Here is a 72,089-nt window from a genome sequence, read left to right as displayed (position 1 = left end):
GATACTACAGGCTCATAGAGGAGTCAAATTTAGTGAAGACCACCAAGCCTTGTAATTTGGTCTATTGAGAAAAGGGATAAAACAAGGATGTAGGAAATCTCTACTACAGAACATACTGGTGCATTGACAGTCTTCAGGGTTGGTGAAGTTGGCAGTAAAAAGATAATTGGGATGGCTTTAGAAATGCAAAAATTTGGTAGTGTGGTGTCTGGCCAAGAAGAGGATAGATTGTCCCAGCTAAATGCTAGATTTGAAGAAGTGTTGAAGGCATATGAATAAAGGGGCACACAGATACAAAAATTGGAGAATTAGGTGTCTCAAATGGAGAAGATACTAGGAAAAAGAAAAATAGAAGAGTCCAGTAGACCCAGGATTGTATACCTTCCCAAGCCACCTATTGAGCCTTTCAAATCTACTCCAATTATTGAGGTACCTGATACCCCTAAAAGGCCTCAATTCTACACCATAGAGGATTTTGAAGAAGAGAAAGCCAAGCTTTATGAATTGCATGTAGAATTAAAAAATCAATATGAAGAGAAATTGAGGTAAGGTGTGATGTATTTAATGGATAGGGTAGAATGGTTAACCTTTTTTGATCAATTGGCAAGGATTGCATCCATTGGGGATGAACTGCAAAGAGATGAGGTTAGTTTGAGACCTATTGTATAGAAATGGAGGGAAAGAAATAATGATATTACAATTATGTGCATATCTGTCATCTAGCTGTTGTGTCATCAAATAGAGAAGATTTTTGATTTACTGAATAAATTAGAAGATTTTGATGACAAAAGAGATTCTTTTCAGAGAAGATTAATAAATTGTTTTTCCAAATATAGGGCTAAAAAATTTAGTCTATTTCCTTGTGCTTTAAAGACTGTTGACAAAATGAAGGAAAAAGAAGAATGGAAAAAGGACTTGGATGAGATATCATGTGAAAGAATGAATAATATCATTAATGAAATTGGCTACCGGCTATGGGAAAAAACAAATGAGGAATTGGTGAAAGTGTAACTATTTTATAATTCCATCAGAAAGGATCTTGTTGATTTAGAGGCAGTTGCAAATTCTTTAATAACCGTACAAAGAGAGGCTCTAAATTTTGATTGGCCAGAGGACACTACTTATAATGAGTGGAGAAACAAATTTATGTCAGAAGAGCAGTTTTTACAAGATGATGAAGCAGATGAGGATGACGAGGATGCAAAAGTAAAAGTTACCCTCATGGTTAATGATGAAGACAAGGAAAATCCCCAAATTAAAGTAAGTTTTCAAGTAATCACAGATGATTCATCACTTTCAAATTTAATGACCACTTACTCTGAGGATGAAGAATAAATAAAAGAATAAAAGCTCTTGTCTCAATCAATGAGAATATAATAGAAAGGGACCCACCAAGGAATGTTTGATGTGATAGCCTTTTTGTTATTCATAGTTTTGTCCTTTTGTTACAGATGTATGTAAAAATATTTTGAATGACACCTATCAGTCACATCTGCCCTTTGCTTGGTGCAACTCATGCCTATATAAGTGAGTTTTCAAGGCAATGTGATGGTTCGAGACTTGTATAATTTTTGTTTTCTCTCAAGAAAAGTACATTCAGTCGATCCAATAGAGTGTAGCTAAATTGAGTTTGTTTCCATTGTACTTTCTGATAACATATTGAATGATAGAAATAGCATTCCATTCTGGGCTTTCAATGGGTTTTCTATTGGTCATCGTATTAGTCATATGAAAAGGGTAATACAAAAGGGTATTTACACTATATTTGTGTCATAAGTTTCTATCTCTAGTTTATGGGTTTGTTTACTTTGAAGTCATTTAAATAAGGTTTAATTGTTTGAATGCAATCTGGAAGGGTTATATAATGTTTTCATTGTTGCTCTTAATTCAAGAAATTATATAAATGCTTCAGTGAATCAATAGGGTTTGTGAATTCATAAAGGGATATTTCATAAGAAAGGAGATGGGTGATTACAATTGATTAATTCATTTACAAGTTATCTGAATTAGATCTCCCGCCAATAGCTAAATTTTTGCCCAATGGATAAAGCACTGGTCTCATAAATCAGAAGCAAGCAAGGATGAATTCTACTACTGCATATCAGATCATTTTATTAAAAATCAAAATCATTTCATTCCATTTTTTTAGAATTATAAATGCTGGTCAATACTTATTTATATCTATTCTCTGAGTCTTAGGTAGCTGCTATTATCAAGAATATTTGTAAATTCAAGGAGAATGATGACTAGATCTACTGCTAAGGGATGCATACAAGTTTAAGAACATTAAAAGAAGTGAAGTAAACTGCTCATGTGTTAGTGGGTAATAGATGAGAATCAAAATGAAACTAAAAGAATCTCTACACAACAGTTTGCACTAAAATCATCCCCAGGTATACCCACCTTGGTTTAGTAGAGCCAAAAGAGTAGGAAACCATCCTTCAGTTTTGTTGAAGTTGGGTCCAAATGGTTTACTTATATAATTGATAATGGGAATTAGCTGATCCTTAGGTCATGTGAGTATTATAATTTTGGTATTGAACATTTTGTTGTTCAATAGTTTTCAAACACCAACAAGCTCAAAAGTAGTAAGTCTACCTACCAATCCTTCAAGTGACATATCATTCACTAGTATGGATCTTAGTTCTTGAATTGTACAGACTGTAATACCATATACAGGAAATAGTGTTCTTAAAACTTTTTTTAACACAATATCATCATCTAATTTTCCATTAGCTCCACTTATTTCATTAACTACTTCTTTTATCCTTGCAACATATTGAGCAATATTTTCACCTTCTTCCATTCTCATTTCATCAAACTTACCTTTGAGACTTTCAACTTTGGCTCTAAGAGCATTGATGTCTCCTCCATAGATGGAAACTAGGGCATCCCACATTTTCTTTACACTATCAAGACCTTTAATATCATCAAATTCAACATAACTTAGAGTAGAGGTAATCTCTAGCATTGTTGGGGTACATTCTTTCTTCTTTTTCATATCCTCAGTAGTTGGTGCTCTAATAGGATCAACATGCTCATTGGTAAAGGTAGATTTTGTATTATCTCCAAGCCCTACAAGGTTGAGCTTCAACAAACTTTGCCATGCAAGAAAGTTATCTCTATTGAGCTTTGGTACTTCTCTTTTTGGCATCTTGTTCTTTGTACTTCTAGTACCTTCAAACTAGTCCTCTTAAGAAGATGGCTCTGATACTAATTATTGGAATACTCTTAGAATAACTAGGGGGTGAATCAGTTATTCAAGGTCCAAAAGTATAAATAAAACTTTTCACAACTTAGTGAACCCATAAAACATTATTCATCATGCATGCATCCATAAGATTATGCAATCACTTAATAACTTGTAGGTTACTATCAAATCAACTTGCAAAAATGTAAACATGAAACATAACAAATTCATCAACAGACTTGACACAATTATTTACATAGAAACCCAATTTGGGAAAAACCACCACTAACATACTACTCCTTTTTGCTCTTCTAAAGTGATGCCCTATGAAAGGCCAACCCTATTAAAGGTTATAGTATGCATTGTTAAATGTGACCCTATTAAAGGATTTTAATCACCTTATTAGGAGTGAACCTTGTTAAAGGACTTTAGATCATTCACTTGGAATGTCACCCAATTAAAGGACTTACAAATGACTATTAGGTTAACATTAATCCAAAGGATTTACCATAGACTGATACAATTATTAGAGAGCAAAAGTAATGCTTGATCTTATACAACTTACAACTTCATTTGTAGATTATATATCACTATTTAGTCCTCAATTCTACTTGGCCTTTATACTTTGTAGCTCTGATAGCTTGTTCACCCTTCAAGCATTCATCTTCTTAAGCCTTCTTATTTAACATGCCAATGTAGATTCTTCTCTTAGGTCACCTGATGAAGAAAAATCCTTTCTCACACTTAACCCTTTTTTGCTTCTAACTAGCCATTCCTATAAATAAGAAATTAAGATATTTTCTCACTCATTCTCTATCATTCAATTTAGGGTTAGGATGGATTAGGTAGGATACAATGTATCTATCCTACATTCCATATCTCTTCTAGAAACTTCTCCTAGAATCCTCTTTGAATTTACTCAAAATGGTTTACCTTGAAGTCCATGCCACTAGCTCATCATTCTTATCCAAGAAAATAAACTTGTTGGCTTAGATTCAGTGAATTCATGATTTGTTAAATAATTTAATAGCTCTAAATTATCTTATGTCTAATGCTCAACACATACTGCGTTGCTTGAAATCCACTATGAAATTACTCGGCACAAACTAAAGTTTAATGGTGCTTGGTATCAACTAAATTTTACTTGACATCCACTATTCTACTCGGTATATACTGAAATGAACTTTTACTCGGCTCCAACAGATTTTTTTCTTGGCTTGCACTAAATTTTCTTGACACCTACTATCCACTCGGTCAAGCTTGGCAAAAAACCTTTGTGTAACTTGTTCTTCTAAAATTTCCTAGTGTAACCAGCCTTTGTAAGCTTATGTAGATTATTAACTCATCACTGTCTTAATTGATTCTTCATTACATAATCATAGTTCAACCTTTCCTCTGGGTACTTTTGTTACATCTTTTGATCAAATCCTCTTAATCAATCGACTAAGTGATAGTACTTAAATCTTATAAGAGATTATCTTACCAATAAATATCAGGTTTGACATTAGTGATAAAATAATGGTTGAAGCATATTGGTATTATTTGTATATTCTTAACAATCTCCATTTACAATCTCCCTTTTTTGATTAGTTTCTTCAATTCATTCTCAACAAAGCATTCATGGTAATGGTTTATTTTTCTTTCTCTAAATTGATGCATTTAGCATCTTCTTCTACAACCATTTTCTTAAGAGCTTCAATTTTTGAAAATAATTCTTCTAGATCTACATAAGTGGCTTCTAAATTAATTGGATCATCCAAATCTATGAGATTTCTCTCCACATATGGAACATGTATAGGATTGAATCCAACATCCAAATTACCTTTATATCCCCACCTATGGTTCACCTTTTTTTCTATATTAGGCATAAGAGGGATATCCCCTACAAAAGAAACAATTTTATCTTTATAAATTCTATCTTCCCATAATGAGGTGATGAACATCTCTCCCAGAAGTCTGGTGGTTTCTGGTTTAGAATTTAAGGAAGAGGGTTAGCTTTCTACCAAAGGTTGGTATTGTGAATGGACTAACACACTACATCTAGGCTTCTAGGTAGGATTAGGATATACCTTCTTTTTTTCTTAGTTCTTTGTACCACCATTAGATAATTTTGTTACAATGGCACTTCTAGATTGGCTTTTTTAAATGCTCATTTAATTTTTCTCTTATCTTCCATTTTTAAGAATCACTTAAGAAAGAAAAAACACTAGCTACTACACATTTTGATTGATTTTCCACCCTATAGAGGGAAAAAAAATTTAAATGGCGTTTAGATGGAAAAATATGGGAAAACAAAAAAAATCAAAACTAGATATGATAGAAGAAGCCAATCAAAAAAGCTTTTAATACTACACACTTTAGGGAATATAAACTCTACTTAGGGACTATTAGAAAACCGATGTCATGTTCTTCCTCTTTCTATTGAGAAATTTTTAGATTCTTGAGGTTTGTCACTATAAATGATCAATATAAATGTGAACAAGGTATAAATGAAGTAAGATTGTGGATGTGCAACTTTATACTAGAGATATCAATATTCTTTAAACAACAAATTGTATTAAACAACTCCCTAGCAGAGTCACCATTTTGTTGGCTCCTAATTTAAAAATGATTTCAACTACCTTTTATGATGTGAGAAAACCTAGGAATTAGCTAGAAACCATTATACTATAAATAAAAATAAAAGGGCCAGCTAACAAGACATTAGAGTCTTCTCCACTTTGAGTTATGCAAGATTCAGGTGGGTTTATCTTAGGAATTCAACTTCATCTACTCTTTCAGTCAAGATTCATAACATAAATTCTAGTGACAATAGATTATTGAGCCTTCTTTATTATAGTTCAATGGTCTTTAGAGATGATAACCACCTATTTTACCAAATCCTAGATACATCTTTGTCTATTCTCCCCCTTTTTTGAATTCAATAAAAAAGGGTTCTATAGGCTATCAAATACATCTTGGAATTGAACCTATGTGGTGGTAAGATGGGTATCCCATGATTCCTTCAAGTTTGTGAGAGAAATGGCCTCACTCTTTATGTTAGACAAGAGTCCTTCAAGTTCACTCACTAGGTTGACTAGTTCTCTTGCTATTAGGGCATCTGCATGTACAATATGTTCTTAAATGATGCATTCCATTAGGGATAACATGCATTGTACTTCCATTAGTATTATTATTATTTTCTCTTATTATTCTTTGATATGATGAATTAGATGTAATGTCCCTTGAGTTTTGGATAGATAGTCAATGACAAAATTAGTGACTATATTGTAATTAGTTTGCAATGTTTGTATCTCCTATTGATCTTGTTGTAGCTTTCTCTCTAAGTCTATTGAGAGTGCACATGGATTATATGTATTCTTTATGATGGCATCGAGGATAGAAATACTTCTATCATTTTGTCCTTAACATCCTATAGAGTGGGATTTTTTTGATCTTGAAATTGATCCAACCTCTTAGATTCAATTTTCTTTTCCACTAGTTCTTCGATAGTCCCTTGATTATCCTTTATGTTACCATCCAAAGTGGTAATTTAGTTCATGAAATCCATATTAGGATCATATTTAGCATCTTAATCCAATTCAATAATAATATTTCTATTAATTACCAATTTATTTTCGCTCGGTTGCTTCTTGAGTTCCCCTTTCCTTTTCAATTGCTACCTCTATTCATTAATTTCTTCTAGATCCATGTCTTTGATTATATTCTTCTTCTTTGCAGTGATGATATCTAGTTTTTCTTTCTCTTCTACTATTCCTTTTCAAACAATTCTCCTTCATCTTCTAAGATTGAGGATGAGGATCAAGATGACAAAGCTATCATCATATATCTCATTAGCCTTCTCTTGATTCTAGAGTATTCATTTCTTGTTGTTATATATAATCTTAGTTCTCTCTTTTTTCCTTTTTTTCCTAGTATCTTTCTCTCAAATACACTTGATCTTGAGGGTGTTGTCCCAACTTCCATACCTCCTTCTTCTTTATTCTAATCCTCATCTTTCTATTATTCCTCTTATTTCCATTCTTCTTCTTCTTTCTCTAGTTTTGGAGACTTTTCCTTTGGGGGTTATTCATCTAGTATCTTTAAAAATTTGAGTGGTTCCTCCTTTTCACTTTCATCCTTCTATGGTGATGAATCAATAGTGATGGTGACTTCCTTGATTACCTCATCAATATTTTTTTGAGTCATTCTCACAAGTGACTTGACTTGTTCATGAGTAGTCTAGTCATCAACATGTGTAACTACTAGGGAATCTACCACTTGGTCATCTTTTCCACCATCATTTGCAAGTTCCTCCCTTTCATCCTAAAGTGCACTTAACTCTTCTTGTGCACCATTTTTTTCCTCTCTTGCTTCTCTTCCTATTGAGTTTCTTCCTCCCATTGAGGATTTGGAGTTTCCTATCTCCCTTCTTCAATTCCTCTTACTCTTTCTACCCTTGTACTCTATGTTGCCTCTGCTTCTTTTGGTTGGGTCACCTCTCTTATTTTGGAACTAGATAGTTCCTTGGTGCCTCCTTGTGTATGTTTCCCCTTCACACAGGTATCTACTTTTGGAATCATCTCTTTCAGATGCTAGGTGATTCTTTGTTATGCTTGGTTGGTTTGACCAATTATGATGTTTACAATACCCTTTGTATTTTTTAACCTTCCCCTATATACTTCCACGATCAATGTGTTTTGAGACTTAGACAATTTGGGTCTCATTTTGATTATATAATTAGGTAGCATCTTCTCATAATCTTTCACACAATACTCTATTTTTCATTTAATATTTTTCTTATCTCCTTGGGTATCAACAACCCAATATAGTATACTTTTCTCTCTATTTCTCTCATGCTAGCTAGTACAACCTTTAGGGATTTCAGCTTATTATCCTTACAAAACCTTCAAAATATTTTCTTCAAAATAGAGTAATCACACTTAGAAATTGTATTCACAATTTCTTCAATGGGAATTAATTTAGATTTATTCTGACCTTTCTTTGGTACCCTTGGTTCTTACTCTTCTTCCTCTTTGGTTTCTTCTAATATTATAATTTCTCTAGTTGCATCATCTTTTGATTCAGTCTCTTTTGCCTCTGGTTGAGCTGGTGGGGATTTTTCTTTCTCTTGATCTTGATTTTCTTGTGGGGGAATTGAAGTTAGATATTATTCCATTTCTTTTTTCTCATCCTCATCTTTAATGGTTTTGATGCCCAAATCTTGGTTACCCTCTATGGGCATAGCTGCTAATCATTCTTCTTCTCTATGATAGGTCTATTTCTTATCTCTGCACACATATCAAACCTTGGTGGGATAGACCTTTTGTCCAATGCTACTAACTTTTCTATGTAGGGCCTTGCCTCTTCCTCTTTTACTTCATACCAAAATTGTTTCAACCACTAAGTTCTTGGTTAAAATGCACATACAATTCACTTTTCTATGCTTGCCAAGAAATAAACTTGGTCTTTGAAACTTTCCTCTAAGCTTGTGGGTATCAATTCTCTTTGACACATTTCCTTCTAGAAACCCTTGAATTATTTCCATAGCATGAAATTTCCATTTCCTTTCAAGTTTCTATAGAGTTCACAAATCTATGCCATGAATGGTTGGTCTTCACTCTATTTGATGAGTGGGGATCCAAGAAATTATCTTTTGAGATAGGAAAGCATGCATATCAATACAGATCCAAACCTTATCATTTGATCCTTATGATCATTCATGATCTCTCTTAGGTTCTTGATTAGTTTCCTATGCATATATATGTATAAATCAATTTATAACTTATTGTAGTGGCTTGAACTTCTCCATATGCAATATTGATTAAATGTGATTTTCCCTACTGGTGGTACATCTTGTACCCAACACAATGATCACAAATCTTATCTTTGGGTCTAGGATCTCATTCACTATACAAACCATTTTATCTTGGGTAGGGTTTCTAGTAGTCATTAAGGTTTCTTGCCTTTTTGATATAACATTCATTAATAGATCAATGCTAGATGCATTGAAACTAGTTACCATCTCTATTAAGGATTTTGTGATCTAATATGGTTTATCCAACCATATATACTACTCATAGATTCTACAAAAACCAAATCTTGCCCATTCTTCATGGAAGAAATTGGGTATGTCCATCACTCAGCTCAATGTGAAACTCTCTATATCTTTGTGTTCATCCTTCAACACTCCTTAGAGAATAATGAGATATACAACTCTTGTATCTCCTTGTTGGCTATATTCTGAATCTCAACTTCTACGTATGCACTTATATAATTTATAAGTACAACATCATTATACAATGATGATAATATAGTTTCATTCTCCACTTCTTTCCCTTTATCTAAGATGGTCTCACATTTAGGATGATCACTTTGTGATTGTCAATCTCAAATTGACCTTGTTGATTTATTCTCTTTCTTGATTCTTGACTAACCTTTTGTAGGCTTGTGACAGAATTTTTAAAGATAATACTCTTGTTGATTCACTTATGAGCTCTTAGGGTTTTTTACTATGAAAGAAAAAGTGGTTTTGATGATGTGAATTATCAAATGATTCTTAACCCTCATATTTATGTTGAAAAATTATAATGTTAAGGTTACAAAGGATAGATTAAGATTTTACCTACCTCAAGATGTATATCATTAATTCTCTTGATCTCATTACAATGGTTACTTTTTTTTATCTATTTGATTTTCCATAATAGGTTGTGCTCCTTTTCCTTGGCATCAACATGTTCTCTTCTCTTATGTAGTCTCTACAAGTTTAGCCTAGGGGAACATTTTATCAATAATCCTTTTATTGTCTAACCCCTCTAAGATTCATGATCTTAGTTATCTTGTGAGGTTTCATCATTGACCAGTGAGTTTGAAACCTCACATGGATTTTATTCAAACCCTTCACTCTTCTTCATCCACTTGGTGATGAGGTCCTTCTCCAACTATTCTATGGTCTTATTCTTCTTTTTCTTGACTAGAAATTTGTTTCCTAGTATTTTGCTTCTTCTAAAGTCCCTTTCAAGATGACCAATTTTTTGCTATATGTCACATGTCATTCTTGTACATTTCCATGGTCCAACAGTATTTCTTGGGTTCATCTTCAATTTGGATTCTATTACAGGATGATCTTCATGTCCACAGGTTGTGCAAACACGTGTGGGAAACCTATCCCTTCTAGTGGAACTCATTATCTTGGGAGATCTTTGGTTGTCTTTGTCTCCCATTCTATAATCTTATGCTCTTTGTCCATACTTATTACAATAGTATAAACAACCATTTATTATTTTCTCATTATAATGAGATATACACTATTGTGTAGTATGTCTATAAAGATGGAAGTTGTAGTACCCTTCAAAGGTATATTTTTGAACATGTGTAATCTACTTAAATTGACACATGCTAGATGTGTGCTCTTTCTTACTATAATAATGACAAGTAGGTTTAGCAGTACCTTACCTTTTGGTGATGTGCTTCCTAATCTACTATTATTCTAGCTCTTTTCTCTAGAGGTCTCTCCTTCTTTAGTCTTGTTGTCACCTTGGTAGCCAAGATTGGTTGTGATCTTTGTTCTTCTTTTATCTTTCAACTACTCATCAATATTCTCTAAGATTTCATTGAATCTCCTTAGCTTTTCATTATGCTCATTTGTACTTCTTAGCTCTTCTATGAGCTTTAGAACTTGCTTCATCAGTTCCATGAGAAACTCCATATTAGGATGGATTCTCTCATCACTCTTTAGCTCATTATTTCTCCTTGTCCTTTCTTTAACTTCAACTCTTCTTGATATGGAAACATATCATTCATCTTGAGCTCTATTAACCTCTCAAGTTAGCTCTTCCTTCTTTTTACTCATATGAGAAATGGTTGTCTTCAACTGGTTATTTTAAGTCATTATGTCAAAGATAATCATCCAAGTGTTCAATGACCTCTTTACTATCACTAATATTTTTCATCAACTTCTTCCTCTTCGTCAATGGATTTATATGTTTTTCCTTCAAGTCTCTGATAGTGTTTGGTGGTTTTTCTATCTATGGTTTTATTGGATCTTCCCTTAAGTTGTTAGAATTATTGAAAAAGGGATATGTACTTTGATACTAATTTTTGGCACCAATTGGTACTAAAGGGAGGTGGGGATGGGGAGGTGTGGGAGCATTAGTACTAGCTCCAAAACTAGTTACTCCTTTAATTGATCTAACTTTACTTAGTGTAAGCTACTTGATAGGTAAGACCAACATAAATGTAGTAAAGTAAAAGCAAGTTAGTTCACACACAAACTAGTTCATCAAGGTGAAATTGATTTTTATATGTGGAAACTCTTGGTTAGAAGGTGAAAACCATGGTAGGGATAATATACCCACTAGCCCTTGTAATGTATGTAAAGGGTTGTACTGTTAGGAGCTACAAATAAATGCCATGCTAAGAAATAAACATATTGTATTTGGATCTGAAATGTGACACTAGCTTGTCATGTAGATATCCTCTTTCTGGTCTTCATAGATGCATTGATCTCCTTATTCTTTTGGTGAGATTTTTGGTCTCATCTCTCCCTATGGTTGTTTTCAATATCCATTTATTGTATCATCTTTCTTTACAACTTCCTTGCTCATTGATCTTTTATCTATGTGCTCTTATCAACATTCATCTCCCTTTTTGTTCTTTGATCTTCAATAACTTGTAGGTATAGGATTGATTATTGGGGTGGAGGGTGAATTAGTAATCAACAACTTAATAATCTCTTAACACATTTTTAAAAGGAGTACCAATAGGATCTAGTTCTAACTATAACACTATTATTGATTGAGTGCATAAACAATCACAAGGAATAGTCAAATAATTCACACAATAGTAACTAAAATATTTGTCCCCTGGAAACCCTATTTGGGTGAAAAATATAGTGTGAGAATAGTTCTCACAAATTTTATACTCTTCTAGAATAGTCTCTCTTAGGAGCTCACCCTACTAAGTGTACCTTGTTAAAGTATTTCTCTCTAGATCTATTGGGATCTTTACTCTACTAGGAGTAACCTTGCTAAAGGTTTCAAAAATCTAATCTAAGAATGCTACCTTGTTAGAGGTTTTACAATAGACTGACTAAGACCTTTGTTTCAAGGAATTCAACTATTACAATGGTAAGAAGGTAACCATAACAAAAATGATTTACGATTACCAATTCCTTTCTATATCAAATCCCTTAAAGATCTTCAATATAATACCATTAAAAGTTCTCTCTTCTATGCTTGAAACCCATTTATAGCTTCTGCACATTGATGACTCTATCTATTTTTGTCTTCCCTTTTCTAGACACTTCCTCTAGTCATGATACCTTTTCTTATCATTTTTTTCTCCTTAAGTATATCATAAACCCTAAAAATAGATCTAACGATCACAAGACATTCTTTTATATTTGCAAAATTTTCTCAAAATATCTTCTTCTCCTTGACCTAATGTTGTCTAATTTTTCCCACATCTCCAATAATAGCTTTAATTCAATGATAAGTTTCCTTCTCTAATAGTCTAATAAAACATTTCATCAGTAACATTTGTTCCTTTATTTATTCCAACTATTACCCAATAAGCCTTCTTTTAAATACTCCTTCTCATTTTCTCAATGCCCTTAATAAGATGCTAAAGATATCATACCAAGTTAACCTAAATATGCCAAACATTTTAAATTAATGAATAACACTATAAATGATAAACATGCAATACATAAATCTCCTTCCTTCATCAACAACTTCTGGATTAATTATACAAAAAATTTCCACTTTTGGCATTTATGGAAAATGTTAGTGAGAAATGACATCTTGTGCCAACAATTGATCTCTCTTGTACAATATGATCTTCATCTTTTCCTTTTATAGATTAATTTGTCACTTTATAACCCTTTCTCTTTTATTCTATTGATCTATCACTTTATCACTTTCTCCCCCTTTGGAAATAATGCGATTCATGCCAAAAAAATTATGAACTCACTTCATATCTTGATTATCTTTCTCTTGTACTCTTCTTTTAGACTATGCCTCCCTTGAATAGGCCATGCCTACATTAGTTAATGAAAAATATATCCTTTAGGCTCTGGATGAACTAATGCACATTTCATCTTCCTATTTAATTTTTGATATCTGTAGGACCCCTAACTTTCTTCTCAAGTACTCAAAGGTTTCCCTTGGTAGTGGTTTTGTAAATATATCAAAAATTTATTTCTTGGTGGGAATATACTCCAGTATGACTTCTTTGTCTTGTAATTGATCTCTCAGAAAATGATATTTGATTGCTATGTGTTTTTTTTTTGAGTGCATTGCCATATTCTTCGATATATTGATAACATAGGTGTTTTCACAATTGCTAGTTCCTCATCTATTCTTGTATTACTTCTAATGTGTACTTTATGCATGCAACTTATTGACAATTTATTGTAGCTACCACATATTTAGCTTTTGTAGTTGACTATGAGATACAATTCTACTTCTTACTTATCCATGAAACTAACCTTTCTCCTAAGAAAAAATCCCCCCTCCTTGTTCTTTTTATATCATCAATATTGTCTTCCCACTCTGCACCTATATAGTCTTTAATATCAAATTATCCTCACTTTTCATACCATAGGCCATGATTTTGAGTACCTTTTAGATATCAAAATATCCTTTTAATTGTTTTTAAGTGTGACTCCTTTGGTTGTGACAAGAATCTTGCAGCAATCTCTAGGACTCAAGCTATGTTAGGTCTACTATGAATAATGTAATGTAGCTTCCCTATCATTGATCTATATAATATTTCATTCACTTCTTTGGATTTATCTTCTTTTGATAGTTTGAAACTAGTAACCATCGATGTATTAACATGTTTAGTCTCTTCCATCCTAATTTAAAAAAAAATTTCTTTATGTATTTTGACTAAGTGATGTAGTTCCCATTTGTCATTTGTTAAACTTGAATTTCAATAAATAATTTAATTTCTCTACTCATACACATCTCAAAATTATTCTTTATTTCCTTTACAAATGACTTAGTGCTTCATCTCCTCTAAAAATTATATCATCCCCAAAAAAATTAGCAATCAAGACTTTACTATTACTTTCATTCTTAAGATACAAATACAATTATCACTTATTCTTACAGATCCTATTTTAATAAAAAAATAATGTAACCTTTCATACCATGCTCTTGGTTCTTATTTTAGTCCATATAGTAGCTTATGTAGCTTGCATACCAGTTATTTATCTTGTTTAGTAACAAATCCTTTAGGTTGTTCAATGTATAGATCCTCTTTCAACCCCATTTGCAAGCTTTGGGTTTAAGCAGGGAGGAAACTCCATAGTTAAGTGCACTCATGCTAGAGAAGTATTGGGATGGGTGACCTCCCAGGAAGTCCCAGTGCTTCACCCCTGTGAGCATCACCTAGATCCAATGAGTACTAAGTGTTCCATTTATTCTCATGAGAGATGGATTCATGTTGAATCACTACTCATGAAACATGGGTCAATGAGTTTGACTCAAAATCACACAGTTAAAGCCTGATAGCAATATCACAATCCTTTAGTTGTATCTCCAACTATGTTTGACAAGCTATTGTTGATCCTCATGCACTCTGGTGTAACATGCTCTATGTTTTGATTTTATTGCTTAATTTTCTCTCATTGTAGTGTTTTCAGTTGAGTGCTATCAATTCTTGCAGTCATGGTCTTCTTAGATTCAAAGTATATAAACTCATTGCATTCCTCTAGTTTCCTATAACTATTTTCTTCATTCTATTTAGATAACTAATCTATCTTTACATTAGGGCTTTCAACTATTTTATTTATGTTCAAGTTTAGACACTTGTTTTCTTTTCCTCTACTTGTATGCCCTAGAAATATTCCTTCTTCACTCTTAGTGTCAAGCTTTCTATTTCTTTCATCCTTCCTTATATAACACTTTCTTCAAAATATTCTAAAATAACTGACATTGGGTGTCCATCCATAATAGATTTCATATGATGTCATATTTACTCCTTTTCCAAGTTGTACTTGGTTAAGTGTATATACTACTACACTAATATCTTCTCTCCATAAATTGCATGATATATTATTCTAACTTAGTAGAGTTCTTGCATATTCAACTATGAAACTATTGTTTTATCTTTGAAATACCATTTTTTGGGGTGTTCTTTCTTTTGTTAGTTGTCTTTTGATTCTATTTTATTCATAGTATTAGTTGAACTCATTAGATGTGAATTCACCTCCTCTATCTAGTCTAAGACATTTCAAAGTTCTAACTATTTTTTTCTCTACTATAGCCTTGTATTTTATGAACATATCAAATGCTTCTGATTTTTCCTTTAAGAACATAACAATATCATCCTTAGTAATTATCAATAAATAATATAATTTTTTTTTATCTCCATGATAGTTTTCAGGACCAATAGGGCTGCAAAGATTTGTGTGTACTAAATCCAATATGTTCTAAGTTGAATATTCTTTATTTGAAAAAATTGAAGAAACCTTTTTTCCAAACTAACACACTTTACATACAAAATTCTTATGTTTATTCACTATCCTCATTCCTCTTACACTTTTCCTTTACCTCACTTTTTCCAAATGATCAAATTTACATAATGTAGTGTCTTCTACCATAACCAACTTTCTTCTATTTTTCAATCAGACAATGACCTAGTGAGGTATGTAATTTGGAAAGATTTCCTCTTGTTTGTTCACCGATAGGAACCATTTTCCCATTCTTTTCAGATATTTTACATTTTCCATTACTAGACTCTAATTTGAAACCTTTGTTATTCAATTGAGAAACACCTAAAGGTTGTAGTATAAATCATCTTTCCAATAAACCTCATCACAAAAAACATCATTGATAAGATTGATTTTACCTTTTCCTCTGATTATGTAGGGTGATCCATTTCAAACTTTTACTAAATCTCCATCACACTAACCCATGGCTACAATTTTTTACTTATATTTAGTCATGTGGTGAGAGAAACCCATGTCAATGATCCAATCCTTGTTCCTTTAGATTCTTGATAGTAATGCACTCTATTCTCCAATAACTTCCTTGTCACCATATGTCTCTTCTTTCATAGAAAAAAAAATTATTTCTTCATCATCTCTATCAACATGATCTTCATTATATTTATCCTTAGATATGTAATATGCCTTCTTGCATTTCTATCCAAAGTGTTTATTCCTTTTGTAATAGTTCACATTTTGTTTATTTTTCTCATTATTGGTTTTTAATACATCTATGTGCAAAGTGACCAATTTTCCTATAATTATTGCATGCAATAGGAATCTTTCCTTTGTATATACCCTTGCCTTTGGGAAAAATATTTTTGTGATCAGGGCTCCTAGCTCTTCTAATGCTTTCTTGTATACTGCTAGTTCTTCATATTCTCCATCATCAATAAATGTTCTCCTTCAAATCAATTCTTGACTTGTTGAAGCTTGAAGTTATACTTCACTAGTTGATTGACTATTATCATAGTTACTTAATTCAAAAATTATTAGCCTACTGATAAGAGAATCAATGGTAGTATTTCTTTTATCAATAATTCTCAATTCTTGTAGAGTAGAAACTCTTATTTCATATTGGTTAGGTAAAATTATCAACATCTTACTCACAACTTCTATTTATTCAATAGTTCCTCTAAATCCTTTGATTTTAGAAAAAAATATCCTTGATTCTCATTCTATATTAAAAAATAGTCTCATTTTCATGTTTTCTCATGTCACCTAGTTTTCATTTTAGTCCTACCACATTGGCTTCTAGAGGATTGTTGTCTCTATCATATACTTGTAGCTTGTATCTTCCTGATTGTCTGTAGACTTTGAATGTCAACATAATTAGAGTTCTTCAAAGCACTCACCAGTTCTATCATTATTGCTTTGTGTACTAAGTTTTCCTTCTTTTATGAATCATCAAGAGGACCAAATGTTTCTACATACTCTCTAGTGAGATAGTATTCTGCACAATCTCCAAGTCTTCATAGGTGTAGCTTTTGTTGGAATTTACAACTGGGGAGATTTACTTCTGAGATGGGGGGGTGAATCAAAAGTAACAATTATTAACCTCAAAAACTTTCAATTCAGATTAGTCACATGCATCTTAACATGTCTAATTAACATGAAAGTGAAGAAATCCATGAAAATAGATAACACAAGATTTTAGTCACCTAGAAACCCTCCAAAATGAGAAGGTAAAACTAGGGTGCGGATGACACCCACAAATTATCATTGTAGTAATAAGTAACTAGTTAAGATTACAAAGTTTTACCACCATCAATGGTCTGCCCTATGAAAGGCCTACCATGTTAAAGGGTTTACACCTTATTAAAAGTGACCTATCTAATGGATTTACAAACATTCACTTGGAATGTTACCCTATTAAAGGATTTACAACCTGTTAAGGATCTACAATACATCTGCTAAGCCAAACTATCATCATAGGATTTTCATTCTCCTAATACAATGGTTAGAAAATTTAGTAGAATGTCTTGACCTGATAACTTATGATCTTCAATTGTTGATTCCAGATCCTTGTTCTCTCTAATTTGATTTGATTCTTCCTGATCTAATAATTCTATGTATGTAGTGCTGATGCTCTATTCTTGACGAACTTGATTCTGCAATGTTTCTCTTTCTCTAAGTCCTTACACCCCTTTTTCTTCCTTCAAAACTTTGCTAGCATTATTTCATCCATTGCCACATGACTCCTTACTCTTTCTCTTGATAACAGTTATGGGGTTTTGACCTCCTTTTAAAAGTTTCAAGATGTAGAGTTAGGTATGAATCTATGATCAAGATTTATCCATCTTTCTCACTCAATTATTTCATATTTCCTGATTGGTTGCATTCTGATTACATAGGTAATGTAAAAGATTCGATCTTATCTTTAAGATCCTTTGAGATTCATCTTGAGTTAGCTCAAAAATGGTTCACATCTAATTTTGTGAAGGCACTAACTCATATGTTGATTCTATGTTACTTGGCACTTACTAATTACTAATGCTCAACACTTATAGGATTATGTATTGCTTGGCTCCTATAGTAACTCTGTCTTGCTCAGCATCTATAGTAACTCTATCTTTCTCAGCATCTATAGTGACTCGACATCACTTATCACTCAACACTTAAAACTTGCTTGGCACCTGAAGTTTACTCAACACCTATTAAATTTCTAGCTCAACACGTACTATAGCTTGGAATCTATATTATACTTAGCTTCAACCTTAGAATTTCCTTAAGTGTGTTGACACTTGATTGTCAAAACCAATCTGAGACCAACAATCTCCCCCTTTGACATGAGTGTCAAAAAAACTTAACTAAACATTATGAATCTAATATTTATGAGTATAATAGACATCTTGTTTGGCATATATACAAAACTTCAAAAATCTATTCAAAATTTTGTAGAAGACTATATATCTCAAAAACTTGTAACTCCCCCTAAGCTAATGTGCCATTTCTATAACCAAAATCCCTTATGTTGAATTTGTCATGCTAATACTCTTTATCTCTGCCTTGTCATTCTACTATATTTCTATCCACTTGTGCTTCCCCTTTCACATATCTTCCCTTGTAGTTTTTGTATCCTTTTGGCTCTATCTCCTTATTTCTCCTCAAAATTTTATTATCTTCCCCTTTGGGCATATCTCCTTTGGGTATCTCTCCCTTTTGGGTATCCCCCCTTTATTATCTACCCTAAAAATGTATTTCTCCCTCTTTTTTGACAATTATGTCAAAGGGTTCTATGAATGAATTGAATATTTAACCAAAAAAGATTTATTTACCTCCATAATGATCTTCAAAGCAAAATCCCAATTGCCTAATTCAATTTCTAGTGCTTTAAGCTAGATGGTTGTCTCTGCTGCAAGGTGTACTAGGCCTTCTAATGTAGAAGGATTGGGATCTTTCTTTAGGATATTCTCTACATAGGCCATCTCTTTGTGCAAAACTTCCATGTGAAGGGTTATGGAAAACTGTATCTGTATCAACTTGGCCTTGGTGTTGGCCTCATCTACTGTGAGTACAACTAATTCCTTTTGTGTGTGAAGCATTGTGGCAACATGCTTCTCACTTTGAGCTAGATCCTTTGGTAGCTATGAGCTAGATACCTTGAGGTTCCTTTTCAAGCTCAATATTCTCTAGCTTGTTTCTTGTGTGAAGTATTGTTGGGCATTTATTTTGCACAAGGTCAATGGTAGGAATCCATTGCATAATTCTTCTCTTGAAAAGAAAATATTTTTAAGGATCCACTCCAAGGTTTAGTATTTGTCTTGTGGCATACCAAAATACACTCAGTAGAAGATAAATGTGAATGTTCATGAGGAGGCCTTTATTGGTTCTAAAACTCTTTTATCTCAAAATTGAAGTAAATCTATTTGATTTCTCAAAATATCACTTCAAAAGAACAATATTTTTGTATTTTTCTACTTTTCAATGAATGCAACTCTAACAATGCAACTACTATGAAGTCCTATTCTAATAGGGGGTTAATAAAGAAAATAACAAAACTGAAAGAAAATAACATGAAATTAAAATAATTTGAAATCAAAATTCCTAAATGGACATAAGCTACACAACACAACACATTGTGAGTTAAACCTTTGAAGAGATTGGTAGGAAACCAATGAAAATAGGAGTAGTGCTTCCTAGAATCCACTGATAAAATTATCAGTGAGAATCTTTAACAAATCAAATGATATTTCACTCTTCATCAAATCACAAGGCCACAGAAAGTGTGCTCATGCGAGATGAAAAGCTATGTAGATACAATTGGGTGATCTCTTCTCAAGCTCGTTATGTTTGCAAAATTCATATATCTATAGCAAAAACTAGAACTAAAAGATCCCATAACTAGAAACAACACAATAAAATTTTGGCTCAATCACAATCTCATGAATAAAATTCATAAAAAAATATGACACATTCAGGCAAGAATAACTACACTCTGAATGCTAGCACGAAAAGCATAATTTTATTACATAATAACAACGACCCTTGTTACATTTTACAATGGGGTATTTATAAGAAATTGTCTCCTCAATTTGTGTTGAAAGTGAGAGATATCTTGATGTAATAAAATTCTTTAAAAAAAATTAAAACTAAACTAAATATATACAAACTATCAATCTAATTGGTGCTTAGAGGGATTCCATCCATATTTTATTTGTTAATTAGATGCATGAACCATTTAAAAATCAATGAAAGAATGAGAGAAAAAGTAGGAGGAAGCCATCAATCAAAGTGGAAGTGCATGGAGGTGCCAAAAAATAGAATCTAGCCCTTCACTAGGCATGTATCAGAGTTAACTTGCCATCAAAACATGTTCCTGATGCATGGAAAGTGCTATTTTTGGAACTGGAAATCAACTATCAACGCACCTCTAAATTACATAGCTATAGTGTAATGCCCTGCCTGGAGATCCTTGGAAACAAGGATGAAATAAAAGCCAATAAATTTTTTTTTTACAAGTATGAATGCACATGACAACATCATACAGGGATCACAGTGATCGCAACGGAAGACTTTACCACAATCCCGACAACCAACGAATCTCCAAACACCACTACCAAACTGACACACACAAACAAAGACAAAAATGACAATGCACATGATGAGGGCACAAGAAACAACCACTCATCAACAAAACACCAAGCTGGGGTAAAATGCAGAATCCTAAAATCTGGCTAAGCTTGAAATCCTGAAGCCCTGAAAATTGGCTATGTCTGGATTTTTAAAGCCCTGAAATTTCCTAGAATCCATAACTTATCTCTGAGAGGTCTGAAACCTATCTCAAAAGATTCATTGCATATATTAAAATATATCTTAAGTATAAGGAACTTATACTTAAACGATATATTTTAAACCCCAAGAGACAGAAACAAAAACACAAAACCTGGATTTCAAGAGAAACTGACAACATTCAAAATGCAACAGCATAGGATCAAAGAATGCCCAAAAGGGTATCCAAAACCACTCTCAAAATGTTTGAATCATGAAGAAAAGTGCCCGTTGATGGCACACACAGGTTTTTCACAAAAACTGTGCAACACTTTTTACTAAGGGAGGGCGACACTTCTCCTTAAGGTGTGCGACACTCTTCCAGTGTCGTATGACATTTCTCCAAAAGGCGTGCAACACTTCATAGTCTCATGCAAAATTTCTCAAGAAGGCATGCGACACTTTTCCAGTGTCGTACGACATTTCTCAAGAAGGCATGTGACACTTTATAGTTTCGTACAACATAGTTTGTATGAGCATGTGATACATTTTTATGTCGCACAATGCTGACAAAATGTCACCCATAGAAACATGAAAACACTCCTAGAAGCAAAAAGGACCAAAAATAGAGCAAAGAACCTCCACACCAGGGGATACCGGATCCATAAAGGCTTAAGGAATGAACACTCGAGTGCAAGAACAACACAGAAAGGAGAACATCTAACCATCTAAACTACAATAGTAGAGAACACACTGAAATAAACATCGCAGTAAATAGAAATATCAGAAGAAACTAAATAACCAAATTAAGTGTGTAGATCCTCCCAACTGTCAATAGCATCATAAGACCATCGTGAGTCCTAGCCATCCCCCATGCGTAACATCCCAAGCCACTGACCAGATCATCGATACTGTCATAATAGGGACATCAATACTAAAAACATGCAACAATATAAGCATAAAGAAATCTAACATGCTAGTAGAAAAGCATAAGATAATCCTATAGTAGATAACATCACCTATCACATGCTAAACAACAATAAGCAAAAGATATGCTAATACAACAATTCACATCATCTAATCATATGCTAAACATCATAATAAGGGAATGCATCAAATAAAATAACATTATCTAAACATGATATACAAGCATCCCATTGAAAGCATAAATCACAAAGAAGCATACTCCGAAACCTAAAGTACCAAGTGAAGACATCCAGCAACGGTCGCACTAAGACAAAAGATCATCTCTGTACACTGATCCCTAGCAATGGTGAAGGTAGCTATGCCTCCCAACCACATGGAACCCATAGGTCCACACTCACCGTGCTGATGGAGATAAAGATCCAACCACAAACATACAAAAATCACAACATCTAAGGCTAACACTCACGCCAGATAGTATGATGGTTGAACCAAGAACCTAAAACAATGCAAGGAGTAAAGGTCCTAGTTAGACACTCAAAAGGCTACTAAGTAGGGACTAACATCATGGAGAGTCACCTGGCATCAAAAAGCCCAAGCTAGGACTTGTGCAGATTCAACATCCCTCAATGGAAAGGCTCTAGCACCCCAAACTTTTTTATTATCTTAAGTTTTATTATCATTCACACATTTTATTTAATTATCACTTATATAAAGCTTCCTCTGCCAACCCATGATGCCATGATCGTCGAGCTGCGAGATAGAAGCCCCCTCCATATGCTACCCCACCCTACCCATGCTCATCCTATGACAAGTGCTCGTGGGCATGCATACTCCCATCCCAACCCCAATGATCATAACTTCCAAAAGTACCATAAAAGATCGAGCCTTGCAAGTCACTCGATAAATGTATGTGGATGTACTCGTGTGTGGCACACCACCATCACGAAGATCATAACACAACAATAGGAATGAGAACATAATGCAAAGAAAACACTCAACTGAAAGCAACATGGGAAGGACAGATTCTACATGAATCCCAAAGCCAATAAAATCATACATCATGATATCACTCAACCAGCCTCAATTCAAGAGTATGGATTCTACACAAATCCCAATGATGTAACAAGACCAAACATCATGAACTCACTCAACTGACCTCAATTTGAGAGTATGGATTCTACACGAATCCTAGCATTCATGAAACAAAAGCAAAGGTCCAAAAGAAACCATAACAGGTAACAAATCACTCAACCGAACACAAAGCTGGGAGTACGGGTGTGATACGCATCCCAATGCAACATAAAAGTGTAGAAGTGGTCTAATTGATATCCAAACAAATCATCAAAGTCCATGACCCACATTGTTCCAAGAAAACTCAAGAAAATAGGGTAGCACGCAAAACGAAGTAAAAATCCCAAATTTTAGAAAAATTCTAAAATTAAAACCCATTTGACCTTTGGGTTCAAAAACCTCAAAAATCCAAAAAATAAATGGAATTGGACACCATATGCAAAAACGGCCAGCATAACGGCATAAAATCCCAAACCCTCATCCCAAAAAATAGGAAAATGTTCATACCCGCCCAACTGGGTAGAACTAGCATACAAAAATGGAGGGGAACACTAGTTCTCAGCCTCCAAACAAATGGCTACCAAAAATAGAAGCAGAAATGGAGTAGAAACAATAAAATAGGAAAGTCCTACCTCACAGCCAAAAGGGCAAAATGGGAATCTGAACCATAAAATAAATATCTCGCAGAAGTAGCTAAAAATCACGGCAATCCAAGGTTTCCCCGAGCTAGATCCAACGAGCCCAACCTCGCGATGATCCCATGCCCATAGCTCCCACAACGAACAAAATAGTAAATCCTCATGAAGAGGATTTTGGGTTTTACTCTCCAACTTTCCAATTTGAAAGTGAGAAGTGAGGAATTAAATTCCTCTTTGGATACTTATTCACTTTTCGGGTGAATAATTGATTAGGGCAAATAACCAGCCAACCTAGTTAAACCCCGAATTGACCCAAATGAAAACAAGCTATTCCTATAAATAGGAATTCATCTATGGCAAAACTACCAGAAACTAAAATAAAATAATTAAAAAGCTTGAAAACCCAAAAACACATAAATCTCCTTAAAAAAATTTCGCAACAAAGCAAAACTCTAAATGCACAGACATGCTTACTGGTCTAATCACATAATGCAAATGAGTTCAGATTTAATAATCACCGAAAGGTTTAATTTAAACATTTAATAAAGGATACGTCAACCATATAAGGATGACATTGGTAAAATATGAATGGCTGAATCAATAACTCCACGTGCCACTGCTAGGGATATAAATCCTACACACTAAACAACATGATCAAGTGCAATTGCATATAATAACATAGTCGAAGCAATAAATGCATTAAATCACCTAATTTAACCATTTATTTAATTATATTAAAATAATCTATTTACATCACTCACATTCGCAAAAATCATAACACAGGAATGAAGTAAATAACCATAGCATTAAATCTATCACATAACAAAATCAAAGGTATGTCCAAATACTAGATAACCAGATATCATCATAAAACACACTGTCATCTCAAAATGGCATCATCATGCAATATGATTAACTGAACAACACAGTAGTCTAAAATCTATGATACTAGAATCAAGATGTAACATCTGATCCTCAGGTCCTCTCAAATATAAAACATCACATGAGTAACAAATATCTCTCTAATCAAAAATATAATAAGCTAAATGTTGGCAGCACAAAACCAAAGAATCTAATAGAACAATCCATTTAATTACTTAAGCATTCAATAATGATTGATTACTCTGCATTAAAAAGGAATTTAAAACACATAAGAAAACATAGTCATAAACATGGCTAACCACTGCTACAGGAACCTAGTCCAATGTAGCATGGTAATAGAACATAGTGCAATCTCTGTACACATCTCAAGGTAATCATGAAACAACCTCATGATACCACATCGATCCTAGTAACCACTGGCACAAACCTTAGTGAACCATAAATCACATCATAATCTCATAGATCAGTCAAAAGCATAATCAAAGCAACTGATACAGAAACATAAATCGAAACACCTCGATGGTGTAGACCACTCAGGGTCACAATCATGATCCCATCACAACAAAAGATCAGCAAGGTTGCATCCATTAGGATGACTAACAAAAGTCAAATGGGAGAGGCACTACATATAGACTTACAAAGCTATGGACCTGTAGAGCTGCAAAGCTCAACTGGGTCAAAATCTCAAAATTTTACTAAGTGTCAAAATTGAAATTTTGGCATCTAGGTTTTGTTCATCTTCATCCCAAAACTATGTTTGGATGTTTTCCCTTGAATTTCTCTATCATCTCAGTAATCTTAGCAGCATCTGGAAGATCTAAAGCCTCATACTTGTCCTTGACCTTCTATCTATAGTTGTCCACCTCAATTTGTGTCTTTATAAAATCTCCTAGTTTGGTGTCCAACTCTAACAGTGTTTCCTCTATCCTGAAGGCTTGTCTAATGTCTTCATCACTGGATGCCTCTTCTAAAGTCTTCTTGAAATTCTCCATGACTACCTCAACTAGCAACAAATTTTCTCATTCTTAATCTTCAAAAATGTCCAAGAATGCATCACTGTACAACTTTTTTGCTTCCAAAATTTTCTCTTGGGCTTGGTCCTTGAGCCTATGTATCTCATAATGCAATATTTCCATCACTTATTCACATCTGCAATCTTCTCTATCCAATCATCTATCATATCTAATTCTTCTTTGATATATACATCAATCAAAATGTGGTACCGTTGCCCTTTTATGGCTTGTAGAGTTTGCAAATCTTTGCTCCATGCCTGTACCTCATCCATGATACTGAAATCCTGCCTCAAAATTGCCATGATCTTTCTAGATTCTCTTGTGTAGCATGCAACAACTTCAAACTTCCTATGATTATAGTGACATCTTTATCCTTAAGGCTGTCTCACCATTCCTGACAAGCTTTCAAAAATGGATTGAGCCATACACCTTCCCCTTCTCTAAGAATGGTATTCAAAGTCTCGTCAAGGTGTTCAAGATCAAGAGGACTAATAAATTTGGGTAGATATCCCTTTAGGATCTCAACTTGCCTTCAAAGTGTTTTGATTTCAATCTCATCTTATTCCATGTGCCAGAGAACCTCTTTGACTCCCATAGTCATCATCCATTAGGATGTATCATGTGCAGGTTTTCCCAACATAATATCTTTCACTTCATAGTCCTTGAGACTAACAACTTCTACATCTATACCTTCAGGAGGGTGAGCCACTTGTGTAAATAAGTCTTGGTTCCATATGGAAGTGACAAATAGAAATGGAGTTGCATCAAGTAATGGATACTTAGGCTTGTTCAAGATCTCTACAATATCACAAATGTCATCCTCTAAAGCATGAAACTAATGCTTAGCACTTTTCAATATTTATTTTTGAAACCATCTTAGGATATATCTCTCTACAACCTTAGCTCTAGATGATGAAGGGATGTGTTCAACTACCTCCATCCCTTTTGTTGAGATAATGGGTGTTGCACACATTGCATAATATTGCTATTTTATTATTTTATTTTATTATGTAATGTTGTACCTAGATGGACGTGCAACATGTAAAGATTCCCATGGAATATTCTTGATGAGTTGTATTGTAACATTGTGATAATATTTCATGTAATTATTTAATATTGGGGAAAAAGAATTAAATGCCCAATATTAAATGTGGGGTCAGTGGGTTAGGTAGCACTTGGTTTTAGCACATGGTTTATGTAATACCACTTGGTGGTTTTGTGGGACTTGCTACTATATAAGCAGCCACAAAGGTAGTTGTTGTATATAGAGAAAGAGTGACAAGGAGAAGAAAAAAAGGCAAGAGTCGAGCGGGACAAGGCTTGACAGGTTAGCCAAGGGAGCATTTGTGAAGGTTGGAAGCATGGCATGGGATGTGTGGATTTATGCTTGTTCACATAGTTTGCTCGGTTGTGGCTATGGCCATGAAGGCTTCCATGGTTGTATGGCAATGGTATTTTTGCTAAATAATACATGATGATGGATGCTTTTGGAGGCTGGGTTTTTTCCCTCAATGAGGGTTTCCTAGGGTATATCTTGTGTCACATTTTGTGGGTATGTTGTCTATTCTCTTGCATGTGGATTTTAATTTCATGTTTATTTCAGATCTATTATGGGTTATGTGGAAATAGTTATATTATTTATTGCCAAGTTTTCTTACAACTGGTATCAGAACCTAGTTTTGGCCTAGTCATGGGTTCAAATCTCCCCGGTGCCTTCCCGACCTGTGTAAGCACTTGGTATGCGCGTCAAGGGGGAGATTTTTGGGTGATGTGACGCACTCCCTTGCCTGCAAGTGGTTAATTATGTGGTGTTCCATGTTCACTAATAGTCATGGCTTTTGGTGCAACGACAAATGGACCCTACAATTGGTATCAGAGCTATGGTTTTATTATTGTAACCTTAGGTTGAATCCATGGGAATGCATGAGAGGATAAATGAAAAGGGCAAGATATATGAATGATTGCAGATCTGAGAGTTTTGGGTTTGTTGTTATGATGGGATGTTAAAATATTTGGGCTTGTGAAATTGTAAGACAAAAGATTTTTTGGATGTTTCATTTAAAATGAGGGTTTTGGGGGGTAGCTTGCAGAAATGACCTCCTAGGTAAAAATAGACCTCACCATTGGATCCGGGTCGACATTTCCATAAATTTTGATATATAATATGCCCTAGTTTGGCCATGTTCAGAGGAAATGAAAGAGTTTTTTAGTTTCAGCCCATGATGGCCGTCAAATTTAATCCCGTCGGAATTTTCGTCACTGAAAAAAAATTAAAAATGAAAAATCGTACTTAAAATGGTAAAAAGACTGTCTTAGTAAAATGGCCATAACTTTCTCTCAGAATATCGGATTTTAGAGTTCTTACATGCGTTGGAAAGCTAATTCAGAGCACTACAAGATCGTGTAGTTTTGGTTATGTGATTTTAAAATTTTGTCAGGTTTTCAGAGCCCTAAAGTTAGATGTTGTTTATTTTGAGCATGGATTAGGGCATAACTGGGGCATACGGAGTCGGATTTTGGACTTCGAGTAGTCAACGGAAAGCTCTTGGAGAGCTCTACACATTGGTTCAGATTTGGTGCAGGTTTGGCATGATTTATTTGTTGATATATTTATCTAAACAATTTATAGGTATATTTTGACTATGGTAACATTGTGAGTTTATGGCATTGGAGATTTAAGATTTGATGTCATTGTATACTCAGTTCATATTTCGGATTGGTCTCATAATGATATGGTTATCAATGTTTGGATTTGGATATGTATGATGACTTGTTGGATCTACAAGTTGTGCAGTGTTGTAAGTGGTCTATACTTATAGGTTGCATTTATAGCTTGGTTATGGATTGTCTTTTCCCATTGATCTTTCATTATTGATGCATATTCAGATTGGTGGCTTGGATTTGGGTTGTCTATGCCCTAAGTCACATGATTTACAATTTTTTTCATGTAGAAGGGATTAGATGTTGTTACCAGGTACAGTCATGGTGGAGGATTGTGGTTGACTATGCTGACAGGTTGGACATATTGAGAGCCAGATGCTCAGTTCATGGATGTGATCATGGTGTCATAGATTTTGGCATGACATGATTGGTTATATAGGTACATCCTTGATGTTCATTATCTTGGATTTTTGATTCAGTTATGGTGGTATATCTTCTTGGTTAAGGATCATGGTTATTTGGTTTTCTTTTGAGGAGCTCATGATGTGCACTTTGAATTCTTTGATGGTTTGATTCCTTGGTTGATTCTCATGGTTAGAGGATGGTTTGTTCATCATATGTCATGGATAGCTTGGATACATGGTTTAGTGGGAGCTTGTGACAGTGATGGGGTGACAGTGCAGGATTAGTTCCTAGCTTGGTTTATATCTTTTTGGTTTGGAGAGGATGGATTTTATGATGCCATAGGTGACTTGGTACCACGGTTGAGTGGGAGTTTTGTTGGCATTGATATATTTATTGAGTGTTTGTAGATGTTGGAGGTTTGTCTTAGATCCTGTTGCTACAGAAGCATCTTTGACATTTGCATGGTGCACTTGTTATCTTCATGGTGTATGGAGATGGTTCTTCCTGGTATGTGGAGATGGTTTTCTTCATGGTGTGTGGAGATGGTTGCATCTCGTGGACTCACAGGGTTCTTGGCAAAGGTGTGGTTTATATTTTTTATTTGGCATGTTATCCTTGGTGTGAGGATGGTTTCATTATTATGTCATGGTATACTCTTGATATGCGTTTAGAGTTGTGACATGTTATAGTATGTTCATGTGGAATATGTTATCTCTTTAGTTGAGATGGTTTAGATCATGTTGTCATGTTTATGTTCCTGAGGCCATGGTTGGAACTTTGACATTGATCTTGGTTTAGTTTCTTGGTATTGAGTACACTGATCATAAGCTAGATACTTCATGATATTGCTATGTTGCATTTGGAGTTGGCATGGATTGATTGGTTACAGGTGCTCATGGATACTTAGAGACGGTGGTGATGCTGATTTCTCTTGGATTAGAGAAGTATTTGTTGGGACAGTTGATGGATTTAGCAAAAAGTCCGAGGGGCAGTCACCTAATATGGACTTGAGAGGAGATTGTTCTTAGATGAGTCTTGGTTGGAGACTTGGGTATCTTGATGAGCATTCTCATTCCCCACTCTTGGTCTACTCGGCGGTTTGCTACTTGAGAGGTATAGCCCATTGTTTCTCTCAGTTGCATTATATTTCTGCTTGTCTTTCATGGATATGGATCTTGAGCTATTGTACATGAGTTAGTTCTGGAGGGTTCATTTGAGAGATGGTTTAGCATTGGTTATCTCCATGTCCATATGTTGTTATGCTGGTTGAGTTTGGGAGATGGTTTTATATTGGGCATATTCCTTGGATTAGGAATGGTTTTATTGAGTTTGATCTTCTTGTGAGAGGCTTACATCCATGATTAGTTATATGGTATGCTTTGGGTGTTGTTGAGGCTTCTTTTTGGGGTTTTATGGAGGAGATCATACTTGCATAGTTTACATCTAGAGGTGTGTGTAGAAGGACATGATACAGGTTATGATTTGCATGGTTTCTCTGGTCTTGGTTATCTTCCTGGATGTTCAGTTTTGCCTACATTGGATTTGAGATTGGTTAGAGATTGTGATCACTGGTTTGTGCTCATGTATGTCATGTGAGAGATGACATGGTTATTTCTTTCTCTTTCCTCTGCTGGTTGTGGAGAATTTGGGAGAGCATTGGACACTTGTTATGAGAGTTTTTCTTGCAGGATATCAGTTTATGTGTTGTGGATGTCCTTGATACTACATGGATTCACTTCTATGAGATGTTGTGAGTGGATTGGTTATAGATTTGACATTATCTTTTGCAGTGGGAGCTTCTTGGTATATATGTGGCAGGTATTGCTCTTGAGGCTTATGATTGCAGGTTGCAGATTGGATATGTCAGTGATATAAGACTCACTTGTTATACCTTTGAGGTATGGATAGTTGGATGGGTTTGGCACTTTGCTGTGGGTGCTATTTCAGCTATGGATATTTTGACAACTACGGATACATGTGATTACCTTTGGATCAGTTATTTGTGCTTGAAATTTTAGTTGGTACAAGATTTTATGATCTTCTAATGTGACAGGTTGGGTGGTTTTCTCTTTGGATGACTTCTATGTATGTTCGGTGGCAGTGGCATAATAGGAGGTGAGATCATTCATGTTTGAGATGCTGGATACTTTGATTTTGTTGCGGGTACCAAGATGGAGCACTTGGTGTATTTTGATCCATGATGGTGGATGTGCTGGGAGGGATTGTTCCCTTGTTCATTTTATGTGGCTATGGATTGACCCTATGCAATGTATACAACAAGTGGGAGATTGTTGAGATAATGGGTGTTGCACACATTGCATAATATTGCTATTTTATTATTTTATTTTATTATGTAATGTTGTACCTAGATGGATGTGCAACATGTAAAGATTCCCATGGAATATTCTTGATGAGTTGTATTGTAACATTGTGATAATATTTCATGTAATTATTTAATATTGGGGGAAAAGAATTAAATGCCCAATATTAAATGTGGGTTCAGTGGGTTAGGTAGCACATGGTTTTAGCACATGGTTTATGTAATACCACTTGGTGGTTTTGTGGGACTTGCTACTATATAAGCAGCCACAAGGGTAGTTGTTGTATATAGAGAAAGAGTGACAAGGAGAAGAAAAAAATGCAAGAGTCGAGCGGGACAAGGCTTGACAGGTTAGCCAAGGGAGCATTTGTGAAGGTTGGAAGCATGGCATGGGATGTGTGAATTTATGCTTGTTCACATAGTTTGCTCGGTTGTGGCTATGGCCATGAAGGCTTCCATGGTTGTATGGCAATGGTATTTTTGCTGAATAATACATGATGATGGATGCTTTTGGAGGCTAGGTTTTTTCCCTCAATGAGGGTTTCCTAGGGTATATCTTGTGTCACATTTTGTGGGTATGTTGTCTATTCTCTTGCATGTGGATTTTAATTTCATGTTTATTTCAGATCTATTATGGGTTATGTGGAAATGGTTATATTCTTTATTGCCAAGTTTCCTTACACCTTTATCACTCTTGGTCAAAGTCTCCTGCTGTGAGGACTCTTCTTCTATATCTCGATCTCTATAGGTCCTATAGTTTTATCCTCAACTTCTTGAGAAGGTTGTTGTGCGTAATCTACTATCTATGCCTCTTTTGATGGCTCATTAGTAACCATTGGTTCTAGTTTCTCTTGTAATGATGGTTCCTTTTGAACATGTTCGTCTTCTAAACTTGGAGGTGGAGGAGTGTCTAAACCCTTATCTACCATCGTGACCTGTGGTGGAGATGGAGGAGTGAAATTAGGACCCTATTTCTTTGGTGGCATCTACATCTAGTCTTGCTATTGAAGTTCACCTATAGGGTGTCTCTGATCTTATCTCCAACTAACTCCATACCTATAGGCATGAAATCAAAATCCAAGATGGAGAGAACATCTTCACCTTGCTCCCTTTTCTCATTCACTCATCACTACACTTCATCTTCTGAAGAAGAGAGTTCTACAGGTTTTGCTTGGGTGGGTGGTAGGGTACTCATGGAACTCTTCCTTCTCTCCAATTCTATGGCTTTTGCCAACCAAGTTCTCCTTTGTAAGGGTACCTTTTCTTCTTTCTCATCTAATTCTTCCTCTAGAATGGTCTCAAGAATAGATGGATTAGGCACTAATCTTTTATAGACTCTTTGCCTCTTGTTCATTCTAAACTTGATCGTCTTTTATTTCTACAAAACAATAGGAGAAGAAGGCTCTTCATGCACTAGAGGAATGGAGGTCTCTAGAATTTCTCCCTCTTCTCATTAACTTGATAAAATAGGAGGCAATGGAAATTCAACTTGGATATGAGAAGCTCCACCATCTAGGGGCTCTTACAAACTTGATTCCTATTGTTGGGAGGAGACCTATTCTTCAACATGCGCTATCTGGATCCTTTGAGGAGAGGCTCTTTTCCTCTTTCCCTTCCTCTTTGAAGGGTGGTAGTATCCTACTAGGTGATCAAGCTGGTAGACTATCTCTAGCCTAATAGGAGACTGGAGTGCAAAGATAGTAACTGTGACTTTCCTTCCCTTACCCCTTTCTGGGAAAGCATGTGCATGGAGGATCACTATATCTAGAATTGGATCAAGTGGAAAGGGTTTCTTAATCCAACTCTTTTTCATTAAAATGACATGTCTCACTCAATGATTAATATCATCTCCTTCCTCTCTATCAACTTTTGCATTCAGAATGGCTCTCAGCAACTTTATTTGTATTGAATAGGGGATCCAATAGTTCCTTGGAGTCCTATAGCCTTATCTCATCAAGGATGGTCAAATAGAGAGCCTTTTCTACTAGATACAAACTCATCCTATAATAATCTCTAGTGTGGACATCATAGTCATTTGTGGCATTCATCCAATGATCTTCAATGGCATCTTCATGATAGAACTCCTTTCCTACCGGGTTTTCCACTTTACCAACATTGTCGAAGAATGGCTTAGGAGAGTTATCCTCTTCAAGAGGGTAGTTCTCCCATTCCCACATGAAAGTTAGGATATCTTACTTTCTCTTCACCTAATATGCTCCTACTACAAAAGGCCAATCCCAACAAGGTCTTCATTGTCTATTGATCCTCTCATATGTTGACTCAATCTACCTAGATATTTCCATTAGAACCAACTTTTCACTTGGGTACCTTGGGAGTTACTTTGGATTGATAGATGCACCACCTACTCGAATGTATGTAAATGTCCTAAACTAGATGAAATATGCTCTGAGAGCTATGATCTGTACTTTGGCTTCCTTGGAAAATCTCTTCTCATAGTCCCCTTTGATGAATCAAATGATAGCAAAGATGAAGGCATCATTTACAATTTTGTACTCCTTGCTTTGTGGTGAGAGCTTCTTCTTTACCAACTAAGGATAAACTATGTATGGCCAGGTATTGGGGTCCTGCATACTACCTTTCTTGTACAACCTTGGATAGTTGGTTGCCCTTGTTGCAAGTAGATACACCATGTAAGAAGTCATATAGAACTTCTTATCCTTTACTATCCTCAACTAATCACACAATTTTTCACTTAGCATGGTGGCCCAATCCAGTGGTATCTTTGCATGCCTAATAGTCTCAATAAAGTTGACCATGAATGGAGAGAGATGACTTGCTACAGGTAAGCCCAAGACTCTGCTCAAAAGAATGATGGAGTATCCAAAGTCATCCTTCATGTATTCTCGAGTCATATCCATTTTTTTGATTGTCTTTCCCCGAGGTGGCTTCTCAATGAAGTACAAGGAATGTATGATGTCGATGGCCTCTTGGTGATGATCCTTATACCATCTTTTAGCTGCTTCGTAGGAGAGTCAAATGAACTGATCAACTTTGGAAAGATGGAAGACTTGCTCGATGTTATCAGGTCATAGATCCAAAACCAATTCCCTAGTAATGCTCTTGACTACCCTTTCATCAGGAACAAAATGCCGAGATAGGGTCATGATCAACTCAGCTAACTATATTGACACAAGATGTGATGCTGCATTCACTAATCTAAAATAGATTAATGTAGACACCAAGGTTGACCTTTATGTCATATTGTTGCAAACTCTTAGGAACTCTCCTAGGTCTATGTGTTTCAAGTTAGTATCTTTGATCTTAGCGTACTCATCATGTAATCTTGATTTTGGGGTCACACCTTGAAATTTGTAAACAACTGGTTTCATTGCTAATCTAGATGTGGGTGACATCTAGTTGTGTTACATGCTCATCACGAGAAAAATAAAACACAATCAATTATTAGACAGTGAAAAACAACATAAGAGGAAAAAAAAGGTCCCCCTTGGAGACTTATTTATTTATTTATTTTGGTTTTATTTTCATTATTAATTTTTTTAAATTTTTTTATTTTTAAAATTTAAAGTTTTATAATTTTAAAAAAAAATGTTACATCTTTTGCAATAAAATAAAATTATAAAAAGAGAAAAAAATGAAAGCCGCAGGCGCTAAGGCAAGGGCACTGCGTAGGTGCAAGCGTCAACGCATGATTGCGAGGCCACAAGTGTCACTAGGGTACATGAATAAGCACCATGCTAACATCCTAAAGGGCACTGCATGGGTTCCATGCTTAGTACTATGCCCAATGGTGTAGGCACAGGTGCCTCGCCCAGCCACGTAGGCACCATGCTTTACACCATGCTGCAAGTTGCACAGGTGTCATGCATGCGCCCAAAAAGAGCACTGCACACGAGCACATCATGGGCATGCATTGAGTGTGCATGCCCATAAGGGTGCATAGTGAAATAGAGAGAGGGGGGGGGGGGAGAAGGCTTACCTCTCCCTCCTCAAACACTTCAAAAAAATGAAGGAGGAGGAGGGGGGGGGGAGGGTTATGAATCTTGGGAAAAACTTCTCAGGATTCTTTGGGAGGTCATGGAGTGCACCTCTTAAGTTTATTGGTGACTCTATAGCATTCATGAAAAAGGACGTGGGAGGATTTGGTGGACCTAATGGTGGTTGTTGGGGAGCAGGTATCAGAGTATGTGGTGGTTCACCAAGTGGTTGGAGTGGAGGTGGAGTTGAAGAAGATGATGAAAGTTTGAAAGGGAGTGGTTGAACTCAAGATGTTCCCTTGTCACTATGTGGTTTATAGAAGTGGGTAAGATCAAGAAATTTGTGTGTACTTGGGGTAGACCTTAATGCTCATTGAAATGGAAATTTTGGATCAATATCCTCTAGCTTGCATCAAATTTTGGAGAAAAGTGCACCTCTATAGAAGTACAATTTCTCACTATTCTAAATTTTGTGCACCACAAAGTTTTGCGGATTTGTAGACCCATAGATCTGCAGATCTACATACCTGTGGACCTACAGACCTATGGAGTTGTGACCCAATAGACTTGTAGAGCTGCGTACCTAAATTTCTAAAAAATTTAGAAGTATTTTTTGCACTTGTATGGAATGCATTTTATTGCAAGGGTGCAATTTTTTTTTAAAAAAACTTTGTCAAATTTTCGTCATTTTTAGGAGTATGTTATGTGGTTTGTGGGCCTCCTTCAAGCACTAGTTAGATTGTTAGTTTGTATTTATTTAGTTTTTTTTAATGTTTTAAGAAGATTTTTATTAAGTCAAGATATTTCTCACTCTCAACACAAATTGAGGAGACGATTTCTTATAAATACTCCAATGTAAAATGTAACAAAGGCTGCCATTATTATGCAATAAAATTATGCTTTTGGTGCTAGCATTCAAAGTGTAGTTATTCTTGCCTAAATGTGTCATATTTTTGTGAATTCTATTCATGAGATTGTGATTGAGCCAAAGGTTTATTGTGTTGTTTCTAGTTGTGCAATCTTTTAGTTTTGGTGTTTGCTACAGATATACAAATTCCACTGACGTAATGAGCTTGAGAAGAGATCATCTGATTGTGTCTACATAGCTTTTTGTCTCACATGAGCACACTTTCCATGTCCTTGTGATTTGATGAAGAGTGAAACATCATTCAATTTGTTAAAGATTTTCATTGACAATTGCATTAGTGGATTCTGGAAAGTGCTACTCCTATTTTCATTGGTTTCCTACCAATTTCTTCAAAGGTTTAACTCGCAACATGTTGTGTTATGTAGCTTATGTCTATTTAAGAATTTGAATTCCAAGTTATTTCAATTTCATGTTATTTTCTTTATTAACCCCCTATTATAATAGGACCTCATAGTAGCTGCATTGTTAGAGTTGCATTCATTGAAAAATAGAAAAAATACAAAAATATTGTTCTTTTGGTGTGATATTTTGAGACAGTGAATAGATTTACTTTGATTTTGAGATAAAAGAGTTTTTAGAACTAGCAAAGGCCTCCTTGTGAACATTCACATTTATCTTCTACTAAGCTAATTTTGGTATGTTGCAAGACAAATATTGAACCTTGGAGTGGATCCTTAAAAAGATTTTCTTTTCAAGAGAGGAATTATGCAATGGATTCTTGCCATTGACCTTGTGCAAAATGAATGCCCAAAAAAGGTGGCACTGGAAGGAGGGTCACAAACCAAAGAACATACTCCCAGAAATGAAGAAACTTGACAAAGTTTCAAAAATTTTTTTGCACCCTTGCAATAAGCTACATTCCATACAAGTGTAGAAAATACTTCAAATTATTTTAGAAATTTAGGTATGTAGCTCTGCAAGTCTGCAACTCCATAGGTACATAAGTCCATAGATCTATAGGTCTATAGATCTACAAAACTTTGTGGTGCAAAAAATCTAGAATAGTGAGAAAGTGTACTTCTACAGAGGTGTACTTTTCTCCAAAATTTGATTCAATCTAGAGGATATTGATCCAAAATTCCCATTTTAGTGAGCATTAAGGTCTACCCCAAGTACACATGAATTTCTTGAGCTTACCCACTTCTACAAACCACGTAGTGACAAGGGAACATCCAGAGTTCAACCACTCCCTTTCAAACTTTCATCATCTTCTTCAACTCACCTCCACTCCAACAACCTAGTGAACCACCACATACTTCGATAGCTACTCCCTAAAAACCACCATTAGGTCCACCAAATCCTCCCATGGCCTTTTCCATGAATGTTATAGACTCACCAATAAACTTGAGAGGTGCACTCCATGACCTCCCAAAGAATCCTGAGAAGTTTTTCCCAAGATTCATCTATGGTGAAACACAAACTGTTGAGGATCATGTCAAAATTTTCATAGAAGTTTTCAACTAAAAGCAAGTGGCTAATGAGGACATGGTTCTTCATTTATTCCCCTACTCTTTGGGAGAAATTGCCTTCAATTGCTATGTCAATTTTCCACTCAGATGCATTGGAGATTGGGATACATTAAAAATTTTTTTTTGGAGCAATTGAAAACATTCATCAATCTAGTTGTGATACATCAACAATTCATATCAATAAAAAAGGACCTAGTTGAGATAGTTTCACACTTCAACCATCACTTTCATATGGCCTACTGCAAGTTGGAAATGCCATACACAATACCAGTTGAAGCTGCCATTTATATTTATTTGAACGCTATAAACCCTCTTATTGTGATCTTTCTGAGAAGACTTCCTACAACAAATATTGACATATTAGACAAAGTCTTTGCAGAAGTAATCATGTTCATGAAGCATGCCAATCCTAATGGAGGAGGAATTATGCTTCAAGCATAAGTACTCCCTATGATGCCAACATACCTCATGGGAGCACCCATCATGCCTGCCAATTCATACCTATGAACCTAGTTCCATTGCAACAGGCACCTACTCCACAAACTCAAGCAATAACACATCCAGGGTATGAGCCCCCAAAAATAGCTTTCTTTAAATAGAAAGCAATGGTTCATGTGGAAGCAGATAACAATCTTCTTTTGAAAGTTGGTCAAATGAAGAAGACCATGTAAAAAATAAATAATGAGCTAAAATGTCTTAGATTTTCACAAGGACAAAATAACAACTTCCAAAGAAATAATGCTGGCCCCTGCAACAACAATTTTGGTTAGAATTACAATAGGAGCTTCAACAATAACACTAACAACAATGCAAGAAACAATGGTGGAGGAAACAACTTCAATACTCCTAATCACAACAATGGCTTCCAAAGGCAAAACTGACAATGGAACACTTGACCAAATAATGGAAGCATTGTTGTTGATAACAACAAAAACAATGTTCAATATGCTGAAACTAATCAGTATGATGATAGCCAAAATATGCCTAGTAATGATGGTTTGTACTACAATGGTAATTAGGAGGTGAATCAAAACTCACAAGAAAACAACAATCCTCCTCCTGTTCAATTCAATGTGATGCTATTGGAATCTTATGATGCTACACATAATACACAAGTGGAACAACAAGCAAGTGAGGAATTCTCATTCCCATTTAGTCAAGAACCTGATCTTCAACATGATGAGATGTTTTCCTTCCAAAATGATAATCGAAATACATACAATCTCAGAAATAGAAAGGATCCCTTGACAAATGGGATTCCTCTATGTCTACAACCAACTCCACCTGATCCTAGAGCAAGTTACAATCTGCCACCAGTGAGGCTAGTGTAGGGAGGACAATAGTATTAGAATCAAGTGAACATACCAACAATACTAAAGAACCCAACTTGGTCTACTAAAAAGTACAATGCAGTAGAAGATCTAAAGAAATTTAAAGCCAATATGTCAATGTTTGACATGTTGTAGAATTTTAAACAACAAAGAGAAGTGCTCATGAAGACACTGGATAATACAAAGGTTTCCCAAAATACGAATGTTGTCCCTCAAAAGTTGGTGCTGCAACAAGTAAATGCTATAGAAGTGATACCCACTATGTTCAAAGACAAAGTTGAGGTACCCCCATTTTTGCTGAGCATAAGGATATATGGAAAGAATCTTCACAATTACCTCATTGATTCAGGAGCTTCATGTAACATAATGCCATTATCAATAGCCCAAAGGCTAGGAGTTAGCCCTCAACCCTTTAATCGAGTGGTGATACAATTGGATAAGACAGAGGTAAAAGTCATTAGAGTATTGAAAGATGTGTGGATACATTTAAGAATTGATCCTCGTATCCAAGATATTATTGAAATACATGTAGTTGATATCCTAGAGACATATGGATTACCTCTAAGTAGAGAATGGACAAAATGTCTCAGAGGATGGTTCTCTACAAACTTCACTCAATTGTGGTTGCCATGGAAAGGATTGAACAATCAAATCAAGATAGATGTTGATCCCTAATTAAAAACAATGATTACATATTACAATGCCTTGAATGAGATAGCATTCTTAAAATCAAATTTGGCTTCATACAAACTGATGGTATTGAATATGGTTCCAAACAATACACCTTAGGATCAAAAGGAAGAACCTAAGGTGTCGATACCCAAAAGTGAAACTGTGACATAGTTCATAGAAAGTATGGTGACTAATTTACAATGTTTAGGAGAAGAAGCTAACCCTAGCATCCTCCTCCTTTCGAGATTTTTTTGATTACACAAAGTTAGTCACTCTAAATTTGAATGTTCATCATGTCAAGAAGTAGCTGCGAAGGTATTGACCGACATGATGTAAAATAAGGATACAAAGACCTCAATAGATGAACTCATAGAAAGTCAAGATTCAGTGAATTCGTCCAACCTTGTTGAAAAGACTAAAGAAGAAAGTGAAGATCTAAATGTATCATATAGTGATTCCTCTTTAGATGGTGGAGGTTTTTCTTCTCCTCCTCTAGGGATGATTAAAGTTCAAAGAAGAAGACAATATGTGAAAGGTAAAGGATGGACTATTGAAGTTACAAGGATGGATAAACAAGAAAAAAACACACTTTGTCTATCTATAAGTTATGACGGGGACTCATCAATCCTACACAAGGAAAGTTACAATGGGTTCCTAAGAAACAATCATTCAAGGCTCAAGTGAAAGAGAAGTTAAAGATGAATAAAACTAAAGTTAGAAAACCCAAGGAAGATGCAATTTGGGCACTCCATTTTGATGGTTCTAGGTGCAAGATGGGAGTCCGTGTTGGTATCGAATTAATCAACCGAAAAGGTAGATCTTTCTATGATGCATATTGATTACAATTTAGGTGTACCAAAAATGGTGTAGAATATGAGGCATTAATATGAGGACTCCTCTTTGCACTCAAAAAAGAAGTCACAGTTCTTAAAATCAAGGGGGATTCCCAATTGGTCATACGACAAGTAAAATCCATATATTCTTGGAACAACAAAAGATTACTTGCTTATAGGAAAAGGGTATGGGACATGTATTGAATGACTTTGAGGCCTTAAACATCAAATCCTTCCAAGGAGAAAGAACATGGTAGTAGATTCTCTTGCCATCTCAGCTAGTACATTACAACCAGTTGAAAGAACCAAGTTGAAAATATTTTTACTAGAATTGGTTGCCATTCCCTCCATTCCCAACAATATCACCAATTTTCAAGTCTTTTAGGATGATCAACATATACTTGAGTTAGTTATGTGTAGTCACCATTTTCAGGGACAAGAGATTGATGATACGCCTGATGGCAAGCCCATAAATGATGAGCTTGAGGATGAAGATGAAATCCTTAATTTGAAAACCAACACCATTCCAAAAGGAATGGTTGAACTTGAATGCATCTTTGATCATGATGAATTTGCACTCAATAGAAGGGAAACTCAAGAAAAGGGAATTGAGGAATGTGATTCATGTAATTTGGGTACTGATGAAGAACCAAGAATGGTACAGATAGGAAACGTGTGTACCTCACAATAAAGGAAGGACATGCTCAAATTACTCACCAAGTATAAGGATGTCATTTCCTAGAGCAATGAAGATTTGAAGACTTATGATCCTATGATTATCACACATGACATCCCGTCAAAACTTGATGTAAAGCCATTTCAACAAAGACAAAGACTAGTAAATCCAATCATCAAACCATTGATTATGAAAGTAGTAAAGAAACTACTAGATGCTAAGATCATATCTCCTATCCATCATTCCACATGGGTGAAAAATTTGGTTCCTATGTAGAAGAAGACCAGAGAGGTTCATCTTTGTGTTGACTTTCATAACTTGAATCTATCATCTTAGAAGGATAACTATCCTCTACCCTCATTGGATGAGGTATTGCAAATTGTTAATGGTTTAAAGATGATGTCATTCTTGGATGGTTATTCAGGATATAATCAGGTGATGGTTGATGAAGAAGATAGGCTAAAGACTACTTTCACAACCAAGTGGGGAACATTTGCTTACAAAAGGATTCCTTTTGGATTGATTAATGTGGGAGCTACATTTCAATGAGAAATGGATGAAGCATTTAGAGGATTGATAAATAGGTGTATAGTCATCTCTATGGATGACTTAACTATCTTTTCAAAAGACCAAAGTACCCATATTTTTGATCTAAAGTAGGTATTCAATAGATGTCATAAATATGACATATCCCTCAATCCTAAGAAATGTTCATTCAGTGGTACTAAAGGAAAGCTCTTGGGACATTTCATTTTCAAAGCTAGAATCTCCATTGATCTAGATAGAGTTGAGTCTATTTTGAAGTTAGCACCTCCACACAATCGAAAGGAATTGAAATCTTTCTTTGGAAAGATAAACTTTGTGTGAAAATTCATAAGTGGATATGTAGAGATAGTTGAACCCCTCAATGATTTACTCAAAAAGGGGGATAAGACAGAATGGGTACCAAAAATAAAGAAATATTTCAAAGATATTAAGGTTGCCATTTCCATGGCCCTAGTTTTGGTAAGTTTGGATTATGAGTTACCTTTCAAGATCTATTCATTTTCTTTTGAACACTCTTGTGCAGGGACCTTGACACAAAAAAGAGAGAAGGAAGATGAGCGACCAATTTCTTTTATGAGTTGTTCTTTGAAGAACACAGAGTTGAAATATTCGAACCTTGATAAATAGTCCTTTGCATTGATCAAGGTAGTAAAGATATTCCATCACTACGTACTTCGAAGTAAGGTGTATGAAATTGTACCTAATCCAGCAGTAAAGACACGTTTGATGCAGAATGAACTTGGTGAAAGGAGAGGAAAGTGGATGGCCATACTTCAAGAATTTGATCTCAAGATTTAATTTATGAGATTAGTCAGAGGTCAAGGGCTATAAAAAATGATAGCTGATAACCAAGATGGAAATGAAAAGGAATTCAAGTTTGATGATGAAATAGATGAAGATGATCAAAAGAAGATGGTTGTATCACAAGTTGATATCAACCAAGGTGTGGTGATAAATGTGTAGTACCAAGACATTTTTTATTATCTCTTACAAAACCAATGCCCCAAATGGATGAATAGTTCACAATGTAGGGGACTTAAGATGAAATGTGAGTCTTACATGTTACTTAATAACAAGTTGTATAAAAGAAACTATGAAGGGATCTATCTGAAATGATTAGGTTGTGAAGAAGCTAAGGATGTCTTGGAACATTTCCATGACAAGTATGGTAAAGGACATGGTTTAGCAGAAGAAACAATTCACATGATTATGAGATTAGGTTATTTTTGGCCATCGATATTAAAGGATACATTTGAGCATGTGTGTTCTTGTCATATATGCCAAACTAGTACTAACAAAGAGAGGCACCCAATGATGCTATTACAACTAGTGTACGAGGTGTACCCCTTCACAAAGTGGGGACTAGATTTCATAGGTCCGCTCAATCCACCATCATCAACTAGACATGTATTCATCCTTACAGCTACAGATTATTGTAGACGATGGATAGAGTAAGAGACATTTAGAAATTACACTGCTAAGTTGATGACTAACTTTCTAGAAGAACACATTGTTACCAAATTTGGAATTCCATTCACCCTTGTGTGTGATAATAGGTCTACATTTGAATCTACATTCTTGACCCAATGGGCATTTGAAACAAAGTCATCATCAAGTTTTCTTCAAATTACTACATACAAGGAAATGGGGTAGCTGAATCTACAAACAAGAACTTGATCACAGTAATAAAATGATTATTGAACAAGAATCCTAGGGATTGGCATACACAATTGAAATAAGCCTTGTGGATAGATTGAGTGAAAGTCAAAAATGCCTTGGGGACTTCTCCATATTTACTTGTTTACAGAAAAGAACTAGTATTCCCACTCAATCTCAGAATTTTAGTTTTGAAACTCATGAGTGGGTATGCTGAATTTGTTGATGAAGCTCAAATTAGATTGATGAATGTCCTATAAATGGATGAGAAATGAACAACTACATTAGATCACATGGTTAAACATCAAGCAGTTGTAAAAAGATGGTTCGACAAGAGGGCCATGATCAAATCATTCAAGATTTTTGATCTTGTTCTACTCTGGGATAAGGAAAAAGAAAAAGTGGGAATTCATACCAAGTTTCCATGCTTGTGAATAGGCCCTTATCAAATTGCAAAAATTATGGGAGAAAATGCTTTTAGGCTTAGTTACTTACAAGGGGAATTTCTTCCCTTTCCCATAAATGGGCAGTTTCTAAAGCATTATTTTGAAGCCTAAAAGACAAAAAAAAAAAAAAAAAAAAAAAGTTAGATTGTATTTATGCATTTAGCTTAGATTTTTCATTCTTGCAAGTGTGTTTATTTCTGCAAGTGTTTTTGCTTTCATGTTGTGTGTTTGCTATCAGTTGTGTGTTTCTTTTTTAAAGTTGCATCAGTCCTAGGGGGTAAGGTGTACTTGAGATTTTCTTTTAAGATTTCACTAACCACTTCTTGGTCCCAATTTTAGGAAGAGATATTTCTTTGTCAAAACATTTAGATGATTGTGTGTCTTATACCGACCAAGCAGCGTATATTTCTTGTGGAAATATGGGACTCTCAATTTGGAAATTTGAGGCCTAGGCCACCAACTTCTCAATAGTTTGCAAATTTAAAGATTTGATTGTTTTAGGTGTTGTTGATTTGAAGTCAAGAATGGTGAGGGACGATCCAAATTTCAACTAAGTTCAAACATGAAGGGTCTCCTTGAGAGGTTACTATGATCATTGATTTGGCATGAGAGTTTTTTTAAAAGTTCTAAAAGAGGAACATAAGGGATGGTCATAAGAGATCGAATCCAAGAAATGACACCAATGTTCTGACTACATAGTCTAAGCATAGTCAGGATATAGAAAAAAGGAAACAAAAAAAAAGGAAAAAAAGAAAAGAAAATAATATGGTGTTAAGTCTGTAGGATTCTAAAGCTCTAAAATGGCTAAAGATACGCTCTCAAAATAGAGTATCTTGTATTCAAAGTATAGTTCTATTGAAAGTAACATTTTGAATGACATGGAGTGATTATTCAAAAAGCCAAAAATTCAAAAGAAAGTGGCATCCCATGAAGAGCCCTCAAACTGATTCTCTCATCTAGTCAAGTAATTGATTAATAAAAAATCATTCGTGGAGATCCCAAATGAATGAGCTGGGAGGAGTGGAAGATTGTTTCAAGTTATTAGAAAACTTTGATTGACTACAGCTTGGTGCATCAAAAGGAAATAAATACACAATGCACACACTAAGTTGGAAGGTTTTGAGTTCTAAAATTTTGATTGAAGATTCATCCAAAAGATGCTTGAGATATTTGAAATTTGGTTGGCATTTGACACACATTGGAAGAATGTTTGCTGATGAAGAAATGCTTTGGTCATTTCTTCCTATTTTTGGGGCTATTTGTTGTGGTATTAAAAAAACACCCCATTCCACACTAGGAATGGGGACTCCCTAATTTTTTTCCAACTCTCAGACTCATGATTCAAAATAAATTTGGTTCCTGTGTGAAAGAATATCAGAGAGATTCGTCTTTGTGTTGACTTTTGTAACTTGAATTTTCAACTCTAAGACTAACTTTCAAACAAATTTTTCTTCTCTTGACTCTCAAATCATGAGTTCAAGAATCAAAAAAAAAATTAGGGGGTCCTGTGTTGTGAATACCACAACAAGTATGAGGAATCACGCAATTTGGAGTACAATGAGAATATGTTCTCAAGTACTACTTTTGCCTTCTCTACCTTTTTAGCCAGTTCTACTTGTGATAGTGCTATCTCACCAAATATTTTCTCATTTACCTTCATTTGGAACTTCTTCTTAGACCATTCAAGCAATTTAGCATTAGTATCTAGGTCTTCATTTTGTACCTGGTCCACTATGTTGGATAATCACTCCATGATGGGCTTTGTCTCATCAAGTACTAGCAAGATGAATGCATCAAGAAAGATGTTTTTGACTTCAATTAGTGCTTGCCTTTGCCTATACTCATTCCTAAGTATTTCTTTCTTCTTCTTCTTCTCTAGTGCCTCTTGCAATTCACTGATCTACTCTATGTTCATTGTTTTATAGTCATAGCTTGGTATGACTATTTATTCATCAAGTGCACATTCTCCATAGTGAAATACCCTTGCTACCTTGATAGAACTCAAGCCTAGTCCTAATATTTGTAGTGGTATTGCATTAGTGCTTAGCCATTGTGTAGTTCCAGTAGGAATCCCTAGATAGTAGGTAAATTGACTAAGGTTTGCATTGCCTCTTGTTCCTTCTCCTTAGGGCTCTCTTCCTTGTCTTCTTCAGTTCTTCCTTGATAAATTATTGTAATTAGAGGATGTGCACTTTAACTTTGCACTGTAGGAGCAGAGGCATTCTTCTATCCTATTTTTTCCTTTTCTTGCTCCTCAATAGTTGAAGTTACTATAATAGTGGAGTCAACCTTAGTAGGTGCATCTTGTGCTTCCTACTCTTGTGGTTGTCCACTTGTAGCTATTGGAGTTTGTGAAGGTGGTTCTTGTGGATTCACCTTCTCCTTGGTTATCTTAGCTACTACCTTTTGAATCTCTTCTATAGTCACCAAGACTGGATTGGTACATAATTGTGCTTATAAAATTGTCTAATCAAGGATCTTTTTGAGATCCTTTATAGTCAATGGATTAATGTTCTAACCAAAGGTGTTAGGAACATCCTTCACAATAATTGTCTTTGTAGATGTTGGTGCTGCATGTGGAGGACTAGGTGGTGGTAGTTGTGTGTCTTACACATGCTATTCCTATTGCTGCTCTTCAACTGTTGCCATATCACCTTTTTGTGTTTCCTTCTCTACTACAACTTCTTCCTTTCTTTCTCTCCTTCTTCTTTCTTTTCATTTTCCTCTTCTTCCTCATCATCATTTCTTTCCTTAAAGGGATCTTCTTGTCCTTCCTTAACTGTTTGGAGGCCATAAATCACTTTCCACATGAGAGTGGACTTCTTCACAACATTTTCAATCTTATTTTGCAATATGTTGAAGGCTCTGTATTTGAGAGTGATTTTTCTCCTATGTTTCTTAATTGCCTTACTTATTTGACATTTTGTGAGGTCAAGAATCACATGAGCCAATGTTGACTCTCTTATTTCTTTCTCCATATTTAGGAAATAATGCCATTTATTTTCTATAATGGAGTATAGCTCCTTAGGCATAGTATTATCTAGTTTAAGTGAAGTATTCTTAAACTTGGCCATCATAGTGTACATTGATTCTTCCACTATGTTTTTCTCTTCTCTTGTCAACTTATTAAAACCAATGCCTTTTAGCCCTAACAAGTCTGCATTGTCTCTTATATTATCACAAATGTTTTCCAAATCTGATTTAGTGGTGTGACTTACCACTCTAAATTGCTCATTATCATCAGACTCTGTCATCTCCTCATCTGACTCTAGAGGTGCCACATATTTTCTTCTCTTTTTCTCTACTAGCCCTCCTTGTTCTATAACTTTCTTCTTTCCCTATTCCTTGGCTACCTTTGTTGTAGCTCTTGTATCTACCCTTGTGGTGGGTTTTCCTAGGCTTGTCTTGGCTATCTTCTTCTTGTCTTTAGGTTGTGTGGAAAGTTTCTTTTGTGCTTTCCTCTTTTTGAGCTCTACCTTAGGTGCTTTCTCTTTTTGCTCAACACCTTCTTCTTCAGCATCTTCACCCATTTGTTGTGTTAATGCTAGTGGCCCTTGCCCCTATTCCTCTTCATCTTCCTCTTCATCTACCTCTGTTATGCCTTCTCCAAATTTTTCTTTGAGATTCTTCACTAATTTATCCTTTTTTTAAAGTGCAAAAGTTGTCTTTAACTCCATATACACCTTGGATCTCACCACATGATATGTAAAAAAATGTGGGGCACTCTTATCTACTTCTTCTACTAACAGTGTCGTTATTTCTGCAAATGCCTCATCAATATTTATCTCATATCCAAGAGGTCTAAGGCATCTTACCCTTGGTATGGCTACTTGAATGTAGGTTTAATCAATGTAAACAAGAAAAAGAATGTCATTTGTGTGCTTCTCCACAAGTAAGACTAGAATCCTAAGCCTCTATTTCATTGATTTCTTAAAATCTTCAAACTAACTAGTTATTAATGTCTCAAAATTTGCACTCATTTGTTCAATGTATTCATTCACCTGGGCTACAATGGACCTATTTGTTTTGTAGCTAACCTTTCCAAAAGATTGGAATTCATTCTATAAATAGAAGAATATACATATCAAAATTGCACCAAATTTACATTGGGCTCCCTTTTTTCTTCTTATAGCTCTAGGATTTTCATTGATTTGTTGTAGTTGCTATTTGGCTAGATCATAAGTATTATCCTTTTTAACAAGTTTGTAGCTAACATCTACTATAATGCATGGTACACTATTGAGTTTGCTAGATTGATAAAACTTATCAGAAATGACTCTGATAGAAAAATCAACAAGAGAATCCTTAATAGTATCTATGGTCATGCCTCTCTTGTTCCATTTGGGTCCTATATTCTTCTCAATGGCTTCTTTAAAGTCACTTCTTAGGGTCTTAGGCTGATCTAGGGTTGGATACCCTATTACCCTGTGAACAACAATTTTTGATATTTTGACTAGGTCATCTTCTAACCACAAACTACCATCATGAATCCTACTTAATACAATTCTAATCTATTCGGTCTTAAAAAAATGTAGGGTACTCTAGTGCATGGATTAAGCCCTCTCTGTCAATGATTTGGAACTCTTCCTTCAAGACTCCATTTTTAAACAATCTATCATATGCTTCTCGAATTTCCATGTCTCCTACAACAACTATCTTGCAATTATAGCATCTCCTAACATCTTGCACCATTACTACCTTAGGAGGAATTATGGATAGCACTCCAACTAGGTCATTTTTGTAGGAAACTTTAGGGATAGGTCAAAAATCAAGTTGCTTAACTTTATTTGGCACTAGTTGAACTTCAAACAACTCTTTCTCCTAATATTTCCTAGAACTAGAGGCCATTTGTGCAATATAGGGTTTTGACACAAAGAAATTTTGAAACTGCATAGCTCGACACAAGTATAAATACCTTGAAATTGATGAAACTGTATTGAATCTATGTAGAAATCTGCTCAAATGCTTGGAACACTACATGGAAATCATTTATCTCTCTTTTAATATTTTCTCTTTTGCTTTCAATGGTGGAAAATGATTCAAAATATGAACATATACCCTTGTTTCATAGAATTTAATGATTAGTGCATTTACAGTTGTACACTCAGCTCCTTAAGAAATTTTTCTTTACTCAGCTTCCATTGTTTTTATACCACTTGTCATATATTGGAGTTTCCCTTGCTTGACTTCAATACAATTTTTTTAAAACTCAACATCCACTACTAACTCAGCTTTTATTGACTTTGATAGACAACTCAGCATCTAAAGGCAACTAGGCAACACTTTGAAATTTTATGTTTGCTTCTCTATTCATGTTGATCTATCCTTTTTAGTACTTGTCTTGGAACTCATGTATGATAAAACATTAAATATCAGTCTCACATACCTTCTTTTTCTTATTTGGATGAAATGTGACCACTTGACCTTTAGGGTGAAGTTATCCCTTCATTGGATCTGCTACTTCCATCTTTCTTCTTCCATGTTTTATTCATTTCTCCTTTGATGTGCTTAACATCTACCTTCTCTTTTCATTTGTTGAACTCTGAGTCGAGTGCCTTTGACCTTGTTAGGAAATTTCTATTGTTGTGTCCAATCTTCAAAAAATTGAAGCATGTAGTTTAGCTTAACCATCTGCAATAGTTTCCACTGAAATGTGTTCTTATGCAATTCAAAGGGATGTGTCCATATTCTTGATAGTAGTGACAACTATGCCTAGTGTTGTAGTCCTAATTGTAGTGATACCCATAATTGTTTCCCCTTGCTAGTTGATTAGGTGTCCACATAGGCTTTAATCTGCACTCAAAATCTCTATGTCCATACTTCTTGCAATTGTAATAGTAACCTTCAAATCTTGGTGTCTTGATTGTTCTAGTCTTGCAGTCATGTGCTTGATGTCCTTACTTGTTGCAATTGTGATAGTGAACCATATTCTTAGGTTTGTCATGCTAATGGCCATTCTTGCTCCTACACACATTATAGGTATGTTCTTTTTTACCACAAAAATGACAAGTAGGTTAATTATTCTTTCCTTTGTCACTTCTTTCTTCTGCATCCTTGGATGACTCTCCTTTTTCAGTGTTGGTGTATCCTAGTCCTGAAGTATCATTGTTGGCTTTTGGTGATTTCAATAGTTGTTCAAAGTATTTGATGGCTTCATTAGGTTTTTTGAAGCTCTCTACAATCTCCTTCTCTCTTGTTAGGTTATTTTGTAGTTGGTCATTTTGCATTTTTAGTGTGGAGTCCTCAATATCCTTGACATTTAGTTCATGATGTGCATTTATCATCTGGCTTAGGGTGTCTAATTGCATGTTGGAAATTCTTGCAAAGCTCAATTGAATTTTCCTCTAATATATTGGAAAGGTTTCTCTTGTCTTCTTCTATCATAGCGTTATCTTCAATGGCTCTTTTCTTCTATTTAGTCACTTCACAAAGTATCATGGCTTGAGATTCTTGTTCAAGCTTGAGAGTTCTAATCTCTTCTACTTGGGCTCTATTCTTCTCCATCAGATTTGCTATTCCTACATCAAACTCTTTGGAATCTCCATTTGCAAACATTTTTTAGCTGTCAATCTCCTTGTATTGTGTATCATTCTCAACTATGGAAATATCTCTTCTTCTCTTTAAGGATTTCCTCAGTCCTTCCTTGACTTCTTCTAGAGTATGCAGAATGAGATGTATCTCAATTTCTTGGTTTTCTATGATCTTCCCAAGTTTGTAGACTTCCATTTTGAGAACTTTTTCTCCAAGCTATAAGGCTTCTCCTTATGAGAACTTAGCTCTTATACCAATTGTTGTAATTTACAAGTGGGAATTTACTCTGGGATAAGGCAAAAGAAAAATTAGGCAGTCATACCAAGTTTCAACGCTTGTGGATGGGCCCTTATAAAATTGTGAAAATTTTGGGAGAAAACACTTTTAGGTTCAGTTCCTTACAAGGGGAATTTCTTTCATTTCCCATAAATGGGCAGTTTCTGAAGCATTATTTTGAAGCCGAAAAGACAAAAAACAAAAAAAAATTAGTTAGATTTCATTTCTGCATTTAGCTTAGATTTTTCATTTCTGAAAGTGTGCTTATTTCTACAAGTGTGTTTTCTTTCATGTTGTGGGTTTGCTATTAGTTGTGTGTTTATTTTTTAAGGTTGCGTCAGTCCTAGGGGGTAAGGTGTACTTGAGATTTTCTTTTAAGATTTCACTAACCACTTCTTGTTCCTAATTTTAGGAAGTGGTATTTCTTTGTCAAAATATTTAGATGATTGTGTGTCTTATACAAACCAAGTAATGGATATTTCTTATGGAAATAGGGGACTCTCAATTTGGAAATCAGAGGCCTAGACCACCAACTTCTCAACATTTTGCAAATTTAAAGATTTGATTATTTTAGGTTTTGTTGATTTGAAGTCAAGAATGGTGAGGGATGATCAAAATTTCAACTAAGTTCAAATAGAAAGGGTCTCCTTGAGAGGAGGTTACTATGATCATTGATTTGGTGTGAGATTTTTCCTAAAAGTTCTAAAAGAGGAACACAAGGGATGGTCACAAGAGATCAAATCTAAGAAACGACACTGATGTTTTGACTACATAGTCTAAGCCTAGTTAGGATATAGAAAAAAAAGAAAAGAAAAGAAAAGAAAAGAAAAGAAAATAATATGGTGTTAAGTCTGAAGGATTCTAAAGATCTAAAATGGCTAAAGATATGCTTTTATTCAAAGTATCATTCTATTAAAAGTAACATTTTGAATGACATGGAGCGATTATTCAAAAATATAGAATTTCAAAAGAATGTGGCATCCTACCAGGAGCCCTTGAACTGATTCTCTCATCTGGTCAAGTAATTGATTAATAAAAAATTCTTCATGGAGATCCTAAATGAATGAGCTGGGAGGAGTGGAAGATTGTTTCAAGTTATTGAAAAACATTGATAGACTACATCCTGGCACATCAAAAGGAAATAAATACACAATGCATGCACTGATTTGGAAGGTTTCAAGTTCTAAAATTTTGATTGAAGTGTCATCCGAAGATGCTCAAGATATTCGAAGTCTAGTTGGTATTTGACACAGGCTAGAAGAATATTTTCTAATGAAGAAATGCCTTGGTGATTTCTTCCTTTTTTTAGGGCTATTTGTTGTGGTATTCACAACACATGCCCCATTCTTCGCCAAGAATGGGGACCCCCTAATTTTTTTTTTGACTTCCAAACTCATGATTCAAAATAAATTTGGTTCCTGTGCAGAAGAAGATGAGAGAGATTCATCTTTGTGTTGACTTTTGTAACTTGAATCTAGCATCTCAGAAGGATAACTATCATCTACGCTCACTGGATGAGGTATTGCAAATTGTTGATGGTTCAAAGATGATGTCATTCTTGGATGGTTATTTAGGATATAATTAGGTGATGGTTGATGAAGAAGATAGGCTAAAGATTGCTTTCACAACCAAGTGGACAATGCTTTCTTATAGAACGATGCCTTTCAGATTGATTAATGTTGGAGCTACATTTCAATGAGCAATAGATGAAGCTTTCAAAAGATTGATAAATAGGTGTATAGTCATCTATATGGATGACTTGACTATCTTTTCAAAAGATCAAAGTACCCATATTGCTTATCTAAAGCAAGTATTCAATAGATGTCATAAATACATCATATCCCTATTCCCAAGAAATGTTATTCGATGTTACTAAAGGAAAGCTACTAGGACATGTCATTTCCAAAGCCAGAATCTCTATTGATCTAGATAGAGTTGAGTCTATTTTGAAGTTAGAACCTCCTTACAATTGAAAGGAAATGAAATATTTCTTTGGAAAGAGAAATTTTGTGCAAAAATTCATAAGTGGATTTGTAGAGATACTTTTCCCCCTCAATGATCTACTCCTAAAGGGGGCTAAGATAGAATGGGTACTAGAAATAAAGAAATCTTGCAATTATAGAATCTCTTAAAATCTTGCACCATTACTACCTTAGAAGGAATTATGGATAGGGCTTCAACTAGGTCATTTTTGTAGGCAACTTTAGGGATAAGTCAAAAATCAAGTTGCTTAACTTCATTTGCCACTAGTTGAACTTGAAATTTTCTATTGCTACATCAAACTCTTTGGAGTCTCCATTTGCAAAAGCTTTTGAGGTGTCAATATCCTTGTATTGTGTATCATTCTCAACTATGGAAATCTCTCTTCTTCTCTTTAAGGATTTCACCAGTCCTTCCCTGACTTCTTCTAGAGAATGCAGAATGAGATGTATCTCAATTTCTTGGGTTTTCTATGATCTTCCCAAGTTTTTAGGCTTCCATTTTGAGATCTTCTTCTCTAAGCTATAAGGCTTCTCCTTATGAGTGTTGAATAATGTTGTCCTTGATGTCACAAAAATTTCATATCAGTAATTAGTCCCAAGTTCACTAAGCTCAGACAGTCTGCAATGCAATTTATAGTTCCTACCGAGCTCACTCAGTCAATCAAAGGAAATGTGGAAGACAGTGTTAACCGAGCTCACTCGATCATCGAAGGAAATGTGGAAGACAGTGTTAACCAAGCTAACTCGGTCACCGAAGTAAATGTGGAAAATAGTGTTAATCGAGCTAACTCGGTCAACGAAGGAAATGTGAAAAGTCAGTGTTAACCGAGCTTCACTCGGTCTCCAAAGGTTAGTTTCCACTGAGCTCACTTGGTTATCTCAGGAAACTCAGTACTTATCGAGTTCTCCCGGCGATTGAAGGATTGTCACGAAGTTCGCTGTATCAACCGAGCTTAGTCAGTTAACACAGGAATTATTTTCTAAACAAAGTTCACCATGTAGGGTCGGCTAGTATAGGGATTTGCTAATTAATTACTTTTAGCTGACTGTTGTAATTGTTTGTTTTAGTTGTGATTTGAGCTGACTAAGATAATTTGAAAGGTATATATGGTCATTCAAGTTATGAATTAAAGCATGTGATTATGAAAAAGAAGTTATGAATGCAAATTATAGTATGAAGAGGTGAATGTTGACAAAAGTCTAATGAAGGATCAGATGTGTTGAAGGAGCTGCAAAGTTGTATTTGATCAGTAAGGATTCAGTCAAGCATAACAGAGATCTATAATCAGAAAAGATAAGTTGCACATTATATCAGGTCATTTCATTGTTGCTTTCTAACCATTGTAACAGTGTATTCAAAATGTCTTAACAGAGTTGGTTTAACAACCATTCAATAAATCCTCTAACAAGGTGACAGTTTAGTTGAATTGTTCTAAAGACCTCTAGCAAGGCCACTCCTAACAGGGTGATTAAATCCTTTAACAGGGTCACACCTAACAGTGTGTTTTTGTAACCTTTAACAGGGTTGGCTCCTAACAGGGCTCACTTCAAAAGAGTGAAAAATAGTATCTAGTTACATTGGTGGTTTTTCCCATATTGGGTTTCCATGTTAAAACTAGTGTCTCTTGTGTTTTAATTACTAAATTACTTTGTGCATGATAAAATATCAGTTCTTAATATTTATCATTTGTTGCATTATCAAGTTTCAACATTTTATTAATGAGATCAAGGGTATATTCAGACATCTTAGGGACTATGGAAAGTTTGTGTAATAACTGATTCACCCCCTCCCCCTCTCAGTTACTCTATTCTCATTTCCAACAATTGGTATCAGAGCTTTTGGTGCTTGCAATAAAAGATTTCAAGGATCTAAGTCAAAGATCAAGATGTCTTACAAAAGAGAAATTCCAAAACTCAATAGAGATAACTTCTCCTCATGGAAAGGATTGATGAGACTTCATCTAGCTACTGTTGGTGATACTAGACTAAAATACCTTGAAGAAAAATATGAAGAACCTCCTAGCACATTGTCTGTCAAGGACATTGCTGAAAAGAAGACTCACAACAATATGCTGATAGAAATAGCATTCACTCTTAGTTATGAAGAATTTGATGACATTAAGGACTACATAACTACCTTTGAGATGTGGAACAAGCTAAAAGAGATCTATGGAGGAGATGATAATGTAAGAAGAGAAAAAGCAGAAAGTCTAAGAGGACAATTTGATCAAATGAGGATGAAAGAGGATGAAAACATTGCAAAGTATGTTGAAAGAGTTAAAGCATGTGTGAGTGCAATCAGAGTATCTAGAGGTGATATCAAAGGAGAAATAGTTATAAGAAAAGTTCTCAAAACCTTGCTTCCTATTTATGCAATCAGAGTTTTTGCAATTTAGGAAAGAAGGTGTGAAGCAAATCATCAGATAAATCTTGAGGCCATAGTTGGAAGACTAACTGTATTTGAGCTAGATAACTTTGATAACTATGTTCTAGCCTCCAAAAACATTGAATCAGCATTTCAAGCCAAGCTCTCACTCAAAGGGAAAAACAAAAAGGAGAAGGAATCCCAGTCAGAAAGTTAAGATGAATCAAGCCAAAGTTCAGACAGTGACCTCAAAGTGATTGAAGCTCTACTACCAAGGAAATACTCTAGAGGCAGAGGAAAATACAAAGGTAAATTTCCTCTAATCTATTTTTCTTGTGAAGAAATTGGTCATATTGCAGTAAGGTGTCCAAACAAGAAAAACAATGATGAAAAGAAATATTACAAATGGAATGGCAAGAAAGACTTCAAAACATTCAAGAACAAAGGTAAGAAATCATGCTTCATGGCTGAAAATTCTAAAGACTCTGATAATAGTGAGGATGAAATTGTTTATATTGCCGTTAAAGATGATTCTGATAGTGATGAGGAAGATAAAATGGCACTTGTCTCTCATATAAGTAAGAATGATACATGGATTATAGACAATGGTTGCTCACATCATACGACTGGTGATAAAACTAAGTTTGATCAATTTGAAGACTATGATGGTGGCAGTGTAAGGTTTGGTAATAATGAACCTTGTAAAGGAAGAGGAAGAATTTGTCTAACCAAAGAACTTGTATGTAATAATTCCTATTGGGTTGAAGGTCTTAAAAATAATTTTCTAAGTGTGGCATAGTTACTCAATACTGGATTCAAGGTGGAATTCATGCATGGAAAGGAAAGACTATTGAATGAGCAAGGAAAGCTGATAGGATCTGGCACCCAAACTAAAGGTAACTTGTTTTATCTAGAACTTGGTGAATGCTCATGCTTTATTGCTCAAATTGAAGAAATTTGGTTATGGCATAAAAGGTTGTGTCATGTCAATTTTGATAACCTGGTAAAAATAAGCAAATTCAAGAAAGTAAGAGGCATTCCTAACATTAAGAAACCTGAGGTTGGTCTATGCAAGAATTGTGAGATTGGTAAAATGGGTAAGACTAGTTTTAAAAGTAAAAACTATCAGTCTGAAGATATATTAGAAATTGTGCATACTGATTTGTGTGGACCCATTGGAATAGAAAGCTATACTGGAGAAAAGTTTTTTATTCTTTTTGTTGATGACTACTCAAGAATGATGACTGTCATGTATCTAAGGAACAAATCAAAAGCATTTGAGAAATTCAAATGGTATTTGGCAAGAGTAGAAAAAGAAACAAGAAAAAGACTAAAATGCTTAAGGTTAGATAGAGGTGGTGAATTCATCTCACATGAATTCAACAACTTCTGCATTGAAAAAGGTATTAAAAGACAAGTCTCAGCACCAGGAACTCTTGAACAAAATAGAATAGCTGAAAGAAGAAACAGATCCATCATGGATTGTGCAAGAACCCTGATGATAGAAAAGAACATTGCTATCAAATACTGGAAGGAAGCCATTAGCACAGCAATTCATACCTTAAACCGAGTACAGTTGAAGGACTCATTCAAAACTCCCTATGAATTATGGTATGGCTACAAACCCAATGTAAGTTATCTGAAAGTATTTGGAAGCAAATGTTATATTTTGAAAGAATCTAAAAAAGGAAAATTTGATGTAAAAGGTGATGAAGGAATATTTTTAGGATATTCGTGCAAAAGCAAAGCATATAGATGTTTAAATCTATCCACTCACAAAGTCATTGAAAGTTGATGAGTTTGCAGACAAATCTGAAGAAGAAAGCAAAAAGGTACCTGAAGATTACAGAAGATTTTTTTACATTGAACTAGATACTATACCAAGCATACCATTCACTCAAGAATCCTTGACTCCTGAGTCATCAGTAACCGAGTTGCAAAAAGTTCAAACCGAGTCACAGTAACATTCAGACACTACCGAGCGTCTACCAAGTCTAAAGTGCCCGAGCCAATTCTTACCAAGCCAGAATAGCCTGAACATGAAATTGAAACACAAGGAGATAGCAATGAAACTCATTCAAGAGGCAAAGAACCTATATTAGCTAAATATGTTAGAAGACATCATGCACTAGATCAGATCATTGGAGACAAATCTGAAGGAACCTTGACAAGAAGCAAGAAAAATACTTGTTTACTTGCTGATTTTGAACCTAGAAGCATTAAAGATGCATTGGCAAATGATAGTTGGATTGAGGCAATGAACGAGGAAATAGAATAGATAGAGAAGAACAAGACATGAACTCTTGTACCCAGGCCTAAAAATAAGAATGTAATTGGAACCAAGTGGGTATTCAAAAACAAGTTGACTAAAGATGGTAAGGTATCCAGAAACAAAGCCAGATTGGTATGCAAAGGATACTCTCAAGAAGAAGGCATAGATTATGGAGAAACCTTTGCTCCTGTTCCAAGATTGGAAGGAGTCATAACCTTACTTGCATATGCTGCTCACAAAGGATTCAAATTTTATCAGATGGATGTCAAGTTAGCATTCCTCAATGGAATACTGGATGAAGAGGTTTACATTGAACAACTTGAAGGTTTTGTTGATCCAGATAAAAAGAACATGGTCTGCAAATTACACAAGGCACTATATGGTCTGAAACAAGCCCCTAGAGCATGGTATAAAAGATTGCATAACTATCTTATTCAGATTGGTTTTCAAAGAACTAATGGTAATAGTAGCTTGTATATAAAGGAAGGACCAGATAATAAGATTGTCTTGGCAGAAATATTTGTAGATGATACTGTTTTCACAGGGCATGATGATCTTTGCAAAGAATTTTCAGAACAAATGAACAAGGAATTCGAAATGTCTATGTTTGGTGAAACAAAATTCTTTGGTGGTCTCCAAATTCAACAAAATAAGAATGGCATCTACATCACTCAATCAAAATACATCAAGGAGATATTGAAAAAGTTTGGTATGGAGGACTGTAAACCTGTTGGAACTCCTGTGTGTACTGAAACTTACCAAAGATGATGAATCCAAAGAGGTAGATCAAACATTGTATAGATCTATGATTGGAAAATTGCAATACGTAGTTCATACCAGGCCAAATATTGCCCTTGCAGTTGGTATTGTTGCAAGATTTTCAGCAAAGCCAAGAGAAACTCACTTGATGGAAATCAAAAGAATAATGAGATATTTGAAAGGAACTAAAGATTATGGCTTATGGTACAAATTTGGAGGTAATTTGGATTTGAAAGTGTTTAGTGATGCTGATTGGGCAGGAAACCTTGATGACAGAAAAAGCACAAGTGGAGGAGCATTCTTTATTGGAAAAAGATTGGTTTTCTGGACAAGCAAAAAGCAGAATTGTACATCCCAATCTACAGCAGAGGTAGAGTATGTTGCTACAGCAGTAAATTGTTCAAATATTGTTTGGTTTAAGCAGTTATTGCAAGGAATGAAGATGGAAATCAAAGAACCAATCATCATGTTCTGTGATAATACTAGTGCAATCAACATATCTAAGAATCCAGTGATGCATTCCAAGACCAAGCATATTGCAATAAAATATCATTTCGTCAGAGAATTGATGCAAGACAAGGAGATCATATTGGAATATGTCCATACAAAAGAACAAATTTCTGACATATTCACAAAGCCTTTACCTAAGGATTCATTTTTGTATCTTAGAGGTAAGTTAGGGGTCATTCCCCTATCTAAAGTCCACTAAAAATAATTTCTAGTGATGCATCAACGCATACAGGATTGAAGATCTATCTGTTGATGCAGTTTAATTAGAAATCATTGCATATGAATCAATACTAAAGGTACATTATAATTCACTTAACTTCTATTGTCTTTGGCATGTGTTGTCAAAGAGGGAGAGATTTTACTATCATATCCCTCTAAAATTTGTGAAGATTTGAAAAGTTTGCCATGAAGTCCCTTAACAGAGGGAGACTATTGAGAGAGGGAGAAGTCTGTTATCTTGTTGAACTTGTTTTCAAAATTTCATTTCTGTTATGACATGTTGTGTTGCCATCAATGCTAAAGAGGGAGATTATTGAATAATGTTGTCCTTGATGTCACACAAATGTCATATTAGTCATTAGTCCCAAGTTCACCAAGCTCAAACAGTCTACAATGCAATTTCTAGTTCCTACCAAGCTCACTTGGTCAATTGAAGGAAATGTGGAAGACAGTGTTAACCAAGCTCACTCGGTCATCGAAAGAAATGTGGAAGATAGTGTTAACGGAGCTCACTCGGTCATTGAAGGAAATATGGAAGACAGTGTTAACCGAGCTAACTCGGTCATTGAAGGAAATGTGGAAAACAGTGTTAACCGAGCTAACTCGGTCAATGAAGGAAATGTGAAAAGTCAGTGTTAACCGAGCTTCACTTGATCTCCAAAGGTTAGTTTCCACTGAGCTCACTCGGTTATCTCAGGAAAATCAGTACTTAACGAGTTCTCTCGGTGATTGAAGGATTGTCACGAAGTTTGCTATATCAATCGAGCTCAGTCAATTAACAAAGGAATTATTTTCTGAACAAAGTTCACCATGTAGGGTAAGCCAGTATAGGGATTTGCTAATTAATTACTTTTAGCCGACTGTTGTAATTGTTTGTTTTAGTTAGTGATTTGAGCCAACTAAGATAATCTGAAAGGTATATATGGTCATTCAAGTTATGAATTCAAGCGTGTGATTATGAAAAAGAAGTTATGAATGTGAATTATAGTATGAAGAGGAAAATGTTGAGAAAAGTCTGATGAAGGATCAGATGTGTTGAAGGAGCTGCAAAGTTGTATTTGATCAGTAAGGATTCAATCAAGCATAACAGAGATCTACAATTAGCAAAGATAAGTTGCACATTATATCAGGTCATTTCATTGTTTCTTTCTAACCATTGTAACAGTGTATTCAAAATCTCTTCAAAGAGTTGGTTTAACAACCATTCAATAAATCCTCTAACAAGGTGACAGTTCAGTTGAATTGTTCTAAAGACCTCTAGCAAGGCCACTCCTAATAGGGTGATTAAATCCTTTAACAGGGTCACACCTAATAGTGTGTTTTTGTAACCTTTAACAGGGTTGGCTCCTAATAGGGCTCACTTCAGAAGAGTGAAAAATAGTATCTAGTTACATTGGTGGTTTTTTCCATATTGGGTTTCCACGTTAAAAATGGTGTCTCTTGTGTTTTAATTACTAAATTACTTTGTGCATGATAACATATCAGTTCTTAATATTTATCATTTGCTGCATTATCAAGTTTCAATATTTTATTAATGAGATCAAGGGTATATTCAGACATCTTAGGGACTGTGGAAAGTTTTTGTAATAACTAATTCACCCCCTCCCCCTCTCAGTTACTCTATTCTCATTTCCAACAATGATAACATAGCTTTGATACCAATTGTTGGAATTTACAAGTGGGAAGATTTACTTTTGAGGGGGGTAGGCGGGGGGGGGGGGGCGGGGTGAATTAGAAGTAATAAACTTTAACCTTTAAATCTTTTAACTAAGATTAATCACATGCATCTTAACATATCTACTTAACATGAAAGTAAAGACATGCATGAAAATAGATAACACAAGATTTTGGTCACCCAAAAACCCTCCAAAATGAGAAGGTAAAACTAGGGTGGGGATGACACCAACAAATTATCACTACAACAATATGTAACTAGTTAGGGTTACAAAGTTTTACCACCATCAATGGTCTTCCCTGTGTAAGGCCTACCCTGTTAGAGGCTTTACAACTTGTTAAAAGTGACCTGTCTAAAGAATTTACAAACACTCACTTGGAATGTTACCCTATTAAAGGATTTACATTCTTGTTAAGGATCTACAATAGGATTGTTAAGCCAACCTATCATCATAGGATTTTCATTCTCCTGATAAAATGGTTAGAAAGTATAGTAGAATTTCTTGACCTAATAACTTGCAATCCTCAATTTTTTATTCTAGATCCTTGTTCTGTCTAATTTGATCATATCCTTCCTAATTTGATAATTCTTTGTTCATAGTGATGATGCTCTATTCTTGACCAAAGTCCTTACACCCCTTTTTCTTCCTTCAAAAATTTTCTAGCATTCTTTCATGCATTCCCACATGACTTCTTACTCTTTCTCTTGATAAAAGTTATGGGGTTTTGACCTCCTTTTAGAGGCTTCAAAACTTAGGGTTAGGTATGAATCTATGATCGAGATTTATCCATCTTTCTCACTCGATTCTTTCATATTTCCTAATTGGTTGCATGCTTTCTCCATTTTTCTAATTGGTTGCATGTTGATTACATAGGTAATGTAAAACATTTGTTCTTATCTTTAAGATCCTTCAAGATTCATCTTAAGTCAGCTGAAAAATGGTTTACATCTAAGTTTATGAAGACACAAACTCATATGATGATTCTATGTTACTTGGAACTTACTCATTACTGATGCTCGACACATATAGGATTATGTATTGCTTGGCTACTATAGTAACTCTATCTCACTCAACATCTATAGTGAATCGACATCACTTATCACTCAACACTTGAAACTTGCTCGATGCTTGAAGTTTACTCGACACCTATTAAATTTCTAGCTTAGCACATAATGTAGCTCAACATCTATATTATACTCAACTTCCACCTTAGAATTTCCTTAAGTGTGTTGACACTTGATTTTCAAAACCAATCTGAGACCAACAATCTCCCCCTTTGACATGAGTGTCAAAAATAATTAACTAAACATTTTGAATCTAATATTTATGAGTATAATACACATATTGTTTGGCATATATATAAAAATTCAAAAATTTGTTCAAAATTTTGTAGAAGACTATATACCTCAAAAACTTGTAATTTCCCTTGAGCTAGTGTGCCATTTCTATATCTAAAATCCCTTATGTTGAATTTGTCTCATGCTAATAATCTTTATCTCTTCCTTGTTATTTTTCTCTATTTCTATCTACTTCTACTCCATTTCTACTCTATTTTTGCTCCATTTCTCCTCTATTTATACTCCCCCTTTCACACATCTTCTCTTGCAGTTTTTGTATCCTTTTGGCTTTATCTCCTTATTTCTCCTCAAAATTTTATTAGCTTCCCCTTTGGGTATCTCTCCTTTGGGTATCTCCCCCTTTTGGGTGTCTGCCCCTTTATTATCTACCTTAAAAAATTATTTCTCCCCCTTTTTCTACACTTATGTCAAAGGGTTCTATGAATGAATTGAATATTTAGCCAAAAAAGATTTATTTACGTCCATAATGATCTTCAGAGCAGCATCCCAATTGTCTAATTCAATTTCTAGTGATTTAAGCTAGATGGCTATCTCTACTGTAAGGCGTACTAGACCTTCTAATGTAGAAAGATTAGAATCTTTCTTCAAGACATTCTCTGCATAGGCCATCTCTTTGTGCAAATCTTCCTTGTGAGGGGTTATGGTAGACTGTATTTGTATCAACTTAGAATTGGTGTTGGCCTCATATGTTGTGAGTATAGCTAATTCCTTTTGTGTATGAAGCATTGTAGAAAATTGCTTCTCAATTTGAGCTGGATCCTTTTGTAGCTATGTGTTAGATACCTTGATGTTGCTTTCTAAGCTCAATATCCTCTAGCTTGTTTCTTATGTAATGTATGAGGAATCACACAATTTGGACTACAATGAGAATATGTTCTCAAGTACTACTTTCACCTTCTCTACCTTTTTAGCTAGTTCTACTTGTGGCATTTCTATCTCACCAAATATTTCCTCATTTACCTTCATTTGGAACTTCTTCTTAGACCATTCAAGCAATTTAGCATTAGTATCTAGGTCTTCATTTTGTACCTGATCCACTATGTTGGATAATTACATTATGATGGGCTTTGTCTCATTAGGTACTAGTAAGTTGAATGCATCAAGAAAGATGTCTTTGATTTCAATTAGTACTTTCCTTTGCCTATACTCATTCTTGAGTATTTCTTTCTTCTTCTTCTTCTCTAGTGCCTCTTGCACATCATTGATCTACTTTATGCTCATTTTTTTATAGTCATAGCCTTGCATGACTATTTCTTCATTAAGTGTAGGGTCTCCATAGGGAAATACCCTTGCTACCTTGGTAGAGCTTGAGCCTAGTGCAGATATTTGTAGTGGTACTACATTAGTTCTTGACCACTGTGTAGTTCCAGTAGGAATCTCTATAGCAAAAAATTTACTAATGTTTAGATTGCCTCTTGTTCTGTCTCCTTAGGGATCTCCTCCTTGTCTTCTTCAACTCTACCTTGATCAAGTATTGCAATTAGAGGATGTGCATCTTGACTTTGTGTTGTAGGAGTAGATGTATCCTTCTATCCTATTTACTCCTTTTCTTTCTCCTTGATAGTTGAAGTTACTATAACTATGGAATCAACCTTAGCAGATGCATCTTGTGCTACTTGCTCTTGTGGTTGTCCACTTGTAGCTATTGGAGTTTGTGAAGGTGGTTCTTATGGATTCACCTTCTCCTTGGTTATCTTATCTATTGCCTTCTGAAGTTCTTCTACCTTAATTTTTCATCTTAATATACATCACTATGCTATATACTAGAGTAATAAGCTAGCTTATATTGAGTTGCAATATTCAATGGTTAACATAATGGAGCATAATAAGAATTCACATATTTTGATAGAAGTATTTTACATGGAAACATGTAAAGGGAAAAACCACATAGGTACTAGCAACATAAATATTTTCACTCTTTTGAAGTGAGCTCTATAAGGATCCAACCTTTATAAAGGTTACATACACATTTTTAATGTGACTTTGTTAGAGGAGTTACACCAAAGATCTATTGGATACAACTGTCTAATTATGTTTTGTCTTTGACATTACAAAAATGTTGTATATATTATTAGTCAGTGCTTATCAAGCTTACTTGGTTAGCAAGATATTTTTCCTTGTCTACCAAGCATTCCTAAAGATTACTCTGCAAAGACAATGTCTACCAAGCTTACTTGGACATCAAAGGAATTTAGGTAGGAAAGAGTGGTAAACAAGTTCTTATGGTTAGCGAATGAAAGTTGGACATAGTCAGCATTCACCGAGTTCACTTAGTTGCTAAAGGATTTTTGCAAGTTCATAGTATTAACCAAGCTTCTATTGGTTAACATAGGAAATCATTTTAGAACTAGTATTTACCAAGCAAGGCTAGCTAATGAAGGATTTTTTTATTTTGGCATAAGAAGCTTATTTATTTTAAGTATTATTTCTAGTTGACTATGGTGATGATTATTGGTTATTATAATTTTTAATTGAGCCAAATTGACAATATAGATGGTATAAATGAAAGGTCAAGTTGAGATTTTTAGTGTGTGCAAGTGTGTTGATTGAATTGAGAAAGAAAGAGTAAGAGTGAACTAGAAGGATAAGCAGGTATCCTTGTGGAGTAGAAAAGTGTTATTCAATCAAGAAGGATCAAGTATGAAGTAGAATAGAGATCTAGAATTAGCAATTTAGTTGCATCACAATCAAGTCATTTCATTGTTACTCTCTAACCATTGTAGCAATGGAGTTGGTTTAACAACTAGTTGTAAATCCTATAACAAGGTGATAATTCCATTGAATTGTTTTTAAGACTTGTTACAAGGCTGCTCCTTATAGGGTGATTAAATCCTCTAACAAGGTCACACCTAACAGTGTGTTTTGTAACATTTAACTAGGTTGATTCCTAATAAGGCTCACTTCAAAAGAGTGAAAATAGTAACTAGTTACATTGGTGGTTTTTCCCATATTGGGTTTCCATGTTAAATGCTGGTGTCTCATATGTTCATGTTATTTCTCCTATGCTTTCAAATTAATTAGTGTGAATGCTTAACATTAGCTAAAAGTAAATCACACTTTGCATTTACTAAGTTACAACATTTTTGTGTATTTACTAAATAATAGCAAAGATCAATTTTTATGGTTGACATCTAAGGGATCTGGGATTTATTTTAGTGATAATTGATTTACCCCCCCTCTTAGTTACTCTTTCTATATTTCCAACAATTGATATTCAAGCTTTTGGTGCTTGCAAGAAAGGTTTCAAGGACTTAAGCTAAAGATCAAGATGTCTTATAAGAGAGAGATTCCAAAGCTAAACAGAGACAACTTTTCAGCATGGCAGGGACTCATGAGATTTCAACTAGCCTCCATTAGTGATTCAAGCTTGAAACACCTTGATGAAGAATACACAACTCCAATTTTTTTTTTTAAATCTATTATAGCTATTGCTGAGAAAAAGAACCATAACACCATGATGATTGATATCAAGCATTACAAAATGGAATTTGGTATGTGGAACAAGCTAAAAGACATCTATGGTGGTGATGAAAATGTGAGGAGAGCCAAAGAAGAAAGCCTTTGAGGATAGTTTGATCAAATGAGAATGAGAGAAGATGAAAATGTTGCCAAATATGTGGAAAGAAACAAAACCGGTATGAGTGCAATTAGAGCATCTAGAGGAGAAATCAAGGATGAAACTATTGTAAGTAAAGTTCTTTGAACATTGCTTCCCATCTATGCAATTAGAGTATCTGCTATTCAAGAAAAGAAATGTAAGCCAAATCACAAGATAACTTTGGATACCTTAGTAGGAAGATTGACAACTTTTGAGCTAGACAACTATGACAATTATGTTCCAACTTCCAAGAATATTGAATTTGCATTTGAAGCCAAAATTTCACTCAAAGGAAAAGGCAAAAAAATAAAGAACATTCAGTCATAAAGTGAAGAGGAATCATAGGAAAGTTTTGATAGTGATCTTGAATTTGTTGAAGCTTTAGTTGTAAGGAAATATTCTAGAGGAAGAGAAAAATACAAAGGTAAAGTTTCCTTAATCTATTTTTCATGTGAAGAAATTGGTCATTTTACTGCTAGGTGCCCAAACAAAGAAAGAAAGGATGAGAAGAAAAGTCACAAGTGCAATGACAAGAAGGATTTTAAAAATCACAAATCATTCAAGGACAAAGGTAAGAAGACTTGTTTTATGGCTAAAGATTCTAATAACAGTGAAGATGAGATAGTATACATTGTTATGAAAGATGAATCTGATGAAGAAGAGGATAAGATGGCACTTATCTCTAATTTCATTAAAAATGACACATGGATCATAGATAGTGGATGTTCACATCATATGACTAGAGACAAAAAAAAATTTGAACATTTTGAAGACTATGATGGTGGTAGTGTAAGGTTTGGAAATAATTAACCTTGTTCCATAAAAGGGAAAGGCCAAATCTCATTAACCAAAGAACTTGTATGTGACAATGCATATTGGGTTAAAGGACTAAAACATAATATGTTGAGTGTGGCATAGCTGATCAACATTGGGTTCAAGGTAGAATTAATGCATGGCAAGGAAAGATTGGTGGATGACAAAGGGAATTTGATTGGATCAGGAAAACAAACAAGAGGTAACTTGTTTTATCTTGATCTTAGTGATTGTTCATGTTTTATTGCTCAAATGGAAGAAATTTTGTTATGTCATAGAAGATTATGTCATGTAAACTTTGATAATATGGTCAAGATAAAAAAATTTAGAAAAGTGAGAGGTATTCCTAGTTTGAAGAAACTAGATGGTTGTTTATGCAAGAATTGTTAGATTGGAAAAATGGGAAAGACTAGTTTTAAAAGAAAAAACTATTAGTCTAAAGATGTCTTGGAAATTGTGCATACTAACCTATGTAGACCCATTGGAATTGAAAGTTATAGTGGAGAAAAATTCTTTATTCTTTTTGTTGATGACTATTCTAGAATGATGATTGTTATGTATCTTAGAGAAAAGTTAGAAGCATTTGAGAAATTCAAATGGTACCTAGCAAGAATAGAAAAGGAAATAGGGAAAAGATTGAAATGCTTAAGATTAGACAGAGGTGGTGAATTCATCTCCAATAAATTCAATAAATTTTTCTTGGAAAGAGAAATCAAAAGATAGGTATCAACCCCTAGTACTGCCAAGTAGAATGGAATAGCTGAAAGAAGAAACAAATCTATCATGGATTGCACAAGGACTCTAATAATTGGAAAGAATGTTGCTATCAAATACTAGAAGGAAGCCATCAGTACTATAGTTCATACTTTGAACTGAGTATAGTTGAAGAAGGACTCATATAAAACTCCTTATAAATTATGGTATGTCTATAAACCCAATGTAAGTTACTTGAAGGTATTTGGAAGTAAATGCTATATCTTGAAAAAGTCTAGAAAAGGAAAGTTTGATGTGAAATGTGATGAAGGTATATTATTAAGATATTCTTGAAGAAGTAAGGCAAATAGATGTTTGAATTTATCTACTCAGAAAATCATAGAAAGTGCAAAAGTGAGAATTGATGGGTTTGTAGAAAGAACTAAAAAAGAAAGAAAAAAGGAACCAAAAGATTCATTTACTTTGAACCTAATACATTGCTTGACACATTTGTCAATAAGGAGACTTCAACTCTTGAGTCCTTCTTATTTACCAAGTTGCGAGAACTTCAAACTGAGTCACAAGGACCTGAGTCACATTCTAAAGCTATGAAGCCAATGCCTATCAAGTCTAAGAAACTAGAGCCAAAAGTTGAAATTCAAAATGAAGATAGTATAATTCATTCAAAAGTCAAAAAACTTGTATTGGTCAAGTATGTCAAAAGCCATATGCACCTGATTAGATTATTAGAGATAAATTAGAAGGTACTATGACAAGAAGTAAGCTAAAAGGTACATTTTTACTTGCTAATTTTGAACCTAGAAGTGTTAAAGATGCATTATAAAATGAAAGTTGGATTGAGGCTATGAATGAAGAGATAGAAAAGATAGAGAAGAATAAAACCTGGACCCTTGTTCCTAGGCCTAAAGATAAAAATGTGATTGGAAAAAAAAAGATATTCATAAACAAACTAAATGAAGATGGACAAGTATTAAGAAACAAAGCAAGGCTAGTGTGTAAAGGATATTCTCAAGAAGAAGGAATTGATTATGGTGAGACTTTTGTTCCTATTGCAAGACTAGAAGGTGTTAGGACTCTACTTGCATATGTTTCTCATAGAGGATTCAAAGTATATCAGATGGATGTTAAATCTTCATTTGTCAATGGTATACTAGATGAAGAAGTCTACATTGAGAAACTAGAAGGTTTTGTTGATCCAAACAAAAAGGACATGGTTGCAAATTACACCAAGAACTATATGGTCTAAAACAAGCTCCTAAAGCATGGTATGAAAGGCTGTACAACTACCTTATATAGATTGGTTTTTAGAGAACTACTGATAACAATAGTTTATATATCAAGGAAGGACTAGATAACAAGATTGTATTAGCAAAAATATTTGTGGATGACACTCTATTTATAGGGAATGATGATCTATGCAAATAATTTTCAAAATAAATGAACAAAGAGTTTGAAATGGCCATGTTTGGTGAGATAAAATTCTTTGTTGGACTACAGATACAACAAAGCAAGAATGGTATCTACATTACTCAATCTAAGTATATCAAAGAGATACTCAAGAAATTCAGAATGGAAGATTCTAAACTAGTTGGAACCCCCATGTGTATTGGGTTGAAGCTTATTAAAGTTGATGATTGAAAAGAGGTAGATCAGACTTTATACAAATCAATGATTTGAAAATTATAGTATGTAGTTTAGAAAAGGCATGATATTGCTTTAGCAATTCAGATAGTGGTAAAATTCTCAACTAAACCTAGATAAAATCATATGATGGCAATCAAAAGAATTTTGAGATATCTAAAAGGTACTAAAGATTATGGTCTATGGTACAAACTTGGAGGAAACTTAGACCTAAAGGTATTCACTAATGCTGATTGGGAAGGAAATCTTGATGACAAAAAGAGTACAAGTGGTGGAGCATTCTTTCTCGATAAAAGATTGGTATCTTGGACAAGCAAGAAACAAAATTGCACATCCCAATCTACAGTAGAAGTAGAATATGTTGTAGCAACAATAAATTGTTCTAATATTGTTTGGTTTAAATAGTTGTTTCTAAGGCATGAAGGTTGAGATCAAAGAACTAGTTGTCATGTATTGTGATAACACCAGTGCAATTAATATATCAAAGAATCTAGTGATGCATTCCAAAACTAATCACATTGCCATAAAATATCATTTTGTTAGAGAATTGGTGTAGGATAAAGAAATCAAATCGAACTATGTTCACACAAAAGAATAGATTGCAAACATATTCACCAAGCCATTACTTAAGAATGCATTCATGTATCTAAGAGGTAAGTTAGGGATCATTCCCCTATCTAAAGCTCACTAAATAAAGTTTTAGTGATGCATCAATAGGAACCAAGTTGAAGATAAATCAATTGATGTAGCATAGTCAAAGGGAATATTACATATGAATTATTACTCAAGGTACATTGATACTAATTTGGTATGCGTTGTCTTTGGCATGTGTTGTCAAAGAGGGAGAAAATTTTTTAAAATTGTTTATATCTTTTGAGGGAGAAGTACACTATCTTAGAAGTTATGTAACTCCTTCATAGAGGATGATTACTACATGTAAGAGAAGAAGTTTTTGGTAAAAATCTAAGAGGGAGAAACTTTCTATCAGAGAAAGTCTTATTTTCAAATTTCATTGTGCTAATGAGATGTGTTGCCATCGATGCCAAAGAGGGAGATTCTTGGATACAATTGTCTAATTGTGTGTTGTCTTTGATGTTACACAAATGTAATATTATTTTTAGTTAGTGCTTACTGAGCTCACTTAGTTAGCAAGACATTTTTCCTTGTCTACCAAGCATTCTTGAAGATTACTCTACAAAGACAGTGTCTTCCAAGCTCACTCAGGCATTGAAGGAATTCAGGTAGGAAACTGTGTTAACTGAGTTCTCATGGTTAGCAAAGGAAAGTTGGATAGAGTCAGAATTCATTGAGTTCACTTAGTTGCCAAAGGATTTTTGCAAGTTTGTAGTAAATTAACCAAGATTTTGTTGGTTAACATAAGAAGTCATCTCAGAACCAGTATTTACCAAACAGGGTTAGCTAATGAAGGATTTTTTTGTTTTGGCATAAGAAGATTATTTATTTTAAGTATTGTTTCTATCCAAATATGGTGATGATTATTGGTTATTGTAACTTGTAATTGAGCTAACTTGACAATCTAGATGGTACAAATAAAAGGTCAGGTTGAGATTTTAGTGTGTGCAAGTGTGTTGATTAAATTGAGAAAGAAAGAGTGAGAGTGAACTAGAAGGATAAGCAAGTATCCTTGTGGAGCAAAAAAGTGTTATTCAACCAAGAAGGATCAAGTATGAAGCTAAATAGAGATCTGTAATCAGCAATTCAGTTGCATTGTTACTCTCTAACCATTGTATTAGTGATCTAAATCTCATTTCATTGTTACTCTCTAACCATTGTATTAGTGATCTAAATCTCTTAATAGAGTTGGTTTAACAACCACTTGTAAATCCTTTAACAAGGTCATAGTTCTATTGAATTTTTTTAAGACCTCTTGCAAGGTCACTCCTTACAGGGTGATTAAATCCTTTAAAAAGGTCACATCTAACAATGTGTTTTGTAACCTTTAATCAGGTTGGCTCCTAACAGGGCTCACTTTAGAAGAGTGAAAATAGTAACTAGTTACATTGGTGGTTTTTCCCATATTAGGTTTCCACATTATATCCTAGTGTCTCATGTGTTCATGTTATTTCTCTTATGCTTGCAAATTAATTAATGTGAATGTTTAAGATTAGCTAAAAGTAAATTACACTCTAAATTTACTAAGTTACAACATTTTTTGTGAATTTATTGAATAACAACAGAAATTGATTTTTATGGTTGACATCTAAGTGATCTACAATTTATTTTAGTGGTAATTGATTCAAACCATGCCCCCCCCACTCTTAGTTACTCTTATATTTCCAACAAGATCATCTAGATCTAATCACTACTTGATATTTCTAAAGTGTGGCCTACTCTAAAGGACTTATGACACATTCAAAAGAATGTCACCATATAGGATTTCAAATAATTTCATTTTTATTCTCTAACCATTGTATTAGTAATCTAAATCTCTTAATAGAGTTGGTTTAACAACCACTTGTAAATTCTTTAACAAGGTCATAGTTCTATTGAATTTTTTTAAGACCTCTTGCAAGGTCACTCCTTACAGGGTGATTAAATCCTTTAACAAGGTCACATCTAACAATGTGTTTTTTAACCTTTAATCAGGTTGGCTCCTAACAGGGCTCACTTTAGAAGAGTGAAAATAGTAACTAGTTACATTGGTGGTTTTTCCCATATTAGGTTTCCACATTATATCCTAGTGTCTCATGTGTTCATGTTATTTCTCTTATGCTTGCAAATTAATTAATGTGAATGTTTAAGATTAGCTAAAAGTAAATTACACTCTAAATTTACAAAGTTACAACATTTTTTGTGAATTTACTGAATAACAACAGAAATTGATTTTTATGGTTGACATCTAAGTGATCTACAATTTATTTTAGTGGTAATTGATTCAAACCATGCCCCCCCCACTCTTAGTTACTCTTATATTTCCAACAAGATCATCTAGATCTAATCACTACTTGATATTTCTAAAGTGTGGCCTACTCTAAAGGACTTATGACACATTCAAAAGAATGTCACCATATAGGATTTCAAAATATTGTTAGGACCACTTGGTTAAGAGATTTTTCTGCTACAATGGTAAGAAAGTAACAATCAAATGATCTATTATATTCTAGCACTATCTTTCTTGTTTAGATGTCTTTTTCACTCAATCTCTATCTTCTAATCCCTTTATAGCTGATTCACACTTCAACTTAGCAGTTCCTTTACTTGATCTTCACAATACTATTATGCTCAGTTCACCTTCTAATAATCACTTTCTTGTTCAACTCAACTAGCTTTAATCAACAACATTAACAATAACAATTATCATGTTTCATCCCTTCAATAGAAAATATTTTTCATTCCTCTATAATCTTCTAGGTTTTTTTGAGTAATCACAATCATTAGATTGCCATTGAGTTTAGATTATTTTAAACTAGATGCTCAAGAAATGTTCTTCCACCCTCAACTTAATACTCCATTTAAAATTGATAAATCTCATTTATTAGATCTTCTCTGAATATTTCCATCGATTGATCTAATAAATAATTTCATCCTTATCCTTGAATCTTTTTGAACAATATTAATTTTCATCAAATGGAGTTGTTAGTTTAAATCTATTCTAAATTGGTTCTTGTTGTTCATTCTTAGTGAACATTGCATCTTTCTTGGTCAATACTAGACTCGAGTAGCACTATTCTTTCTTAGTTGACACTATGTATTCTTCACTTCTTTATCAAGTTCTTAGTGACACCTATAGTAGCTTGTTTAATATTGTATTCCTTTATGTACTAACCAAGCTATGTTTCTTATACATGAACTTGAACACTTAAGAAAATCATGTAAAATGATCAAACCAACATTATATTGTCAGAGTATAACTCATTCAATTACCCATTAAATACCATACACTATGCACGAGTTACAATGCCAACTTCAATCCTCTAACTATCCACTATAATGAAATTACAGAAAAAAATACACACAAAACTAGTATAAATCTTCATTACTCAAACTTCTCTCCATACAATGGGTGTCCAACCTTGTACTTAGGTCCAAACATGTCTTATGAGGGTGG

The sequence above is a fragment of the Cupressus sempervirens genome, chromosome 6 (genome assembly GCF_028749045.1).
Source record: "Cupressus sempervirens isolate cs-2001-9-10 chromosome 6, ASM2874904v1, whole genome shotgun sequence".
Classification (NCBI taxonomy): domain Eukaryota; kingdom Viridiplantae; phylum Streptophyta; class Pinopsida; order Cupressales; family Cupressaceae; genus Cupressus; species Cupressus sempervirens.
This window is presented reverse-complemented; position numbering follows the sequence as displayed.